We start from the raw sequence: 72,089 nt of genomic DNA on the forward strand, positions 1-72,089 counted from the left end.
ACAGTCATTGGCCCCCTTCCCTACCCTTTCCATGTGGCACATGTACTCACCGTCGTTTCATGCACGCCTCAATCTCCCCCCCCATCTTTCATCCACCCCACTCCACACAGGCATAGCCTATACAGCATGCTCCCAGTGTACTTACCTGTTTGTCTGGAGGACCGTAGAGTAGCGTGTACTGGGGGAGGACCCCATCCACGAGTTTCTCCAACTCCTCCGATGTGAAGGCAGGGGCCCTTTCCCCAGACGCACAAGCCATTGTCTCTTCCAGACCGAGGTCACAGCAACACTTGCAGTGTAGGTCCTCTCCTGTCGAAGATCAGGTATCGAGTGATTGAACAGATAGAAAATGGCGGTCACGTCCGCGGCGGTGCGTACCGTCACCGCCGGCGTACATCGTCATTGCCTCCTGGGACCCATAGGGTCCAATGTTAACCAATGCAGAATTGCGCAGTGGTCTTCGACCGCCTACCGCAACGGTGTACAACGCCAGTGCAGTTACCTCACATCCCATTGTCCCACTTTACAGGTCAGGCATCCGCCATTTCAGGGGCCCACATGGCTTAATTTCTAACTGCGTCACACATACCTAGGCCTTGGCTCAACACTCATACAGGCCAAATTTCGGTTTATGAATTGTGTTCTGTGTAAGCTGTGTGTACGTACCTCTGAGTTGGTTGACTCTGTGCTCACTGTTGTCCTTCATAGGCACCGTCCGCTGGGACTTGTGAGGAGATGGCAGCATCCTCCGGTGTACAGACCGCTGGTGGACCTGTCGACAATGGAGGAAAGACATGTGATCATCACCTACAGGCTTGATCGTGCCACAATCCTGGAACTGTGTGCTCAGCAGGAGCCAGAGCTGATGTCAGCTATCCGCCACCCCACAGGAATCCCCCATCTAGTGCAGGTGCTGTCAGTACTCCATTTCCTTGCAAGTGGGTCATTTCAAACAACAGTGGCCATAGCATTAAGGATGTCCCAGCCTATGTTTTCCAACGTGTTGTCCAGAGTGTTGTCTGCCCAGCTGAAACACATGCGGAGCTACATCGTTTTCCCTCAGGTGGAGGATTTGCCTACAGTGAAAGGGGACTTCTATGTCCTGGGACATATCCCCAACATCATAGGTGCCATTGATGGGACACATGTGGCTTTGGTACACCACCACATGAGTGAACAGGTGTACAGAAACCAGAAGAGTTATCATTCTATGAATGTACAGATGGTGTGTTTGGTAGACCAGTACATCTCCCATGTGAATGCCAAATTCCCTGGCTCAGTGCATGACGCTTACATCCTGCGGAATAGCAGCATCCCTTATGTGATGGGGCAACTCCAGAGGCACCGTGTGTGGCTATTAGGTAAGCACCTGGAAGCAAGTCAGTGGGAATGGTTGTCTGGGTCTGGGGATATCCCTACAGGTTAGTGTGTGTCTAACTGTTAGGGTTTGTACACAGCAAAAAGCATGTCCCCTCTCACTGCACTAGTGGGTTCTGTAATAGCTCCCTTTTAAACTTACTATTGAAAGCCTTTCTTGTTATCTCACCTTCCCCCCCCCCCCCCCCTAGGCTTCTGTGTATGTTGTTTAATGTGCTGTTTTGTTTACACATTGGGCCTTGCTTTTACCAAGGCTTCTTTAAAACACTCCTCCCTAGGCCATGTGTTAATCCAACTCATTTGCATAATAACTGAAAACTCTGCACACCTTTCAAGAACATGTGCAGCATGTGAGGACCACACCCAGCTCTTCAAACCACACCCAGCTCTGCACACCTTCCAAGAACATGTGCAGCATGTGAGGACCACACCCAGCCCTGTCTATAAAAGGCAGCCCCCGAGCCTCACCCAGTGCTTGTGCTCGTCTACCTCCCGCTTACCTGAGAACAGATCCCTCGGCGCTGGCACTCCTGCTCTTTACAGACTTTCATTGACTTCAATGGGTGCAGCTTCTGGCTCTTCCTTCTTCCGGTTTCCGGTTCCTCCTTGCTTCAGCCTCTCTCCTATGAGTAACCTGCAAAAGAGAAAGAAGACAAGGTTAGACTGATCAGTATCTCTTGCCAGCAACAAGTAAGTGCAAAACCTTTTATTACCTGAAAGAACTTTGACAACAATTTCTGGATTCGTGTATAGACAATTTGAAACGAAATACCTTCCACGAACATTGTGATTCAAACTCTTTGTTACAAGAATATTTTGCAGAACTTTGTGAAGCAAACATTGTTTTTTCTCATGGAACTTTTAAGAATCGAACAGTGGAAACCATTAACAGCAAGGCAAACAGTAAATCAAGGACCTGCACAAATTACATGCTGTATTTTGATGTAAAAGTACAGTATTTGTTTTATAAAAGATTCTGGAAATATGGGAAAAGTGAGTCTGCTATTGGGAATTTAGGCTTTAGTTATATTATGATGAATGTTTGATATTGGTAATTCTGATAGCAGTATTTGTTTAATGTTTTAGAAGCTTTACAGTAATAGAAAACACATCCCAGAGCAGTAACACATTCCAAACTTGGAAACTAGAGACCAGGATCCAAGAGGTACTTTTAGAAGAGAATTTCTAATAAATAAAGGGATAGTCAGGAACCCATTTAGGAATAGGTTGCACTTATCTGTTCTTTGTTTATGTTTCATTAGGCACCAGTTTCTACAGAAGTCAGAAAGGGCCGCAGATTTGTGCAGCACTTCAACAGTGGAAACGCAAGAACGGTGTTGTCTCTCTTTTTTATTTTATCCACTTCCCCCCTTCCCTTGAGCTTCTGTTCTTAGTGCACTGTTTTAAAAACTAGTGTGCTGGAACAAGCAGTTTCAGGGTGGGGTCGGATTGTCTTCAACCTCCATCAGAACTGAACAAGAACTCAGGTGAGCTGGGCTTTGACAGAAGCACAAGCCTTAAAAAATTTCAGTTCTGGTGGACGATGAATACCGGGGAAGAAATAGAGGGCATTGACGTCACGGATATGGCGCAGGCCCTAAATGAGGACTTGGCTCATAATGAATCAGTGTCTGGCATCTTGCAACATATGCAAGAGGAAATAGAGAGATTAAAGATGGAGAATACCTCTTTAAAACAGGATTTAAGCAGGTATAAATTTAGGGGATCTCAGTGGAACACAGCTTCTACGCCTTTGTTTAAAACCTCCTCAGAGACAGGAACGCCATCAAAACATACAACTTTGCCTTCCCCAGTTGAGGTTACTGTTAATGTTCCTAATCTTGTGCCCTTAGCAGCACCTGAACGTTTTCATGGAGATAGTAACAAATTCCATGTTTTTATCAATCAATGTCAATTACACTTCATTTGTAAGCCACAACAGTTCCCTACTGATGATACGAAAGTGGCATTCGTCTTGTCTTATTTGGGTGGCACAGCAGCCAATTGGTCAATTCCTTTCGTGGATAGAGATGATCCCATCCTCCATAATTGGAATCAATTCAAACGTACCATGACCAGCCTTTTTGCAAAACACACTTTCATGCAGGCAAGTGATAATGAGCTTTTAAATCTTAAACAAGGTAACAAGGATTTATTGACCTATCTCACTAGTTTTAATCGTTTACTCACCGAGACACAGTGGCCAGAAGAAAAGCGTGTCTCCCTTTTTTATAAAGGTTTGAGAGACGAGTTAAAAGACGCGCTGGCTCATATCGTTGATTTGCCAAAAGACTATTCGGACTTTGTAGATTTAGTTGTGAAATTAGAACATAGACTAGGAGAAAGAAAGGGAGATAAATACAAACTGGAATCACGGTTAACTTTTATTAGACACGAGAAGAAAGACACAGATAATAAACTCCCTGAACCAGAGCCTATGCAAATAGGGACACTCAGAGGTCCACTCACATCAGAGGAAAAAGAAAGAAGGAGAAAATTTCAATTATGTTTATATTGTGGCAGGGCAGGTCACTTTGCCAGAGAATGTCCAGTAAAGCCTAAAACTCCACGAAAGGGTGCTGTTTCCTCCACCTCCTCAACTGAATCGGGAAACGATTAAGCTCGACAAGGGGAGAGGTTACTTGTTCGAGAAAACATCTTAATCAAACCTCTAATGCTGCAGCCTTCAGGGTACCGCACATACCTAGACATTTCATAATTCAGGTCGTTTTAATTGTTACTACCCAAGTGAGGCATTCTCTACTGGACTCAGGCGCGACAGGAAATTTTGTGGATAATAAGTTAGCTGAAATCTTAGGACTTCCTATGTGCCTAAAGCCTTGTCCAGAAGCAGTATGTGCAGTGGATGGGTCAGAATTGACCTCTGGATTAATCACAAAACAAACAAGTCCACTTGTTATGGTCTGTCAGAACGGGCACACAGAGGTGATTAGCTTTGATCTGATAGATACTCCTAATTTTGGTTTGATTCTCGGGGTACCCTGGTTAACAACTCATAACCCAAAAATTGATTGGGTGAATAGAACTGTTACTTTGGATTCCTCTTTCTGTAGAACCAATTGCTATCAAGAAGCAGGTACAGAACAGAGCACAGTATTACACTGTGCTAGTGTTACACAAGATGAACCAAGTCTCCCTCCTGAATATTCTGACTTTAAAGACGTCTTTGATCCAGTAAAGGCTAGTGTGCTGCCCCCACATCGGTCTTATGACTGCCGTATAGATCTTATCCCAGGGGCCCCTTTACCTAATAACAGAGTATATGCTTTGACTGACGAAGAAACCAAATACTTAAGAACCTACCTAGATGACCTACTACAGTCTGGGTTCATCCGTCATTCCACATCTCCGGTGTCATCTCCACTCTTTTTTATCCCGAAGCTGGATAAATCCCTGCGCGCGTGTATCGATTATAGAGGACTAAATAAGGCTACAATAAAGAATAAATATCCTCTTCCTCTAATACCTGTGTTGTTGGATCAATTAAGACATTCTACTGTATACACTAAACTAGATCTGCGGGGAGCTTACCACCTGGTCCGAGTAAAAGAGGGGGATGAGTGGAAGACAGCTTTCAAGACAAAGTTTGGTTTATTTGAGTACACAGTAATGCCCTTTGGGTTATGTAATGCCCCTGCGGCCTTTCAGTTCTTTATAAATGAGGTCCTACACGAATTCCTGGACGTTTGTGTCATAGTATACATAGACGACATCCTCATTTACTCTAAGAACTCAGAAGAACATACCCAACATGTTCGTGCAGTATTATCAAAGTTAAAAGAAAATCATCTTTTTGCTAAGTTAGAAAAGTGTACTTTTAATGTCAACAAGGTGGACTTTTTAGGATACTGCCTGTCACCTCAAGGAATAACTATGGATGTAAAGAAAATCAGTGCTATTGCTGATTGGCCAGAACCATCCTCTGTAAAAGATATTCAGAAATGTCTGGGTTTCGGCAATTTTTATAGGAGGTTTATTGCACATTTTGCAGACATTGCGGCCCCAATAACTACCTTGTTGCGGAAAGGGCAACGATTTCTTTGGACTGATGAGGCGGCACACGCCTTTCAACTCCTAAAACAAAAGTTCACTTCAGCCCCAATTCTGAAACATCCTGATCCTGACTTGCCCTTTTTTGTTGAAGCGGATGCTTCACAAGTAGCTTTAGGAGGAGTTCTCTCTCAACGAGATGCAGTAGATGGCCAGTTACATCCTATAGCCTTCTATTCCAAAAAGTTATTGCCAGCTGAACAAAATTACACTGTGGCTGAAAGGGAACTACTAGCTATCAAAGTAGCCTTTTCAGAATGGAGGCACCATTTAATGGGAGCCAAGTACCCAGTTACAATATTTTCTGACCATAAGAACCTACAGTTTTTTGGATCACTTAAAGCACTAACACCACGTCAGATGCGCTGGTTATTTTTTTTTAGCACATTTGACTTTGTTATAACCTATAGACCAGGTGCACAACAAATTCAATCTGATGTGTTATCTAGATACGGACATACCTCAGACATGAAACAAGATAAAATAGGAGAACCCATTATTCCTCCCCAAAAGTTGTTGGCACCAGTACAACAGAAGGATTTCATCACAGATCTATATAATGCACACATGCAAATAGCACCTCAGGATTAGTTAAAGGATTCCCATAACACAATACAACGAGGTTTATTGTATCACGACAACATGCTGTTAGTGCCCACCTTTGAATTACAAACACAGGTGATAATTTGGCATCACGCCTCACCGTTGGCAGGTCATCCTGGTTGGGTAAAAACCCTGGAAAATGTGCAAAAATACTTTTGGTGGGACACTATAAGAAAGGACATTAAGCAATTTGTCACTACCTGTCCAATTTGTGCAAGACATAAATCTTCTCATAAGGCTCCTGACGGCTTGTTAATACCAATGCCAACACCCAAACAACCTTGGCACACTGTGAGCGTAGACTTTATTGTAGGTTTACTACCTGTAAAATCCTTCACAACAGTGTTGGTTATAGTGGATTTTTTATCTAAAATGGCACATTTTGTACCATTACGGAAATTACCCACGGCGGCAGAATTTGCCGATATTTTTATAAGGGAAATTGTGCGTTTACATGGTTTGCCAAGCAAAGTGGTGTCAGACCGAGGGAGCCAGTTCAACTCCAGATTTTGGAAAAAATTATGTGAAAAACTGAAAATAGATGTGGCCTTATCCACTGCTTTCCACCCAGAGACAGATGGACGGACTGAACGACTGAACCAAACCTTACTTCAAACGCTACGTTGTTTATTGGCTGATTATTCTAGTGAATGGTTGGAAGCTCTCTCTGTAGCAGAGTTTGTTTATAATAATACTGAGCATTCAGCTCTACTTTGCTCACCATTCTATTTCTTGCAGGGGTATCATCCAAGAGCTATACCCATTTTGTTAGAAGATTCCCTGTTGCCTACAGTAACGGATAGACTAACGAGGTTAGGTGACATACAAAACAAAGCCAGGAAACATTTATTAAAGTACAAGGAAAGCATGAAAAGACAAGCAGACAAACACAAGTCTGAGGCCCCAATGTATAAAATTGGTGACAAGGTATGGCTCTCCACAAAGAACCTAAACATAGAGGGATCCCGAAAGCTGCAACCACGTTTCATTGGACCCTTTAGTATAACTGCCATAGTAAACCCGGTAACAGTAAAATTAGATTTACCAAAAGAATATCCAGTACATACTACATTCCATGTGTCCTTGCTTAAGCCGTACAACTCAAAAACCCGACCTGAACCACCACCTCCACCCGTACCAATTAAGGGAAATCTGGAATATGAAGTGAAAAGCATAAAAGACTCAAAAAGAATTAGTGGACGTCTGTTTTATTTAGTAGAATGGAAAGGATATGATGAATCTGAGAATTCATGGGAACCAGCATCATATGTACATGCCCCACAGCTGATTAGACGGTTTTATTTAAAAAATCCAGGAAAACCCTGTCCTGTAGGAGGGCCTTTGAGGGGGGCAACTGTTAGGGTTTGTACACAGCAAAGAGCATGTCCCCTCTCACTGCACTAGTGGGTTCTGTAATAGCTCCCTTTTAAACTTAATATTGAAAGCCTTTCTTGTTATCTCACCCCCCCCCCCCCGCCAGGCTTCTGTGTATGTTGTTTAATGTGCTGTTTTGTTTACACATTGGGCCTTGCTTTTACCAAGGCTTCTTTAAAACACTCCTCCCTAGGCCATGTGTTAATCCAACTCATTTGCATAATAACTGAAAACTCTGCACACCTTTCAAGAACATGTGCAGCATGTGAGGACCACACCCAGCTCTTCAAACCACACCCAGCTCTGCACACCTTCCAAGAACATGTGCAGCATGTGAGGACCACACCCAGCCCTGTCTATAAAAGGCAGCCCCCGAGCCTCACCCAGTGCTTGTGCTCGTCTACCTCCCGCTTACCTGAGAACAGATCCCTCGGCGCTGGCACTCCTGCTCTTTACAGACTTTCATTGACTTCAATGGGCGCAGCTTCTGGCTCTTCCTTCTTCCGGTTTCCGGTTCCTCCTTGCTTCAGCCTCTCTCCTATGAGTAACCTGCAAAAGAGAAAGAAGACAAGGTTAGACTGATCAGTATCTCTTGCCAGCAACAAGTAAGTGCAAAACCTTTTATTACCTGAAAGAACTTTGACAACAATTTCTGGATTCGTGTATAGACAATTTGAAACGAAATACCTTCCACGAACATTGTGATTCAAACTCTTTGTTACAAGAATATTTTGCAGAACTTTGTGAAGCAAACATTGTTTTTTTTGTCATGGAACTTTTAAGAATCGAACAGTGGAAACCATTAACAGCAAGGCAAACAGTAAATCAAGGACTTGCACAAATTACATGCTGTATTTTGATGTAAAAGTACAGTATTTGTTTTATAAAAGATTCTGGAAATATGGGAAAAGTGAGTCTGCTATTGGGAATTTAGGCTTTAGTTATATTATGATGAATGTTTGATATTGGTAATTCTGATAACGGTATTTGTTTAATGTTTTAGAAGCTTTACAGTAATAGAAAACACATCCCAGAGCAGTAACACATTCCAAACTTGGAAACTAGAGACCAGGATCCAAGAGGTACTTTTAGAAGAGAATTTCTAATAAATAAAGGGATAGTCAGGAACCCATTTAGGAATAGGTTGCACTTATCTGTTCTTTGTTTATGTTTCATTAGGCACCAGTTTCTACAGAAGTCAGAAAGGGCCGCAGATTTGTGCAGCACTTCAACAGTGGAAACGCAAGAACGGTGTTGTCTCTCTTTTTTATTTTATCCACTTCCCCCCTTCCCTTGAGCTTCTGTTCTTAGTGCACTGTTTTAAAAACTAGTGTGCTGGAACAAGCAGTTTCAGGGTGGGGTCGGATTGTCTTCAACCTCCATCAGAACTGAACAAGAACTCAGGTGAGCTGGGCTTTGACACTAACAGTTGCCCTCAACATTTGCAGGTGACACTGGTTACCCCAACCTGTCATGGCTACTGACCCCAGTGAGGAATCCCAGGACAGGGGCAGAGGAACGCTACAATGAGGCCCATGGGCGAACTCAGCAGATTATAGAGCGGACCTTCGGCCTCCTGAAGGCCAGGTTCAGGTGCCTCCATATGACAGGTGGATCCCTATTCTACTCACCAAAGAAGGTGTGCCAGATCATCGTGGCCTGCTGTATGCTTCACAACTTAGCTTTGCGGCGACAGGTGCCTTTTCTGCAGGAGGATCGTCCAGATGGCGGTGTTGTGGCAGCTGTGGAGCCTGTGGACAGTGAAGACGAGGAAGCAGAAGAAGAGGACATCTACAACAGGAACTCGGTTATCCTGCAATACTTCCAGTGAGACACAGGTAAGAATACAAACCTGCCTACTACATGTACTTTAACACTACTACCTCTCTGCTGTCTGTCGTTTTCACCCAGTGTATGGTCACTGAGTTTTCACTTTCCCTTACGATTTCACAGATGTGGGTCCCACTGTGTGACATCTGCTTTGTTTCCTCATGGACTACAGCTGTGTGACATAGGTATGTTGACATTACAATTGAAAGAGCATTTTGTCACTGTAATTGCTAATACACTAATTCGAAATCACAGACAGACTCCAGATTGTTTTGTTCTTTAAGGGTGTTTATTTAAGTGCTCAATATTGGAGGGGGTTGTAAAATGGTGAGGGGTGATGGTGGAGGAATGTCCATGGCAGAGTCCAGTCTATTAGTCTCACAGATGCATTGCCCAAATGGGCATAGGAAGTGGAGCTGGGGCAGTTTGAGGATGGACAGGGTGACAAAGTGGGACAGAAGGATGACATTCAGGGTGGTCTCATTTCTTGGGGGGTAGGCATCGTTCTCTGTCTTTGTCCTGGATCTCAGGGACCGTTTGCGGGGTGGTTCTCCCTCTGCAGGGGGTGGGGTGCTGGTGTGGTGGTCCTGTGGTGGTGCTTCCTGTCCACTAGCGCCGGCGGAGGTGGTGGGCAGTTCATCGTCCAGGCTAGTGTCAGGGGCCCCTTGTTGTTCCACAGTGTCCCTCCTGGTGTTGAGGACTTCCTTCAGCACCCCTACGATGGTGCCCAGGGTGGAAGTGATGGATCTGAGTTCCTCCCTGAAGCCCAAATACTGTTCCTCCTGGAGGCTCTGGGTCTCCTGAAACTTGGCCAGTACTGTTGCCATCGTCTCCTGGGAATGATGGTAGGCTCCCATGATGTTGGAGAGGGCCTCGTGGAGAGTGGGTTCCCTTGGCCTGTCCTCCCCCTGTTGCACAGCAGCCCTCCCAGTTCCCCTGTGTTCATGGGCCTCCGGCCCTTGGACCGTGTGCCCACTGCCACTGCCCCCAGGTCCCTGTTGTTGTTGGGGTGGTGGGTTAGCCTGGATTCCCTGTAGTGGTGGACACATTGCTGATTGCTGTGTCCTGGGGACAGAGGTGTGGGCCCACTGGGTGGGTGCTGTGCTGGTGTTTCCAGAGGGGGGAAGCTCTGTGGTGGCCTGTGACTGTGTCAGGGGAACCGACTGTCCCGAGGTCCCCGATGGGCCGGGCTGGTCATCTAGATCCAGTTGGACAGAGCTGCTGTCATCCCTCTGGGCCTCTTCTGTTGGTGGTGTGGACATGTGTGGACCCTCCTGTCCAGTGACGTTGGGTAGGGGTCGTGCAGGGGTATAAAAGGATGTTTATTACATCTGTGTGTGCCATGGTGTGCAATGGGTGGGTGACCGTGTACACCAGTGCTTGCATTCCTGTGTGGGTCCTTGTGTGATGGTGGTTTAGGGGGGTGTATGGGTATGTGCAGTGGCCATGCTTTGGTGATGGGTGTCCATGCTTTGTTGTTGCATGCAGGGCTTGGTGTTAGGATTTGTGGTTTGTGATGTTGGAACATTTGTGAGGAGTTGGAATGATGGGGGTGAGGGTGGGGGTATGTGATGGCATGCAGGTAGGGTGGGGGATGTAATAGTTAAGATTTGACTTACCAGAGTCCATTCCTCCATCTACTCCTGCGAGGCCCTTAGGATGCATCATCGCCAAGACTTGCTCCTCCCATGTTGTTAGTTGTGGGGGAGGAGGTGGGAGTCCGCCGCCAGTCCTCTGTACCGCGATGTGGTGTCTTGAGACCACGGAACGCACCTTCCCCTGTAGGTTGTTCCACCTCTTCCTGATGTCATCCCTATTTCTTGGGTGCTGTCCCACTGCGTTGACCCTGTCCACTATTCTTCGCCATAGCTCCATCTTCCTAGCTATGGAGGTGTGCTGCACCTGTGATCCGAATAGCTGTGGCTCTACCCGGACGATTTCCTCCACCATGACCCTGAGCTCCTCCTCAGAGAACCTGGGGTGTCTTTGCCGTGCCATGGGGTGGTGTGGGTGATGTGTGGGGTGGTGTGTGTAGTGATAAGTGGGGTGATATTTAGAGGTGTGTTGTGTGAGGTCCGTGGATGTAATGTGGGTGATGGTATTGTGTGCCTGTTTGGTAGTTGTTTGTAGTGTCTGTCTCTGGCCTTCTCTCTGTAATTTTGTCGTAGGGGTTTGTGGGTGATGTGGATGGGTGTTTTATAATGTAATGGGTGTGTGGGAGTGGTGTGTGTATGTGTATCAGGTGGGTGTATTTTGAATTGTCCAATGTGGTTGTATTTTGTAAATGTGTGTGTATTTTGAGCGCGGCGGTGTATACCACCAATGGAATACTGCGGTTGAAAGACCGCCGCATGGATTCGTGGGTCGTGATAGTGTGGGCGTATTTCTGTTGGCGTGACAGTGGAGGTTTTGTTATCGCCAGTTTATCACTGATCTTTGGTGTGGCAGACTTGTGAGGGTGTCTGAATTTTGGCGGATTCCGAGCAGTGGGTCATAATGACCGTGGCGGAATTCCACTGCAGCGGCGGTGTGTTGGCGGTCTTCTGCATGGCGGTAAGTGGCTTTTACCGCCAATGTTGTAATGACCCCCTATATGTCTTACCTTAAACATACACTGCACCCTGCCCATGGGGCTCACTAGGGCCGACCTTAGAGGTGCCTTACATGTATAAAAAGGGACAATTTGGGCTTGGCAAGTGGGTACACTTTCCAAGTCGAATTGACAGTTTAAAACTGCACACAGACACTGCAGTGGGAGGTCTGAGCCATGTTTACAGGGCTACTCATGTGGGTGGCACAATCAATGTTGCAGGCCCACTTGTAGCATTTGATTTACAGGCCCTACGCACCTCTAGTGCACTTTACTAGGGACTTACTAGTAAATCAAATATGCCAGTCATGGAAAAGCCAATTACACATACAATTTCACATAGGGAGCATTGCACTTTAGCACTGGTCAGTAGTGGTAAAGTGTCCAGAGTAACAAAAATAGCAAAGACAGATTCCAGCACACTGCAACAACCTGGGAAGCAGAGGCAAAAAGTTAGGAAAGACCATGCCAAGGATGCCAGTCTAACATATATGGTCTGTCACAACAGGCCATGGCATGTTAACAATGTGAGTGTGTCACTTCAATTTGTAGGTGTTATATTGATGAGGATTTGCTGTAGTATGAATGACTGTTACGAACACATCACTGTCCCTGATACTGGAATGTGCACACATATCAAGTTTTGTAGAGTGTGGCAGTGCAGTGTCTGTGCCCTGGCCAAAGGGAGCGCCATGGGGCTGCGATTGGGACATACTTGTGTCTAGCTCCGAACTGGGACACATTACACATATTTGAGCCATGGAGCACAACCCATGTTCAAGGTCAATGGTGGGCCGACGATTTGCTGTGGAGTTGGAGGAAACCGGCAGGTGTTAGGCTTACCGTCGGGTGCATTCACGACAACGTCGATTTTGGGCGCCATCAAGCAGCACAAGCAGCGGCAGGGCCTGTAGTATTGTCTCCATGGTGGCAGAGGATGCATGATGCTGCCTACAGCTGAGTTTCAGCCTTATATCCTTCCTTTTTCGCCTTCTCAATTGTGGTGTTTGGACCCCCACAGTCACGTCAGAGGAGAGCAACATCATAATTGGGATGGCAGTTGGATTGGCAACCCGCCATCCGATAGATTCATTGGCCTATTTTACCAACGCGGCGGTCTAGCTCTGCTGGCGGTGTGGGTGGGGCTGCTGCTGTCTTTCGTTTATGTAACCCCAGGTATTGTAATACAGCAGTCAGACTGCCAACACTGTGGCAGTTGGACTTCTGCCGCCACCATGGTGGTCCCCGGACTGCCAAACTCGTAATCAGACTCTTAATGCTTAATATCAATACTATATACTACACTTAAACATAGTTTTGTTGTAAAGGTATTCGTGGCATCTTACTTACCTATATACTTACTGGTAGTTTTGTAGTGTAGCCATTTTTAATATAGCTTCACGCATGTTAGTTTAACATACTAGGCCGCTGTGCACTTTGCCCTAGATACATTTTATTCAGCCTCACACTGTTATTTTACAATACCCAGTTTTACGGTCTTGTTTTTATTTCCCTCTATCACACTGTTTAGCTTAGTTCAGCACTGTGTTCTCAAATAATGCATTCTTGATCGCCCTGTGCTTCAGTCAAGGCTACAGTCTGGTACATTGCCGGTAAACGTGGTAGAAGTTTAGTCTCCAGTATTCGTAGAAAATACACATCCTTACGTAGGGACATTTTCTTAGAACATCTGCTTGTTAGTTATAAAAACACTTCCTAGTCCTAGTACAGGTCAAAGGGAGATTCCGGCCAGGAACCTACATCTAGATGCTGACTGCCCCGTTGCAGATGCTGATGCAGATTACAGGCCTTTGCTCAGGTATGAGGGTTGATGTCCTCATGGGGAAACCTGAAAGGCAGGCTTAGAGCTTCACATGCTGGGCTCGAAATATAACTTAGAGAGAACATAATTTAGAGGCACTATGATAGCTTTATTCTTGTGCTTCACTCTCATCGTTACTATTTTAATCCTACTGTGTTGTGAAGTTCTGGTTATTGCAGCTCACGCTTTGCTATCTAAAATGCAGTCATTTTATTAAACCAATCTTTAAAACTTAAACTGCCTCTGTCATTTATATATGAGACCGCACTGTGTATGAGAGAACCGGTTGTGACCCGAGTGACCACAACTTCCCTGGGAAGTACTAAGGTGTCATGCGCTCGGCTGCCCAATTGTCTCTTCCATTTGGGAAAGATGAGGCACTGCTAGTTAGCTGGAGCAAAACCCGGATTTAGAGTGACAAGGGTCCTTCACCATAGGTCAGACTTAGTCCCCCACACTGCTAACGATCTTGCCGCTCAAAATCCAGTAGTCTCATTAGGATAATGAGAGCCTACGCGAGATGGCGCTGCCAATGTTTGGTCAGGCTCTAATTTTCGGGTCCACCGGTATATCTCGGTCTCATTTAATATAATGAACCCTTGGTTCCGTATACGGAGACGTCCGTGGTACTGAGATTTCCACCACCGCTGTATAGGTAACCCTATTTTACAGCGGGTGGTTGTTCAAGCTTGAACCTTAAAAGGAAAAAAAAACCTGCCTTGGTGTGCCTTCTCTGAACCCTTGCTGCTATTATAATGGCGAATCCCCAGGCTGTACAAATAGCTCTTAACATGAGACAACCACCTACGACACATTTACTAGCACATGGACTTACAGCACAGGGAGGTCCAGTCACATTTGTGGTGGACGCTCACGCAGCCTATAGAACAGAGCTGTTTTACTCTTGGGTCGCATTTCCAGCAGATGGGAACACAAATACATTTCATACATATACACTTGCGAACGTGCCTGGGCAGTACAGGGCGTACGCATACTTAGAGATACCTTTATCTTATCAAGAACATAATAATTGGCTTGATGGCGCCCTACCCCATACAATATTACCAGTAAGGTTAGGTCCACTAAGTAATGATGGTCCGACCTGGCCTTTATTGGCAACATATACACCTCATCCTGCGGTTGTGAATATGGCGGTAGCCGAGATTTGACGCTTATCTCACGAAATCTTCTGGGATCATGTCGTTAAAATATATGACATTTTGTTGGCCGAACAAGATTGGCTGCCTGATTTTGTCCGCACCTGCCCAGCTGGGGAGGAGGTTATTAAACCTTCCTTCTCGCCCCTTGTTCCAGAGGAACTCGCTGAGTCCTATTCTATAGAATGGGCTCTCGCACAAGCACCTGCGTTATATGGAAATCACGTAGGGTGGGACAGGGATTCTCCATACCAATTAATTCCCATTAAAGGTGAACCTCAGCCACAACCGCAGTATCCCATAAAACATGAAGTAAGGGCACCGGTGAGAGAAATACTTACGCAATTAGAATACCAGGGGGTGATTGAACCCTGTGTCTCACCAATGAATAATCCCTTATTCCCTGCAGCTAAACCAGACCATTCATACAGAATACTCTTAGACTAGAGACATTTAAACAGACATACACGTACATATGCTATACAAAATTTGCATAGCACTGCACTAATGAGCAATATTGTGCGGAAAAAGTATAAAACAACTTTGGATATCTCGAATGGATTCTTCTGCCAGAATATAGCGCCTGAAAGCAGAGACTTAACAAGCTTTAGTGCACTAGCCTCCCAGAAAAAATCTGTTGTTTGCCTCAGGGGTATAAGAACAGCCCAGGACTGTTTGCAGCACGTGTGACGGCTATTTTACACGAGTTGGACCCTGAAGCATTGCCATATGTGGATGATATATATCTCACGGATGACGAGTTACTACAACATTGAAGATGGGTAGCCCGCATTGTTGTAGGGTTTGCCGAAGTCGGCTACAAATTTAACTTCAAAAAAATCAAAAATTGCCTTCCTCAGCGTCCTGTTTCTGGGATATGAGCTGTCGAGTGAAGGGAAGAGCCTAGCGCCACAATTTTTAGAAAAATGTGCACAATTGCAAACACCAAATACGATAAAAAACTACAATCATTGTTGGGCTTTCTAAATTTTGGCAGAACATACATTCCTGATTATGCAACACGCATAAAACCTTTATATGAATTAATACGTCCTGATTTTTCAGGCAAATACTGGACAATTGAACACACACATACTCTTCGAGAGTTACAAGCAGACATGCTAGCAGCAAAACATCTACACACACGGGACAATAAGACACATTTGGTCATCAGGGTAGTAGCTGGGGCCGTTGGGTTTACTTATGTCACACTTAATGAAGGTGAGACAGTCCCGATTGCATACAAATCACACCTGTATTCCACTGCTGAACAACGATTTGCAGCCACATAGAGAAAATACTCACTGCTGTACAGATGGCTGTTATTAAAGAAACACCTCTTGCCCAAGGAAAACGCATTATTGTTATTTCTCCTATTCCGGCCCTTGAGGCTGTTACAAAAGCTAGCATCCCGAACGCAAAAGCACTTCATCCAAGATGGACACAATGGGCTACGTCTCTAACAGCCACTGATGTAGACTACATTTTTGACCCAAAGTTACAAACTCAAGAATTTCTACAATATGAAGTTGAATATCCAGTTCCCGCTGACACCTTGCCAATTGATCAATATAATGTAGTCATGTACACCGATGGCTCAGCGCAACCAGCGATTGGAACTAAACATCAATATTCTGCTGCATGTGCGGTCGTGAGTGGCTATATGAAGGGGGAGAAATTCTGTCCCCAACATACCTATACACAGACCTTAGGGGATTGTACAGCACAATTAGCTGAGCTGAAAGCCCTACTAATGGCACTAGAACATACAGATCCAACACAGTTCACACTGATTGTTTGTGATTCATATTATTGCGTCCAGTCTTTTAATGAATACCTGCATTACTGGCGCTTGAATGGGTTCAGAGATTCGAAAGGCAACACCTTAAAACACAGATTACTGTGGGGAAAGGTAGCAGACCTGAAAGAGACGCTACCCAAAGTCCATGTTGTGCATACACTTGGACACCAGCGCGTTGGGATGCATGTTGCTGGAAACACTTTGGCTGATGAAGCCGCAAAGTCGGCAGTGGCAGTTGCCACTGTAGCTGAAGTGACTCGTTCGAGTTCCAAACCAGACACAGACATTATGGCTGCCATAAAAGCTACGGTTGACGGTACGCCTTATCCTAAAGGATTTCCTAATAAATACCAATACTTGATGGGAAGAACGCTGCAGTTAAAATTCCAGGCGTAGGCGTACGCGACATCCCCAATAAAGATGTAAGACCACAATTGATTAAAGCAGCGAATGAGGGGGTTGGCATCTGCACATGCTGGCGTGGCTGCTACAATTTCACTCTTGCAGGCCTGTTATTGGTGGCCTGGTCTCTACAAAGAGACTAAGCAGTATGTCCTTTGTTGTGACATCTGTCAACAAATTAAAGTTTCCACAGCTAGGCGCCTGCCGCAGACACCCCTCTTAATCTCAAATAGACCATTACAATGTATGTACTTGGATCATTGTGGTCCATTAACATCGGATAGTGCATATAAATATATACTAGTCGCTGTTGATTCTTGCTCCAGATTTGTGTGGGTGTGGCCACAACGCTCGGCTGACGCTCGGACTGTTATTAAAGATTTGCGAGTCTTTGTTGGTACATATGCAGTTGCGGCATTCCATTCGGACCAGGGCCCTGCTTTTGCCTCAAGGGCATTGAGGGACACCATGGCTTCATTGGGGGTCCAGCTCCAGTACTCATCTCCATTTCATCCGGAGGGAAATTCTGTTGTGGAGCGATTAAACCGTGATTTAAAGCAATCCTTAACGGCCAGAGTCTTAGGTACGGGTCGTAGTTGGCTAACCCACATGTATGGAGTTCAGAGAGCACTAAATAACCTGCCTAGAAGGTCCCTGGGGGGGTCGTACTTCCTATGAGTGCCTCTTCGGAACACAAATGTTGATCTTGATGGTCCTGGTGTGGAGGCGGCGGAAACACCTTTTGACATAAATGATCATGTCACTGTTTTACAGGAATTACAGCAGTTCCGTGAAGATAACTCTTCTAAAAATGCTGCCTCCACAGGAATTAAGGATGTGCCAGTAACACCTACCGGCTGTATTCCCAGAGTTGGGGATCTTGTGCGTAAAAAGGTCACAGTGAAAAAATAATTTGGTCCTTCTTATCGAGCACCAGTCCCTGTGTTGGGGATACTCTGTACCAGAACTGTTATCCTACCACTGTTGTGAGGTGCCAAAGAAAACCGCTTTGTTTCTATTGACAATGTCAAGTTACAACATGTGGCCGATTCTACACAGCCGACCAAAGGAACGTCCAGTAATTCCCGAATCCCTCTCACTACTGGAGAAGAAGTTCTGCTTCAAGTTATCTATACTAACACTGATGCCTCTCCGAGCTTGGGGAGGGTGGATGATAATGATCTCGCATTGGTTCCACTAACAAGGAGCAACTTAGAAGCATTTGATCAAGTCATTTTGACTACAAACGTGACGGATGGTGCTGTCTATAGTGTCCCACCACGGGAAACACCAACTCCTCCATTGACTTCGGCAACGCCTTTTGCACGAACTGCCTCTGGTTACTTTGCCGACAACAACGATGGTCTATCGGACTCGTTTTCCTCTTCAACTGCTGACCTGTCAGGTCCACGTAAGCTGATACATTGGCTTAAAAATACGTATTTTATTTTCCATGGAATTATCTGTGGCTTTTTTTGACTGTCCTAGCATTTTTTCTTTGGATTGGGTTTGTCATTACCTTTTTTCTGTTAATACATGGTAATTTCCTTCCCGAGAGATCAGCGGTTGAACAGGTGGAGGAGGTATTGAAACCACATTTTTCATCACATAAGGTTCGAAGAGACTTGTCCTTTGTGAACATTTCTGCAGTGCCAATTCCAGATGGGATTGTGTGGGATAAAGTAATGTTTGATATATACGGTCCCACTGAAATAATTCAAATACCGTATGTGTTAAAGTTATCCATAAATGATATAGTTATACCAAGCATTGTATCTGATGACTGGGATGTGAAAACAGTTGATTCAATGATGACAGACTTGCAATATTATACTGTCTATGAAAATGAGGATGTTTACCAGTTTAAAGACAACTATGGTGACATGTTTTTCTATAATTATTATGGGCGCCACTTCATACATAAAGCGAGCAGTCCAAAACCGATATTTGATTATACGCAATGGGAACATTGCCCAACTCCCCTGCAAGGGAGTTCAAAAACGTATTTTGAAAAATTTGCGTATTTTTCTGGACATCATCAAAAAAATGCTGAGTCATATTATTTTAAGGTAACTCCAACTAGGGATAAACATATGTTATTGACCAACACAAAATGTATATATTCGGACTCCTTTGTTTCCTGGTTATCAATTGAAGGTTATGAATATTGGTCAAAGAATGTTGATTTGAAAAGAGTTTGGGGAACGAAAAATTGGCAGACCAAGGGTAGAGAAACATTGTTTAGAGCATGTCTCATCCCCGTTCAAATTATCTTTTTAAGTGAAACAGTACAACAGACCAGGTGCTTAGGCTTAGCTACAATTAGAGAATTAAACATGCCCATTATACCTGCCCCTGCAAAATTGAATAACTGGCAAAAGTACACAAATGCAACTTTTAGTGAGCTTAATGAGTGGGTTCAGAATGGTACATTTAATGCTTCACTGTCACGTCCAGGCGGGTGGTTATTGTGGCCAGTAGATACCAACGGGTGTCATCAACGTTTTGTCACCTCCTCAGGGGGTTTCCGAACGAGTAGGTCAGACCCTCGCTATATATCACCAGAACATGCTGAAATAATTACAGCTTATAGTGTAGGAAAATTGTGCCAACAGTGGCTAAACTCATCCTCACTAGATGCGGTTAAGACACATCTCAGTCTCCTGTCTAACAACACTGACTTACAAGATTTTTTGTCAGGCCCAAAGATACCACGTAGGAAGCGTTTCTTGTATGAGGTATACCATGAAATATGGAAACTTTCCCAACAAGAGGCTGCAGCCCGGTTAAGGCAGATAGATCAGGAAAATTTGAAAAAGGCATTATCTGTTGTGGATAATGGAATTCACACTTTGTCCGACCGGATATGTACAATTAACAACATTGTTTCTTCTGCCATAGACATTATAGGATCTGATATGTCTTCTTTATATCATGGACAGAGTCAGACCAGGTCCATTATGCAGTTGGGTTGGACGCTTCAGACATTGAAGGCGGGTCGTGTTCCGTGGCAGCACATCAGTGCCAGGGAAATATTTTTTCCTTTAATTTAACGCGACAACAACAACTAGTGGCTAAGAAGGAGGCGACTTATGTCATGCTCAACATTGAAAAGATAGAAAGATTGCCTTTTACCGTGGCCGAGATTCCCTCAGCAGAGTGGTTGATACATGTGGTCATTAATCTGCCTATTTCTACATTACAATTCACTTCTTGTTTGAAACATGTTCCGGTAGGCAGATATGAAAAGTTGGGAGATAGTTACATCCATGAGGTGTGGGAGCTTCCCTTCTCATACAAATGCCTCAATGGCCTGAAAGAGGTCTTTCTTAGCGGCAGTGAATGTGAGACTTCAGTCAGCCATTCGATGATTTGTAAGCAGCTGTCCTTGCATGGGGCGTGTAATGCCTCGGTTGCGAACTTGGCTTGCCATCTGAAGGGAGTTCCAGTCCCCTTGATTAAACGCACATTCCAGGTGCTTTCAAACGGCAGCTACGTCCTCCTCAATAGTGAAGACTGTTGTGGCATGCGGGCCGGAATAGTTTACGTTGTTTCAGTCACTAAGGTTGTTACATGCTGCTGGAACATGTTGTTTCCCCCCACTAAAATGAGGGAGGTAGCAGATATTTGGCCCCACATTGCTACTTCCAAGGTGAATTTTGACAAGTTAAGTAGACTAAAGGCTTTATTGTTTCAGAAGCATGTGGCCCTTACATCTGCACGCGAAACCTACGCACTTCAGGTGGCAAGGTCATCGGCGGAAATACAGTCCCTGTTAAATACAAACTTTCCAAGACACTTTGGTGAACTCGTGGGACGTATTTTAATGCGTCCAGCACGGCTGGATTAGCACATTTTTTCAAAGCTGTTGGTACTGGTTTTGTTCACACCTTTTCCTCCATATTCGGTTTGATACCTTCGGCTATTCATTCAATTTTCGGAAGCATTTTGGGGGGATTTCCGATAACATTGGCTTTATTAGCCGGCATTTTGCTGTTGCTGTTGTTTTTCCGCAATGGCTGTCCCGCCGCAACAAGGACGAATGAGGGCGCTCCCATCAGCGCAGCTGTATCGTGAACGCATGATGCAGCACTTTGGAGCAACACTCCTGGAATATTTGGAGTGTGACTGGTCTCTGTCATTCAGACCGGTTTTGGATTGTGTGCAGCCCATGTTTCGGTGCCGTTGGTGCTCTTTTGAACATGCACTGGACATTTGTCTCTCACAGCAACGCCCCTCAGTGCTTGATGCTGATCTGTTGATGTTCTCGATGCGGGTTCATTACCAGACATGCGCGCTGCGGCTGCGTTTGCTCAGAGAAGCTGCTTACGAGCTACCCTTCCTGGAGGAAGTTGATATTAACTCGTTCATAGGCACTGCACAGGATGCCGCCTTGGTTGACACTGGGGCTCTGGAACACACCTGCTCCTTGGATGTTTTTGGCGTGGACTTACCGGTTCTGTCATCTGCCGAGGTGGAGAATCTCCTGTTTTCCATGACTAATGCTTGATTTGGAACTATCCTAAATTGACATTTTCCTTTGAATTCAGCCTGGGGCCGCATGCTCACTTTAAAATTGCAAAATAGTATGCTTGTGTGTCCTCTTAACTTGTTAAAATTGAATAGGGTTTTAAATATATTTTAGCTTAGGCCATTTTTAGCTTCGGCTTAAACCACTTTCTACCGACAAGGGGAGGGTATAGTGTAGCCATTTTTAATACGGCTTCATGCACGTTAGTTGAACATACTAGGCCTCTGTGCACTTTGCCCTAGATACATTTTATTCAGCCTCGCACTTTTATTTTACAATAACCAGTTTTACGGTCTTGTTTTTATTTCCCTCTATCACACTGTTTAGCTGAGTTCAGCACTGTGTTCTCAAATAATGCATTCCTGATCTCCCTGTGCTTCAGTCAAGGCTACAGGGGGTCATTCCTACATTGGCGGGCGGCGGTCGCCGCCCGCCAAGCGGGAACCGCCGAATGACCGCACCGCGGTCAAAAGACCGCGGCGGCCATTCTGGCTTTCCCGCTGGGCCGGCGGGCGACCGCCAGAAGGCCGCCCGCCGGCCCAGCGGGAAACCCCCTTCTACGAGGATGCCGGCTCCGAATTGAGCCGGCGGAGTCGAAGGGGTGCGACGGGTGCAGTGGCACCCGTCGCGATTTTCAGTGTCTGCTTAGCAGACACTGAAAATCTTAGTGGGGCCCTGTTTAGGGGGCCCCTGCAGTGCCCATGCCGGTGGCATGGGCACTGCAGTGGCCCCCAGGGGCCCCACGACACCCGTTACCGCCATCACCGCCAGGAACAGGATGGCGGTAAGGGGGTCGGAATCCCCATGGCGGCGCTGCAAGCAGCGCCGCCATGGAGGATTCCCTGGGCCAGGGGTAAACCGGCGGGAAACCGCTGGTTGCCCTTTTCTGACCGCGGCTTTACCGCCGCGGTCCGAATGGCCAAGGAAGCACCGCCAGCCTGTTGGCGGTGCTTCCGTCATTTTAGCCCTGGCGGTCGCCGACCGCCAGGGTTAGAATGACCCCCACAGTTTGGTACATTGCCGGTAAACGTGGTAGAAGTTTAGTCTCCAGTATTCGTAGAAAATACACATCCTTATGTAGGGACATTTTCTTAGAACATCTGCGTGTTAGTTATAAAAACACATCCTAGTCCTAGTACAGGTCAGAGGGAGATTCCGGCCAGGAACCTACAACTAGATGCTGACTGCCCCGTTGCAGATGCTGATGCAGATTACAGGCCTTTGCTCAGGTATGAGGGTTGATATCCTCCCGGGGAAACCTGAAAGGCAGGCTTAGAGCTTCACATGCTGAGCTCAAAACATAACTTAAAGAGAACATAATTTAGCGGCACTATGATAGCTTTATTCTTGTGCTTCAGTCTCATTGTTACTATTTTAATCCTACTTTGTTGTGTAGTTCTGGTTATTCACCGTGGGTCAGACTTAGTCCCCCACACTGCGAACGATCTTGCCGCCTCAAAATCCAGTAGTCTCATTAGGATAATGAGAGCCTACGCGACAGTTTCATTGTTAAGGCGTTCATTGTAACCACATCCATGAGGCCAAGCAAAGCCACTTTGCATGGCTTTTGATGGCCTCATAGATATGGAGTAAAGCAAGGCAGTGCAAGGCAGTGCAAGTCGCTGCATTGCCTTACTCTGTGTCAGGATGGCATCCCATGGGCGTTCTGGTGGGTTTTCCCATGCAACACCCATGGATTTTGACGCTGCCTCAGATTTTCTTAATACAATATAACCTGGGGCAGTGCAAAAATGTTACGCCTCCCAAGGTGAGGAGTAACGAGGAGAAAAATGTTTATTTCTCTTTATTTTTTCCTCTTTCAATGTGTGCTGCATTTTGCAGCACACACAGAAAGAGGAAAACACCTCTCAGGATTGTTGTTTGTGCCCCTTCCTGCATAAAAAGAATCCTTTATGCAAAGTAGACACCTTTGCACCATGCGCTAGGCAGCAACTTGTTCTTTAGTGCATGGGAAAAGGACAAGAAAGCACCATATTTCACAAATATGGTGCATTCCTGCCCTTTTACATTGGCGTAGGACAGCGCAGCAAGAAGACTTGTAGTGCTGCCCTATGCCAAATGCCCATAAGTATGGGCCTGGATTTCTGGTGGCAGAGGTATGCGCCCTATCCAGGCAGGAACCACAATCCTAGCCTGGGTAAGTCAGATACACACTGTAAATTAACCTGTGCTGACCCTCGGAACAGAACAGGCAGGCTAAACTTTACGTAATGTGTAAAGTATTTGTGCAACACTTCAAGCAGTGAAAGCACTGCAAAAAGACACCATACCTGGTTAGGAAAATAGAGCTTAATATTATAGGTAAAACACGACCAAAACAACATTTCTCCAATGATTAGAAGTCGAGCTATGAATTTTTAAAGATTAAAATGCAATATATTGCTTAAAAGCATAAAGAGCTTGAAGAGTCGACTGGGCATCGTGGACGGACGAACTAGAGCTTTGTGGTCACGAGCAGCACTGCTTACTTTGTGAAGAAACAAGCTTGTGGTGGCTTGCACTGATTCTTCACGCAAGAGGCATGGCTCTGGTGTGAGCAGGCCCGTTCACAGTTACAAAGAACCAAAAATATTGATTTCAGGAGCCACAAAACCACTTTCAAGCACATGGAACTGGAGGGGTGCCTCTTGGGGGTCAGGAGCTAGTTAAAGACAGGTTCTGGAAGTCTTTTGTTTCCCCAAGACTTCAGAAGAACAGGGGCAAACCAGCAAGCCCTTGGAGTCTCTCTGGTTCTTGGTTGGAGAGATTCAGGTTCAGTCCTTCTCAGTACTAGGCAAGGGGGGCAGCAGGCAGCAGGGCAACACAGCAGAGCAGGAGTCCAGCATAGTGACAGTCCTTTTAGCAGCCCAGCAGCTCTTCTTCCTGGCAGAGTATCCACAGGTCAAGAAGTGTCTAGAGTTGGTGGTGTCTGAGGTCCAGTTCTTATACGCAGGTGTGCAGTAGAATTGAAGTCCAAGAGAATCCAAAGAGAGTCCCTACCCTTCCTGCCCTGGCTCCAGACTCCCTGCAGGGGGGTTATGCAGCCCTTTGTGTGAGATCAGGACACAGTCCATTCAGGTGTAAGTGTCAGCTTGTCCCTCCCATCCAGCCCAGGGTGACCCATCAGGATGTTAATGGTTCATCAGTCACACCTACACTCCCTTTGTGTGTGGCTGTATGAAGGGACTGCACAAGACCCCAGCTGTGACCAACCCAGACTTGTATTCAGAGACAGGCAAAAAACACCAGGTGGTTAAAGTAAGAAAATGCCAACTTTCTAAAAGTGGCACTTTCAGAATTACAATTTAAAATCCAACTTCACCATACGTCATGATTTAAAATTGTGATTCCAGAGACACCAAACTTGGATGTCCCATCTCTTTCCAATTGTAAACTACACTTATAAAATGCAATAAGGCAATCCCAATGTTATCCTATGAGAGAGATAGGCCTTGCAGTAGTGAAAAACAAATTTAAGAGTTTTTCACTCCCAGGACATGTAAAACTCAAAAGTACATGTCCTACTTTTTAAGTACACTACACCCTGTCCATGGGCTGAGTGAGGCCTACCTGAAGGGTGACTTATCACCATTAAAAAGAAAGGTTTGCCCCTGGGAAGAGGGTTAACTTGCCAGGTGGACATGGTAGTTAAGAACTGCACACACAGGCTCTGAAATGGAAAGCCTAAGTCATGTTTCAAGGGTTGCTGGAGTGGGTGGCACAATTAGTGCTGCAGGACCACCAGAAAACATAGAACAAATAGTTATATGAGACTCATTCCAGTCATCCCATGGGGTACACATATTTGTCACTACAATGGATCATATGTATATGAAGACATACGTTTATTATACACTTTTATCAAAGGTGCCAATCAGTATATTAAAAGGTTCAGGCAGCTCAGTGCTCAAAGTTGCAGTAGTGCGGCAATTAACATAAGATACACATATACAATGTGGGTATCTATGAATCCATCATCAGTAACTTTAGCTGTCAGTAGGAGCATTTCCTTCACCACTGGCTACCAATAGCAATCAATCACTGAAGTCTCTCCAGGACAACTATCTCCTTAACATCCATACCACACCCACAGGATTCTGAGATCAAGGGAGGTGATCTGTCAAGAAACTTGCAATTGCTTATTGTTCCCCACACAGTGCACCGTGTACTAGTGTCAAATCTAAGTTTAAGACCCTAAGAGCACCAACTCCTTCATCACAAGTAGTGGAGAATGGAGAGCAGACTTGGCACAACCATAGAACAAGAGCATAAGGAAAAACCCGCACTAGAACAACTTGAGGAGAGCTGGCTTGGCGAAGAGAGGTTCATCCTTGGAGGTAAAGTAACGGCCTATACAACATGAGAAATAAAAGATACAGGGGTAAGGGATAGGGTGTGCTGTCAAAAACATGGCCTCTATTGACATACACCACCACATTGCCAGACGGATAATGTGGGAAATGCATTTTTGGTGTCAGTGCATGGCAGACCTGGGTATCCTATTGATTATGAATGATAATAATGAATAAGGAATGAGGACTGGGTGGGTAAAGGTGGATGTAAAGTGTATTTTAGGAGGGTCGTAGGAGAAGTTGGTGGGGGCCAGCATACATGGCCATCTATCAAGTGTGAAACCTTTTGTGAACTTGAATGCTGACAACATGAAATGCTTTGCTTCAAGTTCTTTGGGTTACTAGTAAACTAGTTATATGATAAACGTGATAAACGCTTACATCAACATTTGCACAGGTGCACACTCTAGTGGGGCATACTGATATAGTAATGATCACATTTATACATTTTTGAGTTTGATTGTTTTCATACCAAACACCGCCACTTTGCAGATTTCTAATCATATCGACAATCTGTCTTATTTGGTTGTGCTAACGCTTCCCAATCTAGATAATTTTTTCACTCTGGGACTCGTTTTAGGCCGATGAATCTTTTGACCCTGATTGAAGACACCTTAAGACGAGATACCTAATCAACATGTCAATCAATACACCAATAATCTCATCAATATTCACAATAGCAAATCAATCAAATTAAACAATGACATCAATAAGAATTGAAGCACACCTTGACCTTTCAGTCATGAATAACCACGCCAGATTTTAGCAAGTTTATGATGTTTATTCCCTATTGATTATACTCTACTAGCAAGTTTATTAGCTTCAATACCAGAAAACACATCAGCACTGTAAGAATATGGCAACTCGAATAAGATTTCATCAAAGCAAAGATCATAAACATTAGAACATAGCACAACCTCAACATGGGTTAACTTTAGCAGAGTGTCATTAGCGCATTGTTCAACAGAGCATAGATTCAGTCATTTGTCTATGTAAGGAAATGCCTCCTTGGCATGGTTACCCACTGACGTTTTGCCTTTGCTGATGCCAAGTTCTGATTTGAAAGTGTGCTGAGGCCTGCTAACCAGCCCCCAGCACCAGTGTTCTTTGCCTAACCGGTACCTTTGTCTCCACAATTGGCACACCCTGGCATCCAGGTAAGTCCCTTGTAACTGGTACCCCTGGTACCAAGGGCCCTGATGCCAGGGAAGGTCTCTAAGGGCTGCAGCATGTCTTATGCCACCCTGGAGACCCCTCACTCAGCACAGACACACTGCTTGCCAGCTTGTGTGTGCTGGTAGGGAGAAAATGACTAAGTCGACATGGCACTCCCCTCAGGGTGCCATGCCAACCTCACACTGCCCATGGCATAGATAAGTCACCCCTCTAGCAGGCCTTACAGCCCTAAGGCAGGGTGCACTATACCATAGGTGAGGGCATAGGTGCATGAGCACTATGCCCCTACAGTGACTAAGCAAAACCTTAGACATTGTAAGTGCAGGGTAGCCATAAGAGTATATGGTCTGGGAGTCTGTGATACACGAACTCCACAGCACCATAATGGCTACACTGAAAACTGGGAAGTTTGGTATCAAACTTCTCAGCACAATAAATGCACACTGATGCCAGTGTACATTTTATTGTGAAATGCACCCAGAGGGAATCTTAGAGATGCCTCCTGAAAACATACCCGACTTCCAGTGTGGGCTGACTAGTTCTACCAGCCTGCCACACACCAGACATGTTGCTGGCCACATGGGGAGAGTGCCTTTGTCACTCTGTGGCTAGTAACAAAGCCTGTACTGGGTGGAGGTGCTTCTCACCTCCCCCTGCAGGAACTGTAACACCTGGCGGTGAGCCTCAAAGGCTCACCCCCTTTGTTACAGCGCCACATGGCATTCCAGCTAGTGGAGATGCCCACCTCCTCTGGCCACGGCCCCACTTTTGGCAGCAAGGCCGGAGGAGATAATGAGAAAAACAAGGAGGAGTCACTGGTCAGTCAGGACAACCCCTAAGGTGTCCTGAGCTGAGGTGACTCTGAAAGACTGCTGACCTGAAGCCCTGCAGAGAAGACGGAGACAGCAACTGCTTTGGCCCCAGCCCTACCGGCCTGTCTCCCCACTTAAAAAAAAACTGCAACAGTGACGCGTCCCCCAGGGTCCAGCGATCTCTGAAGCCTCAGAGGACTACCCTGCATCTAAAAGGACCAAGAACTCCTGAGGACAGCGGCCCTGTTCCAAAGAAACTACAACTTTCCAACAAAGAAACAACTTTTAAAGGACTGCATGTTTCCCCCCGGAAGCGTGAGACTTTCCACTCTGCACCCGACGCCCCCGGCTCGACCTGCAGAGAAACAACACTACAGGGAGGACTCCCCGGCGACTGCGAGCCCGTGAGTAGCCAGAGTTGACCCGCCTGAGCCCCCACAGCGACGCCTGCAGCGGGAATAAAGAGGCTCCCCCTGACTGCGACTGCCTGCTTCAAAGAACCCGACGCCTGGTAAAGACACTGCACCCGCAGCCCCCAGGACCTGAAGGATCCGACCTCCAGTGCAGAAGTGACCCCCAGGTGGCCCTCTCCCTTGCCCAGGTGGTGGCTACCCCGAGGAGCCCCCCCCCTTGCCTACCTGCTGGCAGACTGGAACCGGGGCACCCCCTTCTCCATTGAAGCCTATGTGTTTTGTGCACCACTTTGACCTCTGCACCTTACCGGCCCTGAGCTGCTGGTGTGGTAACTTTGGGGTTGCCCTGAACCCCCAACGGTGGGCTACCTTGGACCCAACTTTGAACCCTGTAGGTGTTTTACTTACCTGCAAAAACTAACCAAAACTTACCTCCCCCAGGAACTGTTGAAAATTGCAGTATCTAGTTTTAAAATAGCTTATTGCCATTTTTGCTAAAACTGTACATGATATTGTGTTGATTCAAAGTTCCTAGGATACTTGAGTGAAATATCTTTCATTTGAAGTATTACTTGTAAATCTTGAACCTGTGGTTCTTAAAATAAACTAAGAAAATATATTTTTTTATATAAAAACCTATTGGCCTGGAATTGTCCTTGAGTGTGTGTTCCTCATTTATTGCCTGTGTGTGTGTACAACAAATGCTTAACACTACCCTCTGATAAGCCTACTGCTCGACCACACTACCACAAAATAGAGCATTAGAATTATCTCTTTTTGCCACTATCTTACCTCTAAGGGGAACCCTTGGTTCTCTGTGGATGCTATTTCTTACTTTGAAATAGTGCATACAGAGCCAACTTCCTACAGTCTATTTGCGTCCATTTAGTGAATTCCTTAACTAACCTCGAATCAGCATTAGCATGTTGGTCTTCATGCAAAACAATTTAGCAACACAATTTTAGAAAACATCTAACTACGGTCTCTATCAAAAGAAGCAGTTGATACCTAGAAAGGAAAGGCAAACAGACAATTACAATTTCATCATCATATAGTTACCCTCCGTAATGGGTCAGCTTACAGAGTCAGTCTTCGTCCTCAGGACAGCAGTTGATTCGCCATCAGCCAGGAAACACAGCAAAGTTCAGCAAGACCGGGCAAAAGGGAATATCTCCCTCATAGGGAGGAAAAGTATAGAACAGGTAAGGCAAAGTAAGGATGGTTTGAAGAGTCAAACAGCAAAGTCTTTAGACAGAGTAACAAAGTGGCTGGGCAATAGCAAAAAGGTACGCAATGGCTTGTAATAGCATATGATGGCTTGTAATAGTTCGTAATGGTTTATTTCTCCTCGTGTCCAAGAATTTTATATCAAACTTGTTCTACAGTCCCCTAATTTCCAATTGGGCAAGTTTTGGCGCACCATCATCTCCATCCAATGGTTTACTTCTCGCTTCATTAAGATTGTCACCCCATAACAGTTCTCACGTAGTTTATTGGCTCCTGTGATTGACGTCTCCAACGGGTAGAATGTCCGGTACAAACTTATACTTTCTCAGGCTCAGTCAGTAGTCCCATTGTCTATACCAGTTCAGGCGACCTTGTACCTATTGCAAGTTTACACTGTTGCATTCTGCAAGAATGTCTCCTTGAGCAAGTCGAGTCTTCATGAGAATGGATCTACTACGGTTACACTCATCTTCTAGCTTCTGGAAAAGTGCAACTACATGTCCTTCAGCAAGTCAGCACACTGCACGTTAGAAAAACACATTTAATATGAAACCGGGCAGCTATGCCCCGACTCATGCTAACTAAGGCCTAGTGATTAATTAGCAAAACCTTAACACATAGCTCTTAATACTAGTACAAAATCATACATTAGTATATTAATATTTCATTATTAGTCAATTTCATTAATCATCGTATACATTGGTGGCCACTCCCCATGGTCACGTATCGAACCCACGTTTAGTAAAACACAGCAATACAATTTCTATGCGGCATTATTATGCATTAGCTTGTAAACATTTCATGTTAATTTTGATTATAAAAACTACACTCCAACAGTTGCTTAGCAATTTGAACCATCTTTTTTATTGACAGGTTTTCCAATTTGTTCAGTTACAAACATAAGGCTACCATTTAGTTTCCTTTAGTGAAAAAAAGTACGAAAGCAGAACCATTCACTGGAAATATATATCAGGGCGGCATAATCACCTTAGATTTTTCTGTAAAGAAAGATTGGTACCTTTAATACATTATTGTTGTTCAATGATAAGTATTAGTGTGATTTTTTTTTTAGTCCTCATTTGTATCTTCAGTAGGATAAAGGGAGCATCGGAAAATGGCAAGGACCAAGCCCCTCCCCCAAAACAAAGCGGGGTGGGACATCTGTATTTGCAAATAGAACAGGCTCACAAACCACACTCGACCAAGCCAGTCAGAGGTGGGGGAATGCTTTTCGTGGAGACCATCTGCTCAAACTTCTCCATGACAAAGCTGTCAGTATACATACTTAATCATTGGACGTAGCCCATTATGTTCTACAATCTGTACCATTTTCCCATAACACCAAAATGTAGTTCTCTTCGTTCCGGGAGTACTCCTATCTAGTAGGTTGGTCCTTACAACAGACCGAACGCAATCCTTATAGTCGGGGGAGAAGGTAGCGCCCACTTCATGCATAGTCCCTGGCGTGCTAATAGTGTTAATTAAAAAGTAGATGTTTTTGAGTCTTGTACATTTTCGAGGGGATCCCACCATCCTCCAGGACACTGAAAATTACTAAAGTTAGGCTTACCTCAGCTTGTAGCCCCACGACTTCTAAGAGCACCAAACCAATGTATTGCCAAAAGAGCTGGAACATAGGACACTGCCAGAACATATGGACATCATCTGCTCTTTTTTTGTCACATTTAGAGCACTTCTTCTTTCCTCGACCGCTCATATTTGCCAACTTTTTCAGGGTCCAATACGCCCTATGTACTGTAAAAAAATGGTTTCTCCTTAAAGGTGCTGGCTTGCATACCTCCCAAGGCATAGACATGGAGACTTGCCATAGAGTTGTTATGTCCGGCGACAGCAGGTCCCTTCCCAAAATCTCTGTTGGCAAGCTGAACTCTTTATCCTCAGGATCCACCAACATCCAATACTATTTCGAAAAGTCTTTGCGTTGGAATGAACTTTCGTGTAGTTTCTCTTACCAGGTACTGAATTCTTTGCCACCTTTAAATGAGACTTTTGCCTAACTCGCCACCTGATAGTACTTGAAGTTCGACAGGGTGCCCTCTGTGCTTTCTCCGAGGAAGACTAAGGACCCAGGGAATTACCCAGTATTATTTGTCCTCATTTGTTATATCACTTTCCCTCAAAGGAATAGCTAGTTTGTCCTGAAGACATTCAGAGATTTCTTGCAAGTCCCAAATTGGGACAGAGCTGCTGTAATAAGATATTCCGAATATTCGCCTAACGTAGTGCCAGACCCTGCAAGCTGCTTTTAAGATCTTCAGTCTGACCTTTTTAAAATATTTCAGGTGGCCAAACTTAAACAAAAAGTGATCTCCCTCCTTAGACAGATGACTTGCATTGGGCTTTAAGGGTGGGGTGAAAGTGGAACTGCCCAGAAGGAGACCTCTTACATTATTTAGTTGAAATGCCACACAGTATTTAAAAAGGTCAAGGCTTGCTATGCCTCCATGCTCCTTTTTCCTACATAGGTTCCTTCAGGCAATTCTTACCCCTCTTGCAGACCTAATGAAACTACTCAGTTTCCCCTGAAATGTCTTTAGCCAGGCTGCTTTGAAGTCCAGCGGTATTGCTTTAAAGAGAAAAGCTAACTTTTGTAGAATCAACTTTTTAAAAATATTTGACCTACCCAAAAAGAAGAGTGAAAGATCGTCCCATATCTTGAACAGTTTCCTAGTTGCTGTTACTACTTTTGTAAGGGCTGTTTTGCCTAGATCTGACGTCACTTGGACCCCTAGATATCGAATCTCCTGTTTTACCAAAGGGCTGTTGTACTTGATATTCCATAACATGATTTCTGTTTTTGTTGGTCGATATACAGCCAGATACTTTCCTGAAATCTTCCAAAGTACTGAGGATTATTGGCAAAGAAACTTCCAAGTCTTTCGTATAAAACATCAAATCATCAGCATACAGCACCACCTTCTTCCCCCACCTGTAATGTTCAAAAGAGGGCAGAGCCTTGGTTTCACTTGATTTTACTGAGCAGAGGCTCTGTATAGAGGTTAAAAAGCAAGGGGGAAAGTGGGCAGCCCTGACGTGTCCCCCTTCCAATCTTAATCTGCTCAGACAGATTTCCATTTACCAGAACCCTAGCCACTGTTTTTTGCAAATACTTATGATATCTCTGGAAAAAACCTCCCCCAGTTTGCATTGCCAAATCACATTTTGCAGGAAAGGCCAGCTGACTCCATCAAACACTTGGCTGCGCCGAAAGTAAGTACCGCTAAAGGGAGGCTATCCTTGACTGCCAGGTCAATAGCCCCAAAAACGTCATGCGTCAACTCATATAACTGCCTTCCCTTGATTAAGCGCTTCTGATCTTTGTGTATGAGCAACCCCATTATCTTTTCTAATCGTTTATCCAGAATCTTAGTATAAATCTTATAATCTGTGTTAGACTTGGCATCCTTGGCGTGGTCTCCCCTAACTTTTTGCCTCTGTTTCCCTGGTTGTTGATGTGTGTTGGATGCTGTTTTTGATACTCTGGGCACTTTATCACTGCTATCCAGTGCTAAAGTACAAGTGCTCCTATGTAAAATGTATGTGTAATTGGCTTTCCCTGATTGGCATATTTGATTTACAAGTAAGTCCCTAGCACAGTGCACTAGAGGCACACAGGGCCTGTAAATCAAATGCCGCTAGTGCTCCTGCAGCACTGGTTGTGCCACCCACGAGTAGCCCTCTAACATGGCTCATGCCACTGCAGTGTCTGTGTGTGCAGTTTTAAACTGCTATGTACCCACTTGCCAGGTCTAAACCTTCCTTTTTTCTACATGTAAGGCATCCCTAGGGTAGGCCCTAGGTAGCCCCAGGGGCAGGGTGCAGTGTTTTTTAAGGTAGGACATATACTAGTGTGTTTTATATGTCCTAACAGTGAAATACTGCCAAAGTCGGTTTTTACTGTTGCAAGGCCTATCTCTCTCATAGGTTTACATGGAGGCTGCTGTTACATTATTAAAGTGTAGATGCCCTTTGGGAGCAGATAGAAATTTGGAGTTCAGGGTCTCTGAAATCGCAATTTAAAAATACATCCTTTGGTAAAGATTGTTCTTAAATTGTGTGTTTGAAAATGCCACTTTTAGAAAGTAGGCATTTTCTTGCTTAAACCATTCTGTGACTCTGCTTGTTTGTGGATTCCCTGCCTGGGTCCGTTTGACAGTTGGGCTTTTTGCACCTCTCCTCTAGACAGTGACACCAAGGGTGCTGGGGTGTAGCCTGCATATCCTGATGAGCCATCTGGGCTAGAGGGGAAGGGAGGAATGGTCACTTACACCTGAATGGGCTGTGCCTGCCCTCACACAGTGCAGTCTCCAACCCCCTGGTGTGTGTCTGAGGCCTGTCCTGGGCAAGGCAGGATCTTACAAACAAGAGAGACTTTCCTTTGAAGATTGCCTACTTTAAAGGCAGAAAGGGGTATACGTAATGGATCTAAAACCCCTGACAATTAGATCACTTCTGGAATCAAGAGGAACCTCTGCCAAGGAGAAGAGCTGAAAAGCTGAGGAGAAGTTCTGTCCCTGCCTGTGACTGTGCTTTGTTGGGCTATCCTGCAGTTGCTGCATCTGCCTGTGAAGGGAACAAAGACTGGACTTTGTGGAATATTCCTGCTTGAGAAGAATCTCCAAGTGCTTGAACTGAGATTGCCTCCTGTTGTTGAAGTCTCAGGGCCATCAAAGACTTCCTCTGCCATCACCCGGACTCTCTGCTGAAACTCTAACCTGACTCTGGGTGGATCCGAGGTGCCCCGTCTGGAAATAGACGCATCCCGCTCTTGTGAGGGAGAAAAACGATGCATCGCCGAGCCAACCGGAGAAGTAAACGACACATGGCCTCACTTGCAAGTAAGGAATCAACACATCTCTGACTTTTCCGATGCACGCTTGCCCGGGAGCCTTTATATTTTGACATTAACCAGGTACTTTGTGTAACAACAGCATTCTCACTGTTTTCTAAGGATTAAGACTCTTATTCTTTTGCAAATTCATATCTTACCTTGTGCATGTTGGATTTTTGCCGTTTTGGTCTTGTTTGATTTAGATGAATATTAACTATTTTTCTAAACTGGCGTGGTGTCCATTTTGTAGTGTTTTCACTGTATTACTGTGTGTGTTGGTACAAATACTTTGCACATTGCTTCTGAAGTTAAGCCTACCTGCTCGTGCCAAGCTACCACGGGAGTGAGCAGGGTTAACTGAGTGTGATTCTCCTTTACCCTGACTAGAGTGAGGGTCCTTGCTTGGACAGGGGGTAACCTGACTGCCAACCCAGGACCCCATTTCTAGCAGGCTGTGTTTAGGAAGGAGATCGTTCTTAAGACTCATACCACCTTTATTTGGTTTTAAATTAAGCTGATAGTAGCCTTGTCCCAGGAGTTTGGTGTGTTCAGCCCTTCAAAGAAAGCTTGATTCATTACTTCTACAAGGACTGGCGCCAACGCTGTTTTTAATAATATATATAAATCATTAGTTAAACTATCAGGGCCAGCCGCTTTACCCTTTCTTAAACTCTTGATAGCATCTAACACCTCCTCCATGTTTTTTTTTGCAACCAACTCTTGTCTTAGCTCATCTTGCAAAACGGGGTGAAATCCTGTTCTATCTCTCTTTCTCCAATGCTGATACTACCTATTGTTTCACTGAGGATGGCCCCAATGGTGTTTCTGGTTTGCTCCACCTTAGTTTTCCAGGCTAATAATTTCCCACATCCCTCTCCATACGCATAATAGGCCAACTTACTTACTTCCCATTTTTATCAGTTTAACCTCTGGATAATTTGCAAGCTTGTCACTTACCTCTTAGTCTTCAATTCTGTCTCTGCAAGCCTCTTAACATTAGTGGACAGAGCAGATTGCCTTTGCAAGTGCAGAATGGTGGATTCAAAAGGTCTTATTTTTTCCTTCTCTGCTTTATTGGCTTAAGCTGCTATGCTGATTACTCTACCTCTAATAAATGCCAAACTTTTCACAGAAAATTGGGGATGGGGGACATGGGGGCCGACTGAAGAGAACCAGACAGAGCTCGGATCCCTGAAGAACAACACAGCACTCATTTTCGGGGCTGGTGGAGCCTACCAGCACTTATGTTTTCTTATCAGACTTTGGGAGAAAGCAAGAGAGTTCAAGAGTAGGGTAAAGGGGTGAAGGGGTAGGGAGTGTCTGGCAGTGGATTTAAGAGGCATGAAGAAGATTCAAGACTACACAGCCTTACTATTGGGCACTAGGATGTTTAATAGGACCCGCTGCTGTCTATTGAGCAGTGGTTTGGGAACTGGCATTCATTATGTTATAAATTAAGCACTGACAGTACCTTGAGCAGTGTCCATTCAAATCTTTATTTCTGCTGCAAGCCATAAAAGTACAACAAAACCTAATATAAAATTGTCAAAGCATTAAAATTTATCTACCATACACAAACAGTAAAACCTGTTTGAAACAGACAAGCATCATAAAAGATTATTAGTTTTAACAGTACAACCAAAACATTTAATAATCTCAATACATTTAGGTCCCAAGAAATAAGCCAATACAAACTTGGTCCATAAATTCTCAAGTGCTGATGCATGTGAGGGAACAAAGTCACTAAGGGCCCCCTGTGCTTTTGTGGTTAGCAAATACAGATTTAAACCACATCTCAAGGTGCTAATGCATGAGGGGGAACAACGTCAGTAGGATAACCCTGTGCTTTTGTGGTATCAGGTCCTGAATTTAGTTTCAACAACCTGCACCTAGTCCTGTCCATCGTCAGGAAATATCAGGAGACAGCAAAAACAATGCTTTATCTCGTGTCATATCACAGAATACCAAGAGCCTCAACATGTTTCCTTACCCCTAAAATCCGGCATATTGGTAGTATCCCTTATTTCTACCCTTCACATAAGTGGGGCAGAAGAACAATGTATGCTCCACAGTTTCCTTGTTGTTACCACAGGAGGGGCATGCCCACCTTTCCCACTCATGTGGCCGACCCCAACTTGAGGTGAAGGAAAGCAGGGGAGGGGTGCCATTACGAAACTGAAGGTAAGGGTTCCTGGCTGCCGCAGGTTCAATCTCGTCAAGGATCCAATCCATCTTAAATTCACCCTTCACCTAAAGGAAAGCATCAGACAGAGAGCCGAAAGAAGATTGTGACTGCATTAAATTCATTATGTAATGGCCATATGACCATAATTGGCTTTGATGGTGTTCTTAATAATGGTTCCAGGTGTCCTCGGGCCATCCCACAAAATCCCATTTCCCGACTTTCCAAGCATCTCTCTGATATACTTTATCCATGGAATTTTGCCAGAGCCTGGCAGACCCAAAATTTCTTCCAACCCTTGGCGGTATGTTCTAAGGGGCATATTTATACTCCGTTTGCGCCGAATTTGCGTCGTTTTTTTCGACGCAAATTCGACGCAAAACTAACTCCATATTTATACTTTGGCGTTAGACGCGTCTAGTGCCAAAGTTCATGGAGTTAGCGTCATTTTTTTGCGTGAACACCTTCCTTGCGTTAATGATATGCAAGGTAGGCGTTCCCGTCTTAAAAAATGACTCCGATGCTATTGCGTCGGATTTATACTCCCGGGCAAAAATGACGCCCGGGAGTGGGCGGGTCTAAAAAACCTGCATTAGCGCCGGATTTTAGCGCCTGGGTCAGGGCAGGCGTTAAGGGACCTGTGGGCTCAGAATGAGCCCAGAGGTGTCCTCCCCTGCCCCCAGGGACACCCCCTGCCACCCTTGCCCACCCCAGGAGGACACCCAAGGCTGGAGGGACCCACCCCAGGGACATTAAGGTAAGTCCAGGTAAGTATTTTTTTTTTATTTTTTTGTGGCATAGGGGGGCCTGATTTGTGCCCCCCTACATGCCACTATGCCCAATGACCATGCCCAGGGGACAGAAGTCCCCTGGGCATGGCCATTGGGCAAGGGGGCATGACTCTTGTCTTTGCTAAGACAGGAGTCATTTCAATGGGGGATGGGCGTCGTAAAAAAATGGCGCAAATCGGGTTGAGGCGATTTTTTTGCCTCAGCCTGACTTGCACCATTTCTGGACGCCCATATGCCATTTTCCCCCTACGCCGGCGCTGCCTGGTGTACGTCGTTTTTTTTAACGCACACCAGACAGCGCCGGCGGCTAACGCCGGCTAACGTCATTCAATAAATACGGCGCCCGCATGGTGCTTCAGAATGGCGTTAGCCGGCGCTAATTTTTTTGGCGCAAAACTGCGTTGGCGCAGTTTTGCGTCAAAAAGTATAAATATGGGCCTAAGTTCTATGTATCCCAGAGCCTCAACCCCTAGAAGATTGGTCTCAACCCTGTTCCTTCTGTGATTGGCCGAATACCCATGTCAAGTCTGAGTGAAAGCCAAGGGATACTAACAGGGATGCCTATCATCTGGAGCAGAAAAAATGTTCTGCTATGGCAAGGTTTGCTGTATTCATATGGCCGCGGTGCTCTACCCCATAAAGGGCAACCCCATGTCCAGTTGTTTATAAATTTGCAGCACTGGTGCAATTAGGCGGAATTTGGAGCCATTTTGCACTTTTATCAATCCCCCAGTATTTTGCTTGAGTTTAAGTTGTTACCTGTCAATATGACAGACCAGTCCAACTGCTCAGTGAGGATCAATCCTAGATACTTAAAAGTATGAACACGGTCCAGTAAGGAAGCCTTTAAGCCATGGATAAGGTCTAGTGGTGTGACACGGGTTGAAAACTATGCATTTTGTTATTGTGACATTGATATCCAATCCCATCGTAGCGCAAAAACTATCTAGAATCCTCTGTAGCCCGATAGGTGATTTGGAGACTAATACAGTGTTGTTTGAAAACATCAGGGCGGACACCCTGATGCCTGCAAGACTTGGGAGATCTCCTTCGCAACCATTCAAGTGGTCAATCATGTCATTAACATAAATTGTAAAGAAAGTGGGGGCTAAACACAACCTTGTCTAACCCCACTTGTAACAGGGAAGCAGTCTGTCAACTCTCCTAATTAACCACACCTCACCTGGGCATAGTTGTGCTCAAGTCTTATAATGTTGGGCAATACATATTTAGGAGCCAAAACCTGCTTAAGCGTAAGCCTTGGGACCAGGTCAAATGCAGTGCAGAGATCTACAAACACTTAGTACAACCTCTGTTTCCCAAAACCACTGTCTTCCAAAAAAGCATTTGGAGGCAGAAGGCCTGATCCAGTGTACTGGTGCTACTCCTAAAACCAGCCTGTACGGGGGTGGGCACTTTATAATCAGTTAGCCATTCTTGTAACCTTTCTAAGAGGATTCTACTGAATAACTTCTGAGAGCAGTCGATGAGGCATATGGGCCTGTACTTAGATGGAAGTGGTGGACAGCCTTTTTTGTATAAAGGAACAATTCCTGCCCCCAACCAGGTAACCAGAATGGAAAACCCCTTCAATGTAGCAATAAAATGAACTATAAAGTATGAATATCAAGCATCCATCTCGCTACAAGAAAGATCACCCGGGATTTTATCAGGACCTGGAGCCTTATTGGGAATTATCTTAGAGATGGCAAATCTGACTTCATGTTACGTGATGCTGGGAAACTCCTTTCTATCATGCACCTGTCTCAGGTCCACTCCTGTATTAGAAGTAGGGGCTACCGAAGAGGAATTAGCTTCTCCAATTACAGAGTATAGGCTAGGAAAATCGGTGGCAGGGCCATTAGTCTCCACAATGCGGGATCCCTCGGCAGAGCTTGTTGACACTAAGGCCCTGATTTATACTTTTTGGTGCAAAACTGCACTAACACAGTTTTGCACCAAAACGTTTAGCACCCGCTTGCACCATTTCTGTGCACCAGCCGGGCACCATATTTATGGAATGGTGCAAGCTGGTGAAAAGGGAAGGCTAGCGTTTAAAAAAAAATTCATTTGTCGGGTGGGGCTGCTGGTATGGAAGAAGGGTTTTTGCACCAAAAAATGAGGTTAGGCAGGGTAGAGTTAAAAAAAAGATGACTCTAACCTGCCCAGAGTCATTTTCTGACGCAAAACCATCCATACCACATGACTCCTTTCTTAGAAAAGACAGGAGTCATTCCCACCACCCCAATGGCCAGCACAGTGGACCAGAGTCACCCAGTGCCATGTTGGGGCGGCCCATTTAAGGGCCCCCAATGGCACTTAAAAAAAATACTCACCTGTACTTACCTATACTTACATGGGATGTGGTCCCCCATCCTCAGCTTTCCCTCTGGTGTGGGTGGGGGTGTCCCTGGGGCCTGGGGAGGGCACCTGTGGGCTTATTCACCATGTAAATAAGCCCACATGTCCCCTAACGCCTGGTCTGACCCAGGCGTTAAACAATGGTGTAAAGCAAGCTTTGTACCATTTTTTGACCCCTCATCCCTCCCGTGCGTGATTTTAGCACGGGGGATAAATATGGCACTAAGGCCATAGAGTCATTTTTTGCACGGGAATGCCTACTTTGCATCTCATTGACGCAAAGTAGGTTTCCACGCCCAAAAAAATGACTTTAACTCCATAAATTTGGAACTAGAAGGGTCTAGCGCCATAGTATAAATATGGAGTTAGTTTTGTACTGAATTTGCGTTAAAAAAAAACTTCAGACTGGAGAACAGCCTAAACAATAAACTAATGTTACTGCCTTCTTGGACCATAGTTTGCACTGGGTGAAAGAGATTTCTTCTGCATGAATGGAGGTAAAACTGAAAACCTGCTGAGGGGAAAGACTGGCCTTGAGTCAATGCTCTTCTTGACCCCCAGGACTTGGAGCACCCAAACAGCTTCACCCATAGTAAGGAACATGGAGAATATACGCAATGTTGAAATCTATTTTGTCCCCCCCAAAGCTACACACAGGTTTAAATGGTTTAGCACACAGCTCCTGCACGACTCTATTCACTCCCAATTTTCCAAACTGACTGTCAAGTGGAACTGATCAGCAGGTTCCACAGCCTGTAAAAATCATACCACTAGAATGTACCAGAATTTCGCAAATGTGACCAAATCAGCAGTGAAGGGACTTCACTGGTTTCCTGTAGAAACAAGGATTAAACTTCTGCATTGTCCTCAAACCTGACTGTGGGAAAGGTACATAATATTCCCACTTACTGGCTCCTTCTTATTCATCCTTAGGAAACTTTCAGGGGCGGATCCTTCGCTAAGGCAGAGTGTCGCCGCACTGCTTCTAGCAGAAGGAAAAATAAAATAATAATAACGGAGCGTTATTATCATTTTATTTTTTAGCTGAGCCAGGTTAGAGTGGGGCTGGGCTGGAGGGAGGAGTGGTTCATGCCTGAGGTGTGGGGGGGCATAAAACATCCATCAGTGCGGTGGTTCTTCAGATATTCATGTCTTCAAACAGCCATGTCTTCAGCTTTTTTGTGAAGTTGAGGAGGGGAGTAGTCTGTCTGAGGTGGGGGGGTAGGGCGTTCCAGGATGTGGAGGTGAGGTAGGAGAAAGAGCGTCCCCCTGTTCTTGTTTTTCTGATGCGGGGTACTTTGGCGAGAGAGAGCTGGGCTGAGCGTAGGGTTCTGTGTGGTATGTGGAAGTTGAGTCGCCTGTTCAGGTAGGCTTGTCCGGTGTTGTGGAGGGCTTTGTATGCATGGATGAGGACCTTGAAGGTTATTCTTTTCTCTTTGGAGAACCAGTGTAGTGTGCGCATGTGTTTGGAGATGTGACAGTGTTGGGATAGGTCAAGGACCAGTCTGGCGGCGGCATTCTGTATGTTCTGTAGTTTGCGGGTGAGTTTCATGTTGAACTGAGGGCATGTGTGACGGTCTTTCAGTGTTGGAGGGGGATCCATTTGAATGTCTCGCATAGGAGGCAGGGGTGCGGGAGCAGGTAGATGCGACTGTGTTGACTTGGCGGTCCATGTTGAGTTTGGAGTCCAGGATGATTCTGAGGTTGCAGGCTTGGTTCGTGGAGGTGGGTGGGCTTACGAGAGTGTAGGGCCACCAGGAGTCATTCCACGCGTGGGGGTGAGGGCCCATGATAAGTACTTCAGTTTTGTCTGCGTTGAGTTGTAGGCATCTGCTTTTCATCCAGTTGGCGACTTCGTGGAAGTTCTGTCTGGCTGTGTTAAGTTTGTTGGATAGGAAGAGGATGAGTTGGGTGTTGTCAGCATAGGAGACGATGTTGAGTCCGTGGTTTCTGACGATGGTGGCTAGTGGGGCCATGTAGATGTTAACAGCGTGGGGCCCCTTGCAAAGCAGGCACCCTTGTACCTGAAAGGGTGCCTTGGTGGACGCTAGTCTGTCTGAAGTGTGCTAGTGCAAGGAGAGAGAAGAAATGCTCCATATATTTGTAAATATGGAGTGGGCCTAATTTACAACGTTCTGACACAGGGCAGAGCCACAAGAAGTCTTGCGACGCTGCCCTGCATCAAAACAAAAGTGAAGGAATGCTCTGTATCTACAAGATACAGCCCATTACTGTTCTTTCCCCCTGAGCTGGTGCACAATTGCTGGTGCAAGGGTGCCTGCGTTGCGAGGATGATTGTTCTTGTGGAGGAAGGGACAGCTTCCTGCAAAAAAACAATCACAAGAGGCATTTTCCTCTTTCTATGTGTGCTGCAAAATGCAACACATATAGAAAAAGGAAAAAAACAGGGAGAAATGATAGTTCTCACTGTTGCATCACCCTTACGCCACCCCTGGGGTGGCGTAGACTTTTTACACATTTTCAGGTTTATAAAATCTTGTAAACCTGGGAATGAATCAAAATTCATGGATGTTTTGTGGCAACACCCACTCAACACCCATGGAAATGCCTCCCTGCCGGAAAGTAAGACGACGCAGCGACTTGTGCTATGTTGCCTCACTCCATACCTACCACCGGTGTGTCACAAAAAATGATGCACCAGTGGGGAGGGCCGCTTCTAAATAAGTCTCAAAGTATTTCTGCTCTCTCCCTTTCACACACAGCAGCACAACAACTTTGCTTGCTGCCTTGCATTGCCTGAAAGTTTAGTAAAAATGCCCTTCTCACCTTAAACATTTATGTTCTGTTTACACAGATATTTGTTGGGTAGAATTTCTACTCAAGACACATGGAACTTGTATTTTTCACATCAACATGGTGGTACGAATGTAAACTGGGTTTTTTGTTTCACAGGGCATTTGTGGAGGAACAGCTCCCTAACATATTTACCCACCAGGACGCAACCCAAATGTTTGTGTGTCATCATCACATCACTACCTTGTTGTGGTGGTGTGCAGGATGACAGTGGCGGCAATAGCAGCAGGCTGTGTGCCACACTCTAGCAGTGTGAGGGCAGGCAATGTCTGACTTAAAATTGCACACCAGTGGTTTGACACTGTGCTAATGTTCAAGGCAAACAGCAGAAGAATTGGGTATAGTCGTTAGCTTCCTTCCGTTGTGTGTGGTACTTCCTGGGAAAGTCTCCAAGTCAGGGCTGCCAGTTCTTGCAGCATTACTACCTTATTGCATTCAAGAATGACACAATGTTGTTGTCTCTCATACTCTACAGTGCAAGGTGCTGGCTTTCCTCCACCATCATGCATAGGTTTTTTACTATGGGACTCTATTGTGGATAAGAGGGATGGTCGTTGGTTTGATAAAAGATTGCATGCTGGTGGGCCACACTGATCCGACGTGTTACGCCAGTATGTACAGAGGTGCACCCAGTCATTTGTGCAGAGGTGCACAGTACTCTTAAAGATCCAACATTAGCACCTCACACAATACCTGTTTCTAGTTTCTAGTTGTAATGGCAGCTTTCAAACATTGCAAAGATTTGACAGCTACTACACCACGCCCGGCAATGGTGAATGGATAATTCAGGCGAGAAATATCCAGTACGCTAGGGACTGGGGAAACACAATTTTTATATTATAATGCGTATCACCTCGTTGTGAACTATTGTAAATAATGGGTGATGCTAGTACCAAATGGAGATTACTGTCTCCATGAAGAAGGCTCAGGTAGGGCTGAAGCTTGCCATCAAGATCTTGACTCGTTAGCGGTGAATACTTAATTTACTTTCGCTACTTTATCCACATATGAAAAAAGTTGCTGCTGTTCTCCACCAGTTCTTTTCATATTCAGCAGCCAATGCAATTGGGGCACCAAAGTGCTGCATTTTATAAGTATAGGCCCCTGTTCCTTCACTTACTTCCAGTTTAAGCTACAAGTATTTCCAGAACCAATGTTTGAACAGAATGCATGAAATATAACTACAGAAGCATTTGCTACAAATAAGCCATTGTTAAACATTTACCTCTACCTGTCTGTTGCCTATTTAGATCCTTCATAGGTTATTCATTTTACACAGTACCATATCTGCTAAGTGACTTGATGTAATCTGCAAGATCCAGAGATACTCTTGACTTTTCAACCTACAACACTTTGCATCCTAGGCCTTGTAGTATTTAGGTCTCACATAAGTTAGCACATGCACTGCCTCCTGCTAGTCCTCTTGTTACTAAGCACAGGGCTGAGGATATGCCCATTGCTTACCATTGGTTGGCTTCATTATCACTCTTATTTGTTTGCTGCTCATACACTTCTCACATTTAACAGGGCAGACACTTTGCAGGGACTCTGGCGTCATCAGAAATGCACAGGTTGATTGTTGTAGCCTGGGCCTCCCCATGTACTTGCTCTGCACACACGCCCGAAGCCTGCCAGTGGCAGGCAGCTTTGAGCCGGATTCATAGTATGAGGTGCTTCCTACACAACAGTCATGCAAGGTCTGAAGTCGGGCATGTTATCAGCAGAAACTAGGGTGGGTGAGGTATCAGATAAGTGACATGTGTTAGCTACCTTTCCCTCCAAGCTAAATACAAATGGAGGTGGAGTATGAAAGGTATATTGCAATATGTGTTCAATGAAGTGTGTTCCACTGCCCTTGTAATATTCTTATGATTGGAAATTACTCATAGCCTTTCTCTTCGAATGGCACTGACTGGCACATGTACTGTAGTTGTATGTAATGCTGTGTTTGAAGGTGGGTTTAAAATGTGTATTGTGCCCTGGTTGATGGTGTTCCATAACCATCCACCATGGCCACTTTATTGGGGTCCCTGCGTTAACTTCTGTGAGTTTGGTGATTTAGGGCTTGTAAAGTTCAGATTTGTTAGTCACTGCAGTCTAGAATCCTTCTCCTGCATGCCCCTAACTTCGTTAGTTTGGGACAGCACATTAGAAGTGTGGAATCCGTAGACACACACCCCTACAATTATTGGCCAACATATGGCACTGCGTGTAAGAGCTGAGAAAGTAACTTCCTTTGTTGTAATCCTTTATTCTATTGCTGCACCTTGTCATCAGGTGAAGGCCTCCTCCACTGGCCATAATGGATGTATGTCAGAATAATGAGCAGAAAAAAGATGTGCTTCAATATTGCTTTCAGCATCATGGGCCAGATGTAGCAAAAATACAAATTGCGACTCGCATTTTGCGAGTTGATGCGACTCGCAAAATGCGAGTCGCAATTTGGAATGCCAGAAAATAAAACGATCCGATTTTGCGACTCGCAGCCGGACTCGCAACGCATTGTGCGAGTCCGCAGATTGCGAGGTCGCTTTTTGCGAGTGTGCAAAAAACGAACTCGCAATTAGCGAGTAGATGTCGCAAATTGCGATTACCTCGAAAATTGCTTGCAGGTGCAGCAGAACACTCCAGAAAGCACACCAGAACACTCTGGAAACACTTCCTGGCACACGATGATGACATCACAGCCAGAAAGTTTACTAATACACCTGGGAGGAGGGAGGACCACACCCTTTTATAACTGCCAGTCTTCACACAGAACAAACAGCAGCTGCCATGGAGGGAACCCCACGAAAAAGAAAACTCAAATTTTCTGAGAGGGAGCTGGAGGTGCTGACAGAGGAATGCTGTCAGCACCATGATGAGCTTTTTGGGAGAGCAGCCCTCAATGTTCCTGAGGCCACCAAAAAAAAACTCTGGCAGGACATCCAAGATAAAATCAATTCCCTGGGTGTGAGCCACAGGACAATCGAGGACATTAAGAAGAGGTGGTATGACCTCCGCTCCCGGACCAAGGAGAGGGTGGCTGAAAGGCTCCGGGAGATGAGAGGCACTGGAGGGGGACCATCATCTGTGCCACCACCCACACCCCTGGAAGAAAGGGTGGAAGAAACATTGGACCAGGAGGCAGTGTGTGGATTTGGGGACCTGGACACCTCAGAGCCCAGCACATCACCCGGTGAGTACCATGTGATAAGCCTGTACCCCTATCAATGTCAACCCCCACCCACCTTGTACACAGGTGCATGCACAACCAAAATAGCTCCATTTCAGGGTAGAAATTGCCAGAATTATGCATTATGGGAAATGTAGTCAAATAGGCAGTTCATAGACAAATGTTTAATAGGATGTGTGCAATAGATAGTAGACACTGACAGTCTGTTCCCCATGTCCCACAGGTCTCCAGCAAGACACCCCCAACACCCCAAGCACCCAGGCCCAGGAGGACACCCCAGGACCCGCCAGCACCCCCACCTGCACCGTCTGCAGCATCCCTGCAGTAGTAACACCTGCTGCAACTTTCACGCCAGAAGCTGCCCCAGCAACAAGCAGGGAGGACACAGGTGGGAGCACAGGGCAGCCACCGCTGCGCAGGCGTCGCAGGGCAAGACCTTCTGGGCTGCTGTCTGCATCCAGGAGACTTCCTCCAACCAACAGTGAGGCACATCTGCTGCGGGGTCAGCGCCTGCAGAACAGAATTTTGGGCAGGATTAGTGGTGTGCTGCACCGCCTTGTGAGAACCAACCATGCAAGCATGCAGCACCTCAACAGACGCATGGACATGATGTGCCAGAACACTGGGGACATTGCCCTTGCCATTAGGGAACTGGCGGGAGGACTGCTGGCCCAGGCAGAGGCTGGGCGGCGCAGAGATCGCCAAATAATGCAACGACTGGACAGGATGGCCACATCGATCGGCAGGCTCGCCATTAATACAACAGGCCTGTCGAGGAGGACAGTTGGGCTGCAAATAGAGATGGGCCATTTTGCTGGGGATGTTGCCAGGGGCCTGGGACGTCTCACCCACATAATAGAACTTATGGAGACATGGGAAATGTCAAGGGCCACAGGGGAAACACCCCAAGACAGTGAAGAGGGCTCAACAGTGAGCAGTGTCTCTGCCACTGACAGCAGGGTGCTGAGGAGTGGTAGGCAGAGCACCATGGACGCAGCAGGGACCAGCCAGGCTGGCAGGAGGGGCAGGAGAACATAGATAACACCCAGGACCATTAACTGTGGCACATGGCGTTAATGTGCCACATGACTGGTTGGCATTTTCCTGCCCATGGACAATTTCTACTTGTATATAGTTCTTAATTACAGTAATAAAACAGTTATTTTTGTTCCACTTAACAAATGGTTGTTTTGGTTAATAGGTGAGTATGGTGGGAGTTGACACGTACCGTCCAAAATATTGTGTTGCAATGTGTTCCCGTCTCAGTCTGCCTTGATTAGCTAGACTCCTATCCCCATGATGGCGATGTGGTTGTTCTTGCTCTTCATCATCAGGATCTGGGTCTGCAGGGGTGAGAGGTAGCCCACGTCGGGTGGCTATGTTGTGGAGGATGGCGCATGCGACCACAATTTTGAATGCGGTAATGGGGGTGTATTGGAGGGCGCCTCCACTGCGGTGGAGGCATCTGAATCTTGCCTTTAGGAGTCCGAAGGTGCGCTCTATCAGGTTCCTGGTCCTCTTATGCGCACTGTTGTATTGCCTCTCAGATTCAGTTCTGGGTGTTAAAAACGGAGTCATGATCCAAGGCCTGAGAGCATAGGCACTGTCACCTGTTGGGCACAAAAGTACACTGTTAGGAAGTCCAGATAGTCGTGCACAGTGACCTGTGTGTATGTCTGCAAGTGTCTGTGGCTCTACCTAGGAGGTAACCGTCTCCGAATTCCCCACGTTCCAGGCGTTGATGTATCCCACTATGCCTAAAAATGTATGAGTCATGGGTACTGCCTGGAAACTTAGCTACGATGTCCGTGATGACATAATGGGCATCGCACACAACCTGTATGTTGAGTGAGTGGGTACACTTCCTGTTGCGGAAAATGTGTTCCAGATTTGCAGGGGGGCATATTTGAATGTGTGTCCCATCTACACACCCTATGACATGGGGAAAGTGGGCAATGCGGTAAAAGTCCAGTTTGGTGCTGTTCATTTCTGCCTCATTCCTTGGTAAGTATATGAAGTGAGACATGTGCATGACTAAGGCATCTAGGAAGGCCCTGAGGAACCTTGACACTGCAATTTGGGATACCCCACCTGCCACAGCAATGACCCCCTGATAGCTCCCTGAGGCCAAGAGGTGCAGTGAGCATAGTACTTGCACATGCGTAGGAATGGCGCAGCCACGCAGAGTCTGGTGTTCTAGCTGTGGTTTGAGTAAATCTATTAATTCTAGAATGGCTGCGCTGCTAAGGCGGTATTTGTCATAGATCTCCTCTTCAGTTTGCTGAAAAAGAGTCTGCCTGGTTCTATATATCTTCTCCTGTCTGTGGCCCCTCCTCCTCCTCTGCTGGGCTGCGTAGACTCTCCTCCTCACTGCTATCAGGTATATCTCCGCCATCTTGAGTAACGCAGATGGCTTCTGGGTCCCCTTTTATAATTTGGTAATGGTTACCACCTGCTCTGAGTTAGTGGTAAATGGGACATGCAAACTGGGCTTTTTGCGACTAGTCGCAATTTGCGAGTTGCAATTGCATTAGGTTTGCGACTCGCAAATTGCGACTTGCTATTTGCGGGTCGCAAAATGGGGTCGCAAGGGATGCGACTCGCAAACGGGTCCCATCGCTTTTTGCGAGTCGGAAATGGGCTTTTTGCATCCCATTTCCAATTTTGCACTGTCGCAAATTGCGATTCGCCCCGTTTGCGAGTCGCAAACCTTTGCTACATCTGGCCCCATATCACTTAAAACGTTACTGTGAAGGGTAATCATATAAGGTAAGTATAGGTTTACTATGCTTAACTGCAAATATATGTATCTTGACAGTATAGTGCACAGCGGTGGTTTCCACTGAATAGTTATGGTTCAGCTGCACTTTTCATTGAAAGGGCATTTTTTGATTTGCCCATACATTTTGACCTCATGAATGGTTTTGCAACAAATTTGGCAATCGCTTAGCGTAGTCAGCTATGATCAGACATGCTTATTTATGTGCAGATCCGAGCATGGCTAAAGAAGTTATAGAGGGTGAGAAAAAAAAATGCCATTTTAGATCTCATAGGAACTTTTGATTGTAACAATAGCCCAAAATGCTGAACAATTTTGCACCACATGTAGCATAAATATAGGATTTTACTCAGAAAGTGTGCTTGTCTTGGTTTGGTAGAAATCCATTCAGTAGTTTTTGAGATATAAGCATTTTAAAATGTTGCAGGGAGCTTTAAAGGTCTGCCACTTTTGTACATTTGGGCCATTGGGGATTATATCCAAAAATTCAAAATTTCCCCTGGCCTGAGCAAAAAAGTAGAAGGCCACATAAGGGAGGATGGTATAATTGACTCTCAAGCCACAGTGGGTGGAACCTCAAAGAGTAGTATTTTGTAAAACGATATTTCAAAAACGATAAAACAGGAGAAAGAGTACCAAAATGAGAAGAGACAAATACTTAACTTTTGGATAATAGACATCGAGTGCCATAAAATAACACACTGTACTATACCTCATGGAGGTGCCTGAAAGGTGAACCAACATTATGGATGTAAGCCAAGAACACGAGTGTCAGTTCCCGTTGGCATGGCAAGATCACACTATAATACCAATGCCCTGAAACCGTTGTGTGACCGCATACCAAATCCTCTGTGGAATAAAACCAGGCGACACAAGTGGGTGTAGTGGGCATTAGTGTCCAATGAAGCCCAGGGTGTACTTCCTTCCTGGGCCTTCCACTCGAAGGAATGGCCACGAAGGAACACATCTTTACAAACACTCTGCTTAGAAAGTACCACTTTACCTACCTCCCCCTTTTAGTCCGGACAGCCAGATGTGCAGAACCTGGCAGGCATATTCTCACATACATGCAAACAAGTACATAAACATAAGAGAAACCGAGCACTCTCGCTAATTAGAGCTCATCAGTGTCAAGCATCAATTGATTAATTTTGCGAATGCACATAAATATTCTCAAGCAGCACTTGCACGGATCCGGAGGTACACCCTTCAAGAGTAATTATATTTTCATTATCAGAATGTTGAATGCTGTGCATTTCTCATCTATTGCTTAGTCGATAACTATGTAGCCATTAACACATCATTCTGTCAATGAATGTACAAGTTGGGCTAATATATCCTGATAGATGTGCTCTAAAAATAATCAATCCCAACTGTGCACGACCTATCTAGAGTCTGGCCAACAACAATGTCTTGTCTCCCTGCGCACTATCTGCCTTAATTTGTTTTACCATCATATTATGGCTGCATCTTGATAGCGGCTCGGCGACGCTTCACACCCAAATATTTAGAAACTGGTCCATCCTCAAGGCGTGTGTTTCCAGTATCAATTGCATAAACATAGTACATGCGTTCATTTTAATTTACAGAACATACTCATCAGAGGGACATCGCCAAACCTGAATTCCGCCTAGGCCTACAAGTGTGTCTAATGAGACGCAACAGATGTCACATATGTACACGCATATGAGGGCATGCTAAATATTGACTTTAATATATTGAAGTTGCGTATCATTCGCTATCATTTGCGAGTGACTTTGATTTTCTAAACTTAGTGACTGGTATATCTTCAGGACCAAATCTGAACAGTTCTTACCAACATGAACTCCAAAGCACATGTCCCAAAATCACAAGGATGTCGGTTACGGGGCGGGTCAATATTGGACGAGGCACTCACTGCTTTAAACCCACAGCAGTCTTTACAGCAAATGATCACAGAGTGAATCTCAGACTCAAGCTCATCCCATAAAAGGTGAATTAGAGAAAACAATATTTGGAACATTTTGAAACCTCAAAAAGACACTCCGACTCAACATATAACAGCTAATTGTAAAGACAATCACCATTAGCTCACTAACACCTGTTGCAAAAGCATTTTTAATAGATTTTGGCATTTGAGTTTGAACAGGGTGAAGATGATTCCCAAGCATTGAAACCACAGATGTAAAAATAGGTGATTTAAGTCAACGTCTGACATTTGCATAGCATTCTGGGTAAGAAAACGTAGTGCGATCTACTCATTCCACACCACCCTAGATTTGTGTAGGCCTCTAGGTTTCATAAATGCCACCGTTCATAGGTTTTTCTGGCTGCCAGCTGACCCAGAACCCAAATAGTGCAGCAATTCGCCATGGAAGTGAGCGGATCTTGGGATTTACCCCCTCTCTCCTGGGCAATATGTCAAAAGCTGATGTCAAAACTGTACTCAAAAGAATCAGAATTTCATCTTGCCTGCCAGAGTGGGGATGTCTTAGGCCCCTGGAGGAGGGGCAGTTAAGACTTGATGTAGGGATGAGATCTGATGTCAGGACAGTTCGGTCACCACCCCATTTTTTAAAAACATACTTCTAGGATTAAGTGAGCTTTCTGCTCATCGTGACAAACTGGGGGTAAGTCCCTCAGTCTTTCACTTGGGGCAAGTGGGCAGGAAGATTGTTGGGGCTTAGGGGTGAGGGGTATGGCCTGTTGCAGGCCAACCCCAAACCCACATTTCTTTATAAAAACATTAGTGAGTGTGGTGGGCTTTCTGTCACTCCCGTGGATTTCAATCTCATGCAGGCGCCAGATGAAGATTGGGTGTCAGACCGTGTCAAATGCTGCAGAGTGGTCCAGGAGGATGAGGGCTGCTGTGTCTCTGTCAAGGGTCATGCGGATGTCGTCTGTGGGGATGGTGAGTGCTGTTTCTGTACTGTAGTTGGGGCTGAATCCAGACTGCATGGAACTGAGGAACTGATGGTTGCTGAGGTGGGCTGTGAGCAGTCAGTTGATTAGTTTCTGTAAGACCTTTGCTGGGCATGGTAGGAGGGAGATGAGTCTGAAGTTGGAAAATTGGGCTGAGTTAGGTGATATTTTCTTAAGCAGGATCATTATGGTGGCATGTTTCTAGGTGTTTTGGGAATGAAGGTGAGTCCTTGGAGGCATTGAAGGTGGGTGTTAGTGCTTCACTGATAGGTAGGAGTCCTTTGGAGAAGGTGTGGTGGACGCAAGGGTCAGATGGGCCCCCAGAGTGGGTGATCTTTATGGTAACAGTGATTTTGACAGTGGTGACGATGGGTCACGAGGTCAGGGTTTGTTCTTCGGCCCTGATGGAAAGTTGAGTTGCGATGGTGATGGGGTCTGGTTGAGGGTCGAAGTTGCTGTAAAGGAGGTGATTTTGTTACAGAAGTGCGAGAGCTTGTTACAAAGGTCTTGTGAGGGGGTGATATTGCTGGATGTGGCAGGAGGCATGGTGAAATCTTTGATGAGCTGTTAGTGCTGATGCCAGTACAATATGCAAGGGCTGGGCACTTAGCATTCTTTATCAGCTGGTGGTAGCATCTGATTTGAAGACCTCTTTATTTCTGGTGCCTTCACTTGTTGTCCATTTGTGCTCCAGTTTTTTGCAGTAGCCTGTGGTCATGATCTTGCTGTTCGATTGTGCTTGAGGGAAGCCTGGGAGTCGGCACATGCTGTGATCCAGCTTTTGAGGTTCTTGATGACTTCCTGGCTTTTGGCAAGTTGTTACTGTTGGTTATAACTACTTGGAGGATCCCTACATGGTGATTGCAGTCCTGCAACAATTCCCAAGCAAGGACCCACTAAGGAGAGATACTGCTTGGATCGGTGTAAGGGGGACTGAGATGTGCCCCCATTGCACTGATTACAGTGAAACCAGACTGGCTTCACTTTCAATCAGTGTGACATCAGTGCATTGTGTGCACTGCACATCACACTGATTGAGAAAAAAATAATGTTGGGATGCGAGGGAAGCTCTTCCCTTATGCCCTAACATTAATTTTTTTTAAAGAAAATCCTGCTTCCACCAGAAAGATGTTTTTGCTGAATGTGGAATACGAGACGTTCATGTCCTCTACATTCAGTGAATGTTGTCTCGGACTCTTGTGTACTCTGTGGGCTGGGATTTCAAGAGCCATTCTTGTGATCTTTGAGCAAGCGCTGGATTCCAAGACTGTCATGATTTGAATAATGTCCTACATCTGTTTTGTTCTCAAGGTGCTATATGTTAGTGCTGAACAGTAACTCACAGGAAAATAGATGTTGTTTATTATAAAGTAATACTGTAATTTCTAAGTGGTGTAAAACAACAGGGATTATCCTTATCGAATTTAGGTACCAATTCTGAGTCAGGCGAAGTGAAATTATTGTAGTAGGCATCAATAAGTAGGTAGTTTTTCTACCCTGGGGGCCTCATTTATGATTTTTTGGCGCAGGGCAGAAAGTCGCTTTACTGCACTGCCCTGCGTCAAAAGCAAAGGGCAGGAATATGGTATTATCATTATCGAATTTAGGTACCAATTCTGAGTCAGGCGAAGTGAAATTATTGTAGTAGGCATCAATAAGTAGGTAGGTTTTTCTACCCTGGGGGCCTCATTTATGATTTTTTGGCGCAGGGCAGCAAGTCGCTTTACTGCGCTGCCCTGCGTCAAAAGCAAAGGGCAGGAATATGCTGTGTTAATGAAATACAGCACATTTCTGCCCCTTCTGCCTGCGCTGGTGCACAAAACACTTTGGGCTGCCTTGCCTTGCTCCATATCTATGATGCCATGGAAAACCATGCAGAGTGGCTTTGCGTCACCTTATAGATATGATTGAGAGGCCAACGCCACTGGAGCATCTTATAAAGTGGCACTTCTGTGATGCAGGCCTCCTGTATATGAGGCCCTGGGTGTTGAAGAGCTAGACCCTCATTTTTCAGCTCCTAATTGTGCCTAGAATAATCACATGGGGCAGCAGCAGACAAGCCTGATTTCCTGCTTTTTTTGACAGGAGGTCATACAATGTTCCCCCCCTACTATGCAAAAACTTTCTCCATCCCTCTTCTGCTCACCCACTTTCTTCTCTCCCCTACACTTCTACAGGTTTCTGCAAACATTTGCTACCTGCTCAGAGCAGGTGAAAAATATATGCTGTAAAAAAACAATGAAATTAGGAATCCTGTGAGGTTTTATCACCGGAAAAAATACGCCCCACACAGTAACTCCCTATTCCATGGGGTTTTACTCGTAATTGGATGGTATTTGTGAGGATTTACCGCACACTAATAGTAAAATCGTAAGTGATACCCCTGTAACAATCAACTTGTAATCTGGCCTTTACTGATTCTCAACTGAATCGAAACTGTGAGTTTTGATGTTTTTTTTGTTGCTTTGGGTGGGGTGCATGGGTTGATGGAGGGGGAGGCTGTGTGTTGCTTTTCGGGGCTGTTCCCTGGTGGATTGTGGACTGTTTGGGGGGCAATGATTGATGTTTTTTTAAGCTTGTGATAGGAATAGGGGGGCGATGACCATGGGATGTGTTTGTGTTTTTTGTGATTATATGTATATTTCTTTGGATTATGGGGAGGGGAATCCGTCACATGTTGACCTCTATGCCTAACCGTCAACTCAGTGAGCTATCCTGCCGTCTACCTGACAAAAGACCCTGCTTGTCTTCTGTTGTGCAAACATCATGTTAGCCCAACCTTCATCCTCTATCCACACTCATTCAATTCAAGATAGCGTTGTCTCTCAACGCTCAAAAGCAGAAAATGTAGTATTATATTTGACAGGAAATCTTATAAATATGTCAAATAGCACGTGGGGGAACTAGATCAAATATACAATTCATGTTACAAGTGTACAGGCTTCTTCACTATGCACCTGTGTGAAAGGAAGACGAACATTCTAGAAGGCACCCTTCACCGCAGTTGCAGCTCCCTGTGTGCACCCACCACTGGTGTGGGCACTCCTGACCATTCGTACATAAAGAGGGGGTAATGTAAGCCCCTACAGCCCCTGCAGTGAAGTGTGTGTGTGTGTGTGTGATGGGGGAGGCAAGCCTTCAAGGGGACCCTAACCCTTCCATGGCCCTCATTCAGCCCAGGGCCATTGTATAATTGCAAGATGTAAAAGACTCAGAGGCCGCTCATCACACACTCAAGGTCATTTTCCTTTACGCAGCTGTATCACTCTAGACCTCTCCGATCTGCACAGGGCCGTCTCCTGAGGATTCCAAGCATTCGGGAAACCAGGTGGGGAGGTTGCTCATTTACCTATCTTGCTCCCAAACTATGGAATACCTTACCGTTGGGTAGAAGACGCCAGGAAGATAAACTCTGGTTCAGGAAGATGCCTAAAGCTTGGCTTTTCACATAATGTCTATCGGACTAATGTGTGATTTTGCAGCTGGTTTGATATCCCACGAAGCCATTCTCTTTTTAACCTAGCGCTGGGAGGCCTCGGGGAGCCCTGAACTTTATAAAATCTTAAACATAAACATAACATAAATTATGTCTCAAGAATATAAAGATAGATATGGTAGATTGCCAAGCTTTGGTAATGCTTCAGCTTTGTTTAATTGAAGGAAGCATTATGCATTTTATTGAATACACGAATATTCCCATCGGAGTTGCACTCATTGAACCGTGTTGTAGACTGTTACAAATTGCAGCGAGGCTTTTATCAAGCAGGCAGATGCGTATTCCCGTTACGGTAAGTGAATCATAAAAAGATGCAGCTATAGGCAAAAATCAGCAGCACTGTGTAATGGCATTCTACTCTGCAAAGGTAAAATGGGCTACCTAATCACAGATAGTGCTCTCACCTTACTAACGTTTCCTGGGCCAGGGGTGAAGATGCCCACTTTACTTGCCGCTGGTTGACCGGCACGCCTCAGTTTAGCAATATTCCAAGGTGATGGTTTGCTGACAAGCCAGTTGGTGTCTGATTCATCTATTTGAAGCATCCCAGACGCCGACTGTTGAGCGAGGGCACGGCCTGGTCCAACGAGGATGGCTTTTGGTTGCAAACATTGGATTTGTGTGTTCTCAGAGTCGTTTCAAAGGGGAAGATCGTTAGGCCCTATTGACATGTATGCTACCAAAAATATCGGGAACGAAATATCTTCTGAAATATTGTGTCTTAAACATAGTTCACAAACGTTTTGCCCCGTTGGAGGTAATAATAGAAAATATACTCCCATTGGCACAATATTTTTTGTAAATGTTATTTAGGATACAATATTTATGTCAGAAAATGTTTTTGCTAATAATATTCCAACAATCGGGTGTACCCTGGAATGAAGAATGCGAGATGTTTTACCTACTCGATTGATGTTGATCAGGGAAGACCTACGTTTAAGGAAAGCATTAAGCAATATTGAGGGTCTGGTGGGCAGTGGAAGGCATGTTGGTCATGATAAACAAGGGGATAAATCAGCAATCCGGTGTATGGTGGGCCTCAATTGTTGACTTTGTGCAGGTTTGGGTGCATCTTTTGTGTCTTAATCTTGTGGTGGGGCTTGTTTGCGATTTTTCTGGAAATACTATGTGGTGGATCCATACTTGGAATATAACCCAGTCGGCATCAGCTGGAAGTTGCAAAAGGGGGAGGTAGCAGTTTGATGAACAAAGCCATTATGGATGGATGTTGAAACTAAAAACTGTCACTCTTCTCATCTTTTTCCAGGGTGACCCCCTTTCTCTGAACCCCTGGGCCTCACTGGTCTTTTCTCACCCACTACATTCCCTCGACTCCATTTTACTTTGATCAGCTTCAGCCGTTATTCATCTTAGGCTCTCCTGCTCTTCCTGTGCTTAACCAGGTTTTTCCTCATGGACGTCTATTTCACTCTCAGTAGCAGACCCAAAGAGTAAAGATATTAGCATTATTGGGACGATAACTTCGAGCGGCGTGAAATATGTACCTGGCAATAAGAGTATTCTTTTTTGAAGGGATGTGATCAAGATGGTCACCTAAATTCCCTCACCCTCCCAAAAACCCTTAAGGATTCACAAAAATTATCACAGTGGACACTCCACAGCGACTCAGTGATCTCCCCTCTGGGGAGGTGACACCAGAAACCTCACAAGAACGGACTGCACGTCTAGATTTGAAATCTTACTGATTGTTCATTAGAATGAGACTTTTGCTGCAACTCTTTGCAGTCTTGGACATCACTGTCATGGAATGTTCAGTCCCTCCCTTCATGTTCCCTTTCCTCATGAAAAAGTGCTGGTAATATCCCATCTTGGGTATTCAAAATTCATTCAATGTTATTGTATGAACCAAATAATATCTGTGGGTTCAGAGTAGCCACTATTTGATTGCATTATATTGTTATGTTTAATAAATTATGTTTTTCACCTATGGCAGAACAAAAAGCCGGTCGGAACTCAGAGAACAGAATATCGGACATGCTTTCAGCATTGCAAAGACATGCCTAATCCTATAACCACCGTCATGCATCCATCTAGACATTCATGTGCCCACTCCCACTCATGCCTCTATGTATCGCATATTCCTTAATTATATTTACACGTATGACCTGGTGGCTATGGCAATGCTGAATATGAGAATCATTTCATAAGCAGACACCTAGCTCACCTCCTAAAATCTTTTAAAAAGAACACATGAAAGAGAAAATGGTAAGGCAAATTAACTTTGTCAGTATCCCATATGCAAGCATTCAGAACTAGTTTCTGAAGCCCAACACCTATCACAGCCAAGGAGAACTAAGGAACAGGCAGCAGCATATTAAGAACTTGTGCTCGTTGGGGTGCTGTTAAGTACCAATATCCAACACCATCTGCCTCATTAAGCATGCCTAATGCCTTGACCCCATAAGATACAGCATGTATCATGCTTTTGGACAGTTTGGACCCATTCTTTGGTCACCAGAAGGCCATAGACTAGGCATAAGGGTGCCCTGTGGAGGCCAAGCTTGCATTCTGCAAGGTGGCAGCCCATGTGGAGTCAGATTGGGAGCAGCATTATGTTGGTGATGGCTTGATGTGGAGCAGATGTGGGGAGCTGTAGCCCTGCTGAAACGACGCTGGACGGAGGTGCCCTGGGACTGCATATCCGAGTGACAGCTGCCAGTGGAGGAGCATGCATGGCACTCCACGCTAGTCAGGAAAGGACCCGTGAGTAAAGGAGAATGCTTTGTTCTGCACAGGAGGTGAGCTCATGTCCCCCTTTAGGACACACACTACATTGATGGACAGCTTGGTGACCTGGGCCTGTGAGACCTATGAAGTGGAGTGTTCTGGTGCGTGGGATCTGGCCCATGGCCTTGTGAGATTATCCACCCTACCCAGTGTTGTGACTGCACTGAGAACCTAGTGGCTGGTCGGCAAGAACATTCTCATTTTCACCGTCACTGCGCTCTGTCTGCCAATTTTTGTAGATCTATTGGATACTGCTTGGCTTACACATGTACCCTTGTGGCAGGTTCCTTATACAGGGGTGAGGCGGGACCCTTCCCCTGGGCAATATCAGGCCTGTATGCTGTGAAGCTGTGAAACTGTGCGGTGTCTTGACTGAGGATTTGGCCTAGCTATTTCAGCCTAGCTCTCTTCTGTATAAGATTAAAATCCTGCTAAGCTGAAGGCTTCCATTCACACCTATGACATTGTGGTGTCTTGCATGTCCCCCCATTGCTGGGGGTTACATCCTTTCAGGAGTACTTAATTTTTATTTCTTTTTTTATATTAAGTTTGCCAATATCCCAGTTAGTTTAGACTTCTTGGGGGGGAGGATTCAAGTTCACAATGGGATTGGCCCGTCAGAGTGTGTGGTGTGTGGGGGGGGATTATTCCCAATACACTTGTTCCACTGATACTGGCACTGGATCTGACAACTGCTTTTCTGAGGAGGAGAAGTCCGCCACCACCATTTAGCAATATCTCTCTATGCCAGTGCCACTCCAATCCCCTCCAGAGTTCTGTGCTTTATTCTTTTAACATGAGGATTGGTGTTTACTTCTCTTTATCACTTTGCAAAGTGAGAGTAGTTGTGAAAGTGAATTATGCAGCAATATAGGATGTTGCTTTTTGTGATACACAACTAAATGTAAATACCTGCAAATGAAATGTATGCATCCAGCAGTTTAGAAAGCAACAATTCTGAAATGTGCTTGAAACAGAGATTTTAATTGGATCAAAACAAAGCAAGACAATTATTTGGTGATGCACAAATGATATTTAGTCACAGAACCCCGATTTACACACATTATCATTTGTGTGCTATAGTTCTATCAGTATAGATGTATGTCTGTGGAAATGTAGTGGCTATTTCAGTGGGAAATGTGTTATCTGTAAATGGCAGTGAGCTACAACACAATGTTTTACTTACATTAAAACAACGCTGGTCTCATGTTCATTAAAGATAGGTGGGGTGCGAAAGTTTATTGTTCTAAAAAGTGGATCATGAATCTAAAAAATTTGGGAACTACTGGGTTAGGACCATCCTTACCAGAATTCAATCCAGAACCTCAAACACCACAGAAGAAGAGAAATCTACGTTACTTGAATGTTAGATGAGCAGTATTCATTTACCTTGAAAGGATAACAGATGTTGGAGGTTATAATACTAATAGTTTATAAGTGCTAGGTCTGTCAGAAAATGACTAAAACCTTTAACTCAGACACACAGTAGATGGGTGTTAGATCTGACATCCCTGATGTGGTCGTTCCCCCAAACATTGTGCCTTCACCCTTACTGTTTTCTGAAATTCGTTCATGGTGGCATTAGGACTATGTGCATTTTACCACTGTTGACCAGTGCTTTTGCTGTCTCCAGAAAACATGATATAATTGTCTTACACCTAATTGGCCCACTCAATTTATTTGTACATCCCTAGTAAAGAGGTAGTACATGTACACAGGGCCTGTTAGTTAAATGATACTAGTGGCTTACGCACTCATTATGCCACCCACAATATCAGCACTTGAAAATATATCTCATGCCTGCCATTGCAGCCTGCAGTGCGATTTTGTCATTTTGATCTGGCAAAATAAACATTTTGCCAGGCCTACACATTTAATTTTATACATGTAATTCACCCTTACGGTAGGCCCTAAACAGCCCATTTGGCAGTGTGCATTTTATTTAAAAAGTAAGACTAGTGTTTTTAAGTTTACATGGCCTGGTAGTGAAAAAACACTTAGGGCCAGATGTATGAAAAGTTTTTGCACTCGCAAACGGTGCGAATCGCAAAAATTGGCCGTTTGCGAGTGCAAAAACGTGGTCTGCGATGCATGAAAGGCATTCGCAGACCAAAAATAAGAAATCGCAAAATTTGTGATTTTTTGCGGTGCGGCCTGGTTTTGCGAGTTGCATTTTGCGATTCGGTATTTCCAGTAGGAAATTGCGAGGTGCAAAATGCGATTTGCAAAATCCAAATCGCAAATAGATGCTTCAAAAAATCGCAATTAGCGATTTTTCGCAGAATGGCATTTTGCACATGCAAAATACCACCAAGTGAAACCAGGTGGTAACCAGGTGCAACCTATATAAAGAGGCCCAGAATGCCTCAGACTCTTTTCCACAATGGCTGCACTCTACGTCATGGCGAGGAGGATGAGGATCTTGGCAGGTTTGAGGAGAGTGAGGAGGAGACAGGAGCGCATTTTCAGAGTGCGCATTACACTATTTGACCTGACAGAGGAGGAAATATTTGAGAGGTATAGGTTGAACTCAGCCATGATACTTGATCTGATAGCTGAGCTACAACCCATACTGCAGCGCAGAACACTAAGGACTCACAGCATACCCACCCATGTGCAGGTATTATGCTCCCTACACCTACACGCCTCAGGGAGCTATCAAGGGGTCATAGCAGCGGCTGGGGGGGTGTCACAGAGTACCCTCTCCAGATTTTTCAAAGCATTTATCAACACCATGCTAAGCAAACTCCAACAGTACATCAGATTCCCCCACACCCCACAGGAAATACAGCAGACAAAAATAGAGTTTTACCATATAGCACAGTTCCCCCACGTCCTAGGTGCCATAGATGGCACACATGTGGCAATATGTCAACCATCAGTCACAGAGTATGTGTACCGAAACCGTAAATACCAACATTCCATGAATATACAGGTGATATGCAATGCCTCCTATATCATAACTGATCTCGTGGCCAGGTACCCAGGGAGCACACATGATTCTTACATCTTTCGTCACAGCGGCATTCACACAAGACTGCTAGCTGGGGAGTTTGGTGAAGGATATCTACTAGGTAATGTCACCCTGTACACTGGCGCATAGATGACAAACCCATGTCAGATGGCAGAGTTACTCATCACACCTTTTGTCCCTTCCAGGAGACAGTGCCTACGCAGTGCGCACCTACATGATGATGCCCTACCTCAATCCAGCAACACCAGCAGAACGGAGATACAATGAAGCACACAGGGCAACCCGCAACGTTGTGGTGCGCCCATTTGGCCTGCTGAAGAGTCGCTTCCGTTGCCTCCACAAGAGTGGAGGGGCACTACCATACAGTCCAGAAACCACATGTAGAATAGTGGCTACTTGTGCAATCTTGCACAATATAGCTACAACCAGGGGCATACCTATAGAAATCAGTGACACTGAATCAGATGAGGATGACGATCCCATACCGCCTCTACAGCCAGCAGACAGGACCAGTGCAGCAGAGGGAAGGCAAAGGCGTTCCGACATCACACACAACCCTTTCAGACATAAGTATGAATGACAAAAATCCACTGACAACTGTACCTGTAGTGATAGAAATTTATTACCTTACGTCAGGTAATGAATGAGTGATAATGAAGTAAACAGGTGATGGAAAAAACTAAAATTAACAAAAGAACTGAGTCACGCACTATTACGTCATAGTGGCAACACCAGTGTTAATGTGGCAAGAGTCACTTTCTCCTCCCACGCACACTACTCGGATGCCCAGTTAACTCACTGGCACCCTGAATGTCACCTTCAGTGGCAGTGCTGCGCCTGGCACTGCGCCGTCTGGTGTCTGCTGCAGGTACGGCCACACAACTGAGGCTAGAACTGTCCTCAGTGTCCCCCAAGGCTACCTCACTGGGAGTGGCAGATCTCTGTCCCATGACAAGTTCAATCACATTAGTGATGTGCACAAGGCCCTGGACCACGTCCCTGCCTCCACTTGTGCCGCCACAGCGCGACGGGCGATGAGTGCTGTGGAGTTCGCCATCCTGTTGGAGGACCTGCAGTAGCTTGCAAACATTGTCCTGAATCGGTGTTCATGTATGCGCCGGCTAACCCTTTCATGGCGCAGCTCCTGGCAGAGGTCACGCACTGCACTAGTAAGGTCCCTAGTGTCGTCAGAAGCCTGCACCTGTCCCTCACGCAGCTGTGTGATGTTGCTGTTCAGTGCGTCCAGTTGCCGATGCAGGCCCATCATGTGTCTATTGTGGACTCTCAGGTTCCGGTCCAAACTAAGTATGTGCTTGTTTTGCAGGCGCTGTTGCTGCAACATAGCAGCCTTAAGGCCCCCGAACAAGGACGGACCCTCACCTGCCTCATGAGGTTGCTGCTCGGACACTGCGGCACTCCTGCGTTGTGCTGGCTGACCCCTGCCCTCCAGTATCTGGCTGCGCCTGTCTGGTGCAGACGGTGTGCTTGGCCCTTCCTGCTGCACATCTGAGTCGCCGCTGAAGTCTGGCAGTGGTAGTGCCCTGGGCCTGCGGCGCACAGTGGAGATGTGGAGGGACCCACTGGTGTTGGTGTCAGAGGGCTGCTGGGTGTCCGTCTCCCCTATACATGGACTGTGTGTGGCTGCTGGGCCTGGCCCACCTGCAACAACAATATGCAGCATGTCAGTTCTGTATGTTACATTATCTGTCTGAAAATGGCAATAAAGGTACAGGTACTGCTCTACATGGTGTTGTGTGTGTTGTGTTACCTTGGGTGTCACTATGCTTCATTACATTGTTATGCTACTGTCTGTACTAGTTTGTGGACCGCAACTCCCATAATGCATTGTTGTGCTGCTTCTAATATGTGGACTGGACTACTTCACACACTACTTCACATTATATGCTAATTCCTAAGGGGCTTTTGTGCATACACATATTGGGTTCACAAACAACATTGCACTTACCTTGGCTGGTACTCGGTTGACCGGAGGTGCCGATATCTGTGACCCCTGTCACAGCTTCAGGGAGGAGTGTGGATTCCACCAGGTCCTCCAGTGGTGTGGATGGTGATTCGGTTGGTGGTCCGCCACCTGTGCCCCTGGCCTCCGCAAGTCTCCTTTCCACCCTCTCCTTTGCCCGGGAGCGCAGGTCGTACCACCTTTTCTTAATCTCCTCTATGGAGCGCTGTGCCACTCCAATGGCGCAGATATTTCCCTGGATGTCCAGCCATAACCTTCTTGTCTCGCTCTCAGGAACCTGGAGTGAAGATTTCCCAAACAGGCGGTCATGGCTCCTCACAACCTCTTCAGTCAGTACCTCCAGCTCCTGTTCACTAAACTTGAGCTTGCGCTTCCTCTCCTGCCTCTCCTGTGATGTTCCTGGGGTCTCCATCCTGGCTCAGGTGTTTCTGCTCCTGCTGAGTGCTGCTCTATGTGGCTGGGCTGCTCTCTCTCAGGATGCTGGTTTGGGTGTGGCACCTGAAACTGCCTGGGATGACTCATTTCCTGCTGGTGATGTCATCAGGCTCCTCCAGGTGTGCATTCTCGAACTTTCTCGCAATTTGCGATTTTTTACCGAATCGCAAAAAAATCGCAAATTGCGAGAATGCTAATTGCGATTCGGTAAATGGGCCTCACAAACCACAAATAGCGATTTTTAAGAAATCGCTAATTCCGAATCGCAAATTTGTTACATGGCCAATTGCGACTCGGAAATAGCGATTTCTTAAAAATCGCTATTTGCGATTCGCAGACCCCAGTTTTCATACATATGGCTCCAAATTCGTTCATCACTAATATAAGGCACATCTCTCCCATAGGATACATAGTAACATTGGGTTACCTTATTACATTTAATAAGTGCTAACTTTTGATTAGGAGCAGGTGGGAATGGCGTATTTGCACTCAACTGAATTGCAATTTGAAATCCTCTTTATTGGCAAAGTTGAATTTTAAGACACAATTTTGAAAATGCCACTTTTAGAAAGTTTGCATTTTTTGTACTAACCATTTGATGCTGTGTCCTGTGTCCTGAGTCACATAACTGTTATTAGCTTGGCAGATGGCCTTTGTTTATTCTTTCTAGAAAGTGAGACAATCGGGCAGTAGGTGTTGGCACAATTGGCAATCCTGTCAGGATGGATGGCTTGGAGCTGCTACCTGCCTCACTTACATTTCAAAGGGTTGGCTCTACACACACACACCTGACACTAGTCTTTCATGATCCCAAACTTCTTGAAGCCATGGCAGGGGAAGGAAAGAACTTTCCAGAACCAGATCGTGGGGGGTGAAAAAGGGGAGGTGCAAGGTGTTCTCTTACAGAGGTTGAGGGGAAACCGACTGGAGGCATGTCAGCAACTTTAGCCCAGTCTCAGGTAGCATTTCTAGCAGAAGTCTGCAGAGCTGCTGAGCTGCAACGTGGGCGTCCCCATCTGCTTGTATCAGACACTGTAGAGTTCTACAGGAGACGGATATTTGGGATATTTTGGTTCCAAGGTTCTATCATCTATGATATAATAGAGGAAGAACAAATAATAAATAAATAATAAATAAACACATTTTTCTGTTCAACAGTGATTCTCTGTTGTCCTGGTCCTAATATTGTTTGCTTGGTCTCATGTTAGTATTTAATCAGGGCAAAAGGAGCACACAGAGGTAATACTTCAGTTACTTACCAGTGATTGCATTACTCCGAGTGCTTCTTTTACATGGATTAATTAACCCTCCTTCCAATCCTGTTCAGACCAGGTCTCTGAAGAATAAGAGGAGCTTCTGTCAACAACAGGATCTTGGGAGGGACCTTTATACTTTTGTTTGCGTGGAGGTGTGTCTAAACACATTCCAGTTTATTATCTACCCACTTGCTTCTCTTACTCACTTGCATACAATGGACGTTGTTCTAAGCACCTAAGATATCATAAATATTCAGTGCAACTTTTTCCCAGAAAGCACTTAATTATTTACTAGGTACCTTTGTTACCTGAATTTCAAGACTCAACATTCCTGTTTAATGTCTCATTGCTAGCAATAATGGACATTTTAGGACCAATTTTTGCATGATCACCCCCAATTTTTTGAACTGATGCTGTTGGTTTTTTGGACCCTGTGCGTTGGGACCCTGCTAACCAAGCCCCTGTGCATATGCTTTGACCCCTAAAAACATGCTGAATTGGATTAAGTCCCGATAACCACATTTAACCTACATATAAGTCCTTAATATATGGCACCCCATGTGTTCAGACCTTTAACTTAAATGTAACCAAAGCACTACAGCATTAATTGTGCCACCACTAAACTCACCATGCCTAGCTGGGCACTTTTAAAACTAGCATTTCAACCTGTTAAAATCACTCTTTTAACAGGCCTATACCTTCCTTTTAAATATTAGTAAGCTACCCCTGAAAGAGGCCTTGCCAGCCCTAGAGCAGAGTGCTTATTATTTAAAAGCAGACATATGTGCTTAATGTTTTCACGCTTTTTTACAGTGAAAAAGGTGAAACCCTATTTTTCACTGTAGGCTGTGCCATAGAAATACTACAGTCATATTTATGGTTAAAAGGTTAATGCCAAAATCACATTTTGTCTAACTAGTTCGGGAATATTGACTTTAGAAAGTTACTATTTTTCTGCCTAAAGCCTCTGGTACCCTTTTCAGACTTAATCGCCAACTGTTACATGGCAGCCTGCAGGTCCCCCGCAAGGATGAATGATTGGCTCTTAGGAAAAGGAACAGAAGGGTCTTCTGAGGGAAGAGGTGTGGCTCCTTCTGACAGGATAGCCTTGGGGTGTGCCCACCAACTGCACAAACTTCAAAGGGACATCACCTGTCACAGGCAGATGTAACTAACATCTAGGCCTCCGCCTTTACATTATCCATGTAGTCAGGATAGCACCAATCCTAGTGGGGCGAAAATCCGGTTCGCTGGGGAGTTTCTCATTTCTCTAGACACATTTCTGGGGTGTGCCCAGAGCTCTGCCCAGGGGAAGAAAGGTTCTGCCATGTTTGATTTTGGCAGAGCAGTGTACTGTGGGATTGTTTAGTGCCAAACCTCCACCCAGGAAGGGATGCCTAAGTGGGTAGGGGTTCTGTTGGGTACTTTTTCCCTATTAGTCAGGAATTTCCCCCACCCACAAACTGATGTCATGCATAACTGTGGCATCCCTGGACACCTTTTTCAGAACACACCTGGACCTTTGGAAGACAGAAGGAGGACTGCACCTGCTGTTGAATCTGTGAAGAGAGATCCTAGTGTTGGACCTGTTTTCTCTTGTACCTAGGACAAAGACGTGGAGTCCAGGGGTCAGGTGACTGGCTGCCTGTTAAGCTACAGGGCCACATAAGCTGCAAGAAGCATACATTTTCTCAGAGCTAAGCTGACCATTTCGAACTGATTTTGCCCCAGACCCTGCTTGTGGCTTCTAGGAGTTTTAACACCCAAGTGCTGACCACATGGTCTTGGAACCTTGGCTGGTGTTACAGTTTACTCCACTGAGCCTACAACCTGCATAACTAGACACTTAGAAACTTTTTCAGAGCATTTCCTCCAGAGAACCAGTGGAGACCAGGACCGATGAATCATTTTTCAGACTCAACTTGCAGATTTCCTCCACTGAAAGGACTTCGACTTCAGGAAAAGCTTCTAAGTTTAAATGTAGAGAGGCTTCTCCAAGGTTGATATCAAACAGCATCCAACCACTAGTGAGACCTTCTTGAAAATGGATCCTAGACTTCACCTGCTCAGAGCTTTCCCGCTGCCAACGAAGACAGCTCCTGGGTATCCACGGTGCCTTCTCTGGTGAGACGCTAGGTTCCTCTGATCGTTTCCATAGGTGGAGGGAAGTTAGCTCTGGTTCTGATCCTCTGTCAGGGCTTAGACCCGCATGGGTCACTGTTAGACCTGTCATCCTTGCCGTGGTCTCCCCTGTCTTTTTTGCCTCTGCTTCCCATGTTTGCTGGACTCTGTTTTTTACTGTTTTTTGTACTCTGGGAACTTTATCACTGCTGAACAGTGCTAAAGTGCAAGTGCTCCCTTGTAAACTGTATGTGTAATTGGATTTTCCACAATTGGCATATTTGATTTACTAGTAAGTCCCTAGTAAAGTGCACTAGAGGTGCCTAGGGCTGTAAATCAAATGCTACTAGTGGGCCTGCAGCACTGGTTTTGCCGCCCTCATGAGTAGCCCAGTAAACATGGCTTAGACCTGCCACTGCAGTATCTGTGTGTGCAGTTTTAACCTGGCAATTCGTCCTGGCAAGTGTACCCACTTGCCAGGCCCAAACCTTCCCTTTTTTATACATGTAAGGGACCCCTAAGGTAGGTCCTAGATAACCTCATGGGCAGAGTGCAGTGTATTTTAAAGGTGGGACATGTACTAATGTGTTTTACATGTCGTAACAGTGAAATACTGCCAAATTTGTTTTTCTTTGTTGCAAGGCCTATCTCTCTCATAGGTTAACATGGGGGATGCCTTTAAATAACCTTAAAGTGTAGTTTCCCTTTGAGAGCAGATAGAGATGTGGAGTTTGGGGTCTCTGAACTCACAATTTAAAAATACATATTTTGGTAAAGTTGGCTTTCAAATTGTCAGTTTGAAAGTGCCACTTTTAGGAAGAGGACATTTTCTTGCTTAAACCATTGTGTGACTCTGCATGCCTGTGTATTACCTGTCTGGGTTACACTGACAGTTCGGCTCTTCGTGAGTCCCCTGTAGACAGTGACAGGGAGCTGGGGTGTAGCCTGCATATCCTGATTAGCCACCTGAGCAAGAGTGGAGGGAGGAGTGGTCACTTACAGCTGAATGGGCTGTGCCTGCCCTCATGCAATGCAGTATCCAACCAGCTGGTGTGTGTCTGAGTCCAGGCCTGGACACGGCAGGATCCTGTAAACAACAGAGACTTTTCTTTTAAGTTGGGCAATTTCAAAGGCAGACAGGCGTATAAGTAGTGGACCCAAAACTCCAGACTTTAGATTACTTCAAGATCACTTCAAGGATTCAAGAGGAACCTCTGCCAGGAGAAAAGCTAAAGAGTTGAAAGAGAAGTGCTCCCCCTGCCTGTGACTATGCTTTGTTGGGCTATCCAGCAGCTGCTGCTTCTGCCTGAGAAATGGGACAAAGACTGGACTTTGTGGTATATTTCTGCTTGTGAGGTATCTCCAAGGGCTTGGACTGAGCTTGCCCCCTGTCTGAAGTCTCAGGGCCATTAAAGGCTTCCTCTGCCAGCACCTGGACTCTCTGCTGAGACTGATGCCTTGCCAAGTGGTGCCTAATTGAGTCCCTGGGCCCTTGAAAGGAGAAGCCATTGGAAAAACCAAGAAAAACCAAGGAAACAAACTTTGGACGACTCCGGACTGACGGTGCTGCCAGATCCTTTGATGCCACCTGCAACTGAAGCTGTGGTGCTTGCTGGACTGCGATGATCCCACAGGCCCGACGCCGCTGCAGCCTCGCTGAAGCCTGGGACTCCGTGGAAGTCGCTGCACCATGTCGTGACTGCTGGATACCGACTCCGCCGGAAGTACGCAGATCCAACACTTCGCACCGATGCCGCCTCACCTCCACCTACATGAAGCCTGTTCGTGACTCCTTTGCTCTGCAACACCGGCACCAACGCCGCATCAGATCCAGCGATACCTAGGGGTCCATGTGACTCTGTGACCGGCACCATCTGGATTGTTGGGAACGACTCTGTCACAACACCGTGATATCACCAATTTGAAGCATTTGTTTCTAAGCGCTATATTGAAATTTGATCTTTAAAAAATTCATAACTTTGCTTTTGTATGCTGGATGTTTGTCATTATGGTCTTGTTTTGCTCAGTTAAATATTGGCTAATGTTCTGATCTGGTGTTGAGTCATTTTTGTAGTGTTCCACTGTATTACTGTGTGTGTTGGTGCAAATACTTTACATATTGTCTCTGGGTTAAGTTTCTGCTCGTGCCATGCTACCAACAGGGTGAGCGGGGTTAACTGGGCGTGTTTCTCCTTTGCCCTGACTAGAGTGAGGGTCCTTGTTTGGACAGGGGGCAACCTGACTGCCAACCAAAGACCCCATTTCTAACAGGCACCATTGCAGCCTCTCCTCCCAACAGTGATTTGAACTTGGCAAAGGCCCTTTTTGTTTTCCGTTGACCCCCCCAGCATGCAGCATCACTGACCTTACTACGCACATGGGCAACAGCCCAATTAGCACAGCAGTAATCTTCACATGGCCATACCTGGCATATGAGATCACGACTCCTCAACACAAGGGCTACTGCCCGATCAGCATGATAGTAATGTTCACAGTGGCCCCACTTGGCATACAGGTTCCCTGACTTTCCTCTGCACATGAGCTGGGGCTTGATTGACACAGCTGTAACTTTCATAGCAGACCGAGCTGGTATACGGGTTTGCTGACTTACCTCCGCACACAGGCTATGGCTCAATCAGCACACCAGTAATCTTCGCAGCAGCCACTCCTCGCATATGGGGTCATCGACATCACTCTGCACATAGTCTACAGCCGAATTGGCACAGCAATGATGCTGTCCACATTTAGCTTCACAGCTGCCCTCTCTGTCATATGGGGTTCACCAACTTGAATCTGCACACTGGTGATGACCCGATTGTGCTGCTGTCTCCTCACATCTTGCTATAGGGATCCACTTGGCAGGACCACCCACTGGACCTCGCTCCCTCCAGGGTTCTCCTCTTCCTCACAGGGCACACTGGTTATGGCAAGTAGGGAGGCACTGGTGCTCCACGTTCCAGGAGCAGGTAGTGTTGGGTTTCCCAGGCTGATGTCCCATCACCCAGCTGGCAGACTGGCAGGCCTTAGCCTCCAGCCCAGGTCACAGGCAGAAGTCAACCCCTCCTCACGCAGTCCAACTAGCTTCTTGATAGCTGACAATTTTGGGGGCCTTGAGCAACCCCTTCCTATAGTCGAAATCCAGTCAGGAAATGTGCTTTGGGGCCTTAGTCTTTAAAGTATGTGTTGGGTGAGTCAGTTTCCTTTTAAAGTGCCCTCTCCTCTCCCCTGCCCTTTCTCAAGAAAGCAGTTTGTTACTGCAGTAGCAAGTCAAAATCTGATAGCCCCGCAGCACAGGTAATTGGAGTGACTAGAGGTTCACACCTGGATGTCAGCCACAGTGACATATGTATTTTGTGTATCAAAATGTTACCCCTTTATGATTCTCTCACCAAACCCATCTCCTTACTGAGATTTGCCCAGGCCCCTTTTCAGTGACTGCTCCCTGAATCAAAGGGCATCCTTTGAAGTGTACTGAAGAGCCTAACTCTTCCTCCAGTGTGTGTCTCACCCAGCTCACAGGAATGGAGCAATCCAACAAATCTGTCTGTGACGATTCCTGTACCTGCTAGTGCTCCTCTAGTCAGCCCTCGGTCTCCCTAAATTGAACCCCGAATCTTCAATAAATTGTACCAGGCACACATACATCCAGCACATGGGTACGACACACACGTGTTGCACAGCACTACATACTGATGGAATGCAGGCCAATGGTGAGTTAAGCAGACAGCAGTGTTAGATGAGTGAGCCAGTCGGCCTCATTCCAGTGATAGAGATAAAAAGACCTGTTTACTCCTAGTGATCAATACATGGTATGCTGTAACTACTTTGGTCGTGCTAGTTATCTTGTGGCAAAGGCAGCAGTCTTTTACCTTCATGATGGTAGCACTTTGGGCACCCGACTTGGTTTAACAAGCCTGCAATTTGTGGGACAGGTCTATATCATGGTGCACACGCTTGATCTGTGTTCGCCCAAGACAACAAAAATCAAGACCTGAATCCAGACATCGTTGCAGCTGGGTCACTCGAGGCAGGGGTACACGTCCGTCACAATATGAAGGAATTTTCCGTCCCAACATGGCATCTGTTTGTTTTTATAAATGGGATTTGAATTTTTATTGTATTGTGTTTTTTATTTTTAACTTGTTTTGATATTGATGAATCCTTTACACCCTTCTTCTAAATTAAGCCTGTCTGCTCTGTGCTACAGTTACCAAGGGTTGAGCTTAGGTATAAATTACTGAGGCCTAACTGGACCTGGTGCAGAATTGTGCCATTATTACTTAGTGAGAAATCGCATCCCCCCAACTAATAATCCACATTCTGACAACCATGTTTTGGAATTTTCCACTTGTAGGCGGTTTCTCCAATGTACAGATTTCCTTGTCTCCATCTTCCACAGAAGATAGGGCTGTGATTTGATTTGTGTCATTTTTACTTTGTGCATTTTAAAACCGTGTGAAACGAATACCATACCAATCTAGAGCCATTTCAGTTCCCACCTTTGTTGGATTAGCATTGTTGATTTTAGATTATTTCACTATGTCCAAACCGGAAAGATTATAGTAAAATGGCTGTTAGTAGAAAAGACCATTGTAATAAAATCCATGTTAGAGAAGAGCAATAAGCAATAAGAATGTATGAAAAGGCTGCTTAATTAGAAGAGGTTTTGTAGAGAAGACCCATATTCAATAAGGCTGAATGGAAAAGACCTTCGGTTAAAAAGACCAACATGCAGAAAGGTTATATAAAAAGAATCCTTAATTTGAAAAATCTGTGAAGAGAAGAGAATGTACAGCAATATTGTATGGAAAAATACAATTAGTAGAAAATAGCAGTAAATAATAAGATCTAAGTAACAATATTTCATTAGAAAATACTCTGTGGAGAACACTAATATACTACAGCAATATGGAAACAAACTACTTCAGTAGAGAAGACTGATATACAGTAAGACAATAAGACTGTATGTGAAAAACCTTCATTAGTAAAGGCTGTGAAGAGAAGATCAATTTATAAAAATACTGTATTGAAAAAGACCATCAGTAGAAAAAGACTGCAAAAATATTTTCCTGAGGTGCTCCCATAACGTATTTCAGGTTACAAACTGCCTATTGTACAAAACTGGCAACTTCTGTTTGTGGACAGATCTTGGACTTTCATTCAATGTGAATTAGTGGGCATCCCTGAGCAGAAGCGGCCGCCACATATCTCAAGGGGAGGGGTGGGGGCAGGTGTGAGCAGGGTGAAATAAAAAAATTAAAAAAAATTATAATAAAAAAATACATACCTTTCTGACGCCGGCTGCCTCGCTCCTGTTCCCTCTCAGTGGTGTTAGTGTCCCAGCAGTCCCAGGGACACCAGCAGAGGCTCTCCATGCAGTCTTCTGCTGCTCTCATGCTAAACCTGGCATGAGAGCAGCACCAGGATTGGTTTGAGTGGCTTGCTCTGCCACTCAGACACTGCATGGGAGTTTGTGTAGGAGAAACCTAAGTGCGCATGTGTGTTTGGATGGTCTGATGCGGCCGACCAAACACACGTGCACTTAGGGGCACTTCACTTCCCCTCCCCACTTTCCCTTCCCATGGCCCAGCTCACCCTCCCTGCACATGCTGCTGGCTGTAAAATAAAACAATAGTAAACTATTGTTTTATTTTTCAGCTGCTGGCTTAGCCAGGAGGCGATACT

Source organism: Pleurodeles waltl, chromosome 4_2 (genome assembly GCF_031143425.1).
Source record: "Pleurodeles waltl isolate 20211129_DDA chromosome 4_2, aPleWal1.hap1.20221129, whole genome shotgun sequence".
Lineage (NCBI taxonomy): Eukaryota > Metazoa > Chordata > Amphibia > Caudata > Salamandridae > Pleurodeles > Pleurodeles waltl.